This window comes from Erpetoichthys calabaricus, chromosome 5 (assembly GCF_900747795.2).
Source record: "Erpetoichthys calabaricus chromosome 5, fErpCal1.3, whole genome shotgun sequence".
In the NCBI taxonomy this organism is placed as follows: Eukaryota; Metazoa; Chordata; class Cladistia; order Polypteriformes; family Polypteridae; genus Erpetoichthys; species Erpetoichthys calabaricus.
In genome coordinates, this window is record NC_041398.2 from 70,339,379 (window position 1) to 70,411,467 (window position 72,089).

The following is a 72,089-nucleotide window of genomic DNA, read 5'->3' on the forward strand; positions in this document are numbered from 1 at the left end:
GAATGTATACAACCTTTGTTTCAGTTTACAAACCTGTTAATGCTTAATAGTGGAAGTGGAATATTTTAAGATTTTAAAAGTAAGCATAAGTAATCCAATTGTCTCTTACATTGTATTATCATTTACAATGTGCTAGTGCTTCACTTGTAGAAACACAAAAGCTATTGTATCATGATTTGTAGTTGGTAGACTTTGAACCTTTATCCTTTACAATACAAAAGGTTACTATCCTGAGTTGCCTCGAAAGCTTGCATATTCTTTTTAGTTAGCCAATAAAAGGTGTCATTTTGCTTGGCTTTTCTTACCAATACATAGAATTGCTGGTATCCAATCAGTGTTGGGTATTTAATTTGCACACACTCAGTACTGCTGGAATGGAGGTTTATGAAGATAAATGGATGAGCGGATGGACACATAACACTGTTACTAAATGGCTTTGCTGCCTTCTCTTAAAATGTGTTTGAATCCATGAAAAGTTTTCACAAAACTGAGTCATTCAGCACAACATTGCTAACAATCCTTAATCAGAAAACTTTTGAATATATTGTCATGTTAAGATTTGAAAGTCATCAAAGTTGTCTACTACACTGTTTCGTTTCTTATTGCACATTATGGTATAATGTGCAAATAAATAATTTTATCATGAAGCTTTCATTTCTGCTCCTGTATTCTAATTTTAAAAATTACATTTAAAGTAACATCTGGCATCCTTTCAGAAACTAAAATATTGTTGTCACCTTTCATTATTGTTTTGCTTAAAGTGAAATGATTGAACCTTTTTTATAGCTAATACCCTACAGTCATTCTACCAGTTTTTCTCTGAAATTTTTCTAGCCTTTGGACAGTAGGAGGAAACTGGAGCACCAAGGGGAAACCCACAGAGAGACAGGGAGAACCCAAGACATAAACCATTGTCTCCTTACCGCAAGGCAGCAGCACTACACTGCGCAACTATGCTACAATATAAATATATTGTAAGTAAAATGTAACATTTTACAAGAGATACAATTAGCATCTTTAGGGAAAATATGTACTGGCAAGTATCGCTATCACATTCTTTCTGACTGCCAAATCCACCACATCAGGTGCTGGAGTCATGTTCACTATACATTCCTATCATTGATCTAAATGGCTTCTGTCATTTTATCTGGGCATTCATAAACACCAAGCACTACCTTCACATCATTCTTCTGTGCAGTATCATAAGCACATTCTAGTTGTTAATAGAAAGCATCCTTGTTTTCTTTGTCAGCATCTTTTATGGGCACATATTTTTATATTAAATTATTTTGCTCTGATGCTGATGATTTATCCTAAGAGTAACTTCTTCAAATGCCTACTAATTACAAGCCCATTGCCAAAAGTTATTTTTATATTATCACTGTAGAATTGTGTGCTTTCCAATATCTACTGTGACATTTTTTCTTGCACGGATTTCAGTATATGGTATTTGCTCAACTGTTGTCTTAACTCTCAAAGGCTCCTCGCCATTACTGTATAGGCTAAAACATTCCATGTTGCCATCAGCAAATCATATTTCCCTTTATTGTCCAATTATTTCTGTTAAGTTTTCTAGGATGGGGCCATAAGTCCTCTGCCAACCCACCACCAGGAAGAGCGGTTTATTTATTCCAGCATGCTGTACTCCTAGACAAGCTGCCTTCAACTCAGCTGCAGAATATCATCCACCCCTTCTCAGTTAGTCTTCTGCCTTGACCCTTGGATTCTGTTGCTGACCTGTTAATAGGTTCATTATCATCAGCCCTAGAAATGTGCCCTGCTGCCTGCGCCCCCAATCTGACATGCCTGGTCTCACATTTCACCCAGGTAACCATGCCTGGACCCCATCTCTCACATGGTCGCAAACACGCTTCTCTGAAGGGACTGATTATTGCATCTGACCCTTGAACAGAGTCATTCATCTTAACAGGGTTCAACACTTGTAGGTGATAGAGGAGATGCAGTAAAGATATAAAGTAATATGCTTTATTATTTAGGATATTATGTGCTGCAATATACACTTTTTTGGGCTCATTGGTATAACATTTGGATACAATGTTCATCCATTTTATGCTTACAAAATGATTTACTGATTTGTCTGGCACATATAACATTTTTTTTTTCCTTCTATTATTTCAGCCACCACTAACCAAACTATATAACAAGTCTTTTAGCTAATCTAGGTTTGAACTGGTTTGTGTTGACTACAGTCTACACTAATTGACTCTCAAAGTGCTTTGTAAAATAAGAAGCCCGATTAAATTAGGTGCCCTAGCTCTTCCATTAAAGATTCTAAATAACCCTAATTCACGGCTGCTCAAGTTTTGTCCTAGAGAGTCATAATGGGTGCAGGTTTTTGTTTATTTCAATTTCTTTGTTATATTTGCAGAAGCCAATTATTCCTGCTGAAGTAAATATTCCTCAAGCAACATTTTTGTATTTCATTTTTGTTAACTCACTTGTTAAGCTTCCCAGCCCTTAATCAGTTATTTAAATCTTTAACAGTAATGAAATGTTTGGTTTTATATTTCATAATACTCATTTGTATCTATCACTGGAAATTCTGGCTAGATTGTCTGCTCTTGCATGAGACCAAGAGGCATTCCACATCTTCTAGCCTGTTCTGATTAGAAAAATAGTGAGGACTACCTAGCTTATTTCCTAGTAAATGCACTCCTCTAGTAGACAAGTAGGAAGGAGGTCATTCCTGTTTGACATGCACATATTCACTTTTCTTGTTCTTGAACTTAAAGCTACACACTCTTGTCTCTCTCTCTTTTCATGAGCTCTTTTCTATTGGGCATCTGTCATTGTCTCCCCATATCTTAGCCTAGACATAAGGTTTTCATTTCTTTCACTGCTTTGAAGTTCCTTATTCTGTAACCTGTATGATGCTTTATCTTAATTAGGATCAGCCTTGTGTAATGAAAAGCATATAATTGTGGTATAAAATTAAGAGAAGAGTAACAATACAACAAAATGTCTAGCAACAAATTAAAAAAAAAAAAACTGTGATCCACACTGACATTGTAGTTCACCTATAACAATTCTGTAATTTTTTAAATATACATATAGGAACATTCATTAAGGCAAACTGATAAAACCTATCCATCCTTTAATTTTCTGAACTATAAAATATCCATCCATCTATGAGTCTAATATTACATAGTCTCACATTCAAAGATTATCTTCTATAAGCTGCTCTAAATTAATAAAAAGGATGTACATCCTAAGATAACTGACATTGAGTCAAGGACACCAGTTTATTTATATATTATAGTTTCATTTTTCTGAGTCCATCTAACAAAATTCAAGGTTCCAGGGACCCATAGTGAGGGTTTATCAATGAGGAGCAACAACAAATCAGTATATACAATAACAGAACACACGTTAAAAAAAAGAAAATTATCTCTATTTTATATATCAAATACATGGGTAGGTATTTAATAATCTGTTTTATATACTGTATATAACGGTTTCCTGGAATTTCTGTAAAAAACACAATAAGAATCTGAACACATTTAGAGGCTTTTGGTGTAACTCATTCTATTTGTCAAAGTATGCCTTTAGCTTAGAAGAGTGTTACTTCTTGATGTAATTCCTGCACAAATTCTGATGCTGTAATTTAAAAAAAGAATTCCTTGAAAAAACAGAATTCCTTCTACACTGTGCACCTGTGTACATCAAAACTATAACTGAATAATTAAGATAAACTAAAAACAAAACAAACAAAGACACTTCACTACTGCTACATGTGTAATATAACTCCACCTTCTGCTTTGTGTGTGCCAAAAAGTGTTTTAATAATAATAATAATAATTCTTTGCATTTATATAGCGCTTTTCTCACTACACAAAGCACTCAGCAATTGCAGGTTAAGGACCTTGCTTAAGTGCCCAACAGAGCAGAGTCCCTTTTGGCATTGAGCCTTTTGTTTCAGTTTTGGTGAAAAGTTCCATAATGTTGAGTCACTGAATGATTCATTCATTTCATCAAGTAACAATGCACTTCACCCAGTCAAACCACCAATCCAAGAAACTCCAAACACCAACCTACTCCACCACAAGACCAATGGTGCTGCACATCTAGATAAAAGACAATAGACTAAAAGAATCCTCTACCTAATTAAAAACCACTGTGAGAAATGTTTGAAATATGTGATAACAAAGCGGAATATGATAATGTTGCCTATTCTGAGATCCATATTTACACTTTGGGATGAGCAATTCAGGTAATTAGCAGAACTATTTTTTGTTGAAAGCTACATAATTAGGGAGTTTCAGCAATAGAAACAGTATACTTGTTGGCCAAGACAGCATTCCCTTCGGCATTACTGCTACCTCTTGCATTTTGCACAAGTCACCTCTAAGTTCAGCCCTTTCCACATTATTTGCCAGTCACCTGTTAAAGTTATCTTCCCTTGTAATAAGCAAAGGTTTCTTCACATCCCAGTTGAATAAAAAATTGATACAATCTTTTAATAGTTTTTTTTTTTAATAATGTTATGGATATATCCATCCATCCATTTTCCAACCTGCTGTATCCGAACACAGGGTCACAGGGGTCTGCTGGAGCCAATCCCGGCCAACACAGGGCACAAGGCAGGAACCAATCCCGGGCAGGGTGCCAACCTGTTATCTCACAGATAAAATTAAGACAATACTTCAAACATGTAGGATTAAACACATGGATAGCAAACCTATATTTTAAATGATAAAACAGAAATAAAGAACCAGCTGTCCCAGTATGCTTTAACTATACTTTACTATCAAATGTGCTGTGGGTCATCCATATGCCCATCTCCAAAGTACCGCCTAAGCACACCTTTCATTGCTACTTTATTTGTTTCAGATGAACCTTGAGTCTATTCAACTCTCCAGTTTGCTATTACTTTAATTCTCACCCAACTTTAGACTGTTCAAAAATTCTGGCAAAAGTTACTTTTAAACACTCGTCTCCTGGCATAAGCCTCTGGGGTCAGGCTTAACTATTTTTGGCACCAGCCATCCTTACACCCTGCATAACACAAAAAGAGCTGGCTTCCTACATTATTTATGGGACAACACAGGCCAACTCATTCAAGTCATTCTCATAAAAGACTATGTGCTGCCCCCTAGATGCCAAATAAGAAAATATGACACTCCCTCTACTAATCCCTGGTCTCACCCTGAATACATAAAATATGGCTGCTGATATGACTTGGGTTGCCTACTGTCTGAAGTCATGGAGAATTTAATTTTGGGAAATCCTTTATAGGGTCTTTCATTTTGTAGCGGCTGTTGTCCTTTTTCAATAGTATACAGAGTGGCAGTAAGGCTCTCTCTTCTTTCTCTTTTTTGGTAGAAGCCATGGCAAAAGCAATAAAAAAAACCACTCAGAATATTGAAAATATGCTGCAATGGACGGTAAGGACAAACCCTAACTTGATTACAGTAGTATCAGAAGGTGGAATGATCTTCATCAGGCATACCAGATGTAAAGAATAGTGTTACACTCTTGATCTTTTGAAGAGTATCTTTGTCTTTATTATCTGCTATTTTTACTTGAATAGCACTGTCCTTTCATATACAGATTGGACTATTATGTTTTTTTATTTCCAGTACACGTAATGCTTTTAATAAAAGGCTTTTTATTGAACACTACCAAAAAACTATTGTAAATTTAATGGAGGGTGGTGATGTGATGCATTTTGATTAGCATGCACAAATAAAAAATTCACAGTACTCTGCACATGATGCAATAAAGACCCTATAAAACTAAAATGTGCAGCACTAGTAAGCATTTCCTTTTACCATTATTATTTGGTACTGTGCACTTAAATCTATTGTAATTACCATTTTCTCCATTGTTTAGCCCTGTTTCATCTCAATTTACAGTTTACAGTTAAATAGATCTGGACAATATTTTTCCATCATATTCTGGATTTTACATTTTTGCTGAATGTCCTAATGTCTCCTTGGGCTGTTCCTGTACTGTCTAGATCACCTTCTGTTAGTATGCACTCTGACCTGTCCTCATGACATGCTTTCTTTCTACGCAATTGCGAGACCAACTATAATTAATCACAGTCGTTTCATATTGTGTCATAAGTTCATTGCCATACTGATGTTATACTCATATTGAATAGTTCTTTCTTGAGTTTTTCTATTTGTTACATGACAAGCCGTTTTCGACAACAATTAATTCACTTTGCTTTCACCAGTAAACAAGATTGTTAGGGAGAAACAATATTCACCTGTCAAACAGCTTGTCCACATTTTACAGTGCTTTTGCATCTAGTGTGGTCGTAAATGTATTATATTATTTGATGCTTTAAATACTTTATCCATACGTGGAGAATGCTCAATTGTTGTTTTTTTTTTTTTGTTTTTTTTCTGGATTCATGCTTAGCATAGAAAATAATATATAACATTTAGAAAGCACACAAAATAATATTTGAGGTTTTAAGTAAAACTTTTATGGTTTATTTTTTTAGTTCTATCCAAACGCCTCATTAATTTCCCTTTAGAAAGGCAGAAATACTGTATTAATTTTAACAAATCTTCAAAAAAAAAAAAGCATTTAGCTAATTCTATAGTTTTCGCAAGGATACATGGGAGTACAAATTCAGAAATTTGCTTTTTACTCCCTCTGCTCTTTTTATTATTTAACCATTGACTCATGTGTGGCAACAGCCTCTCTCTATCTCTTATTCACACACACACACAGACACAAATGATGAATAAGGTTAAGTTGCTAAGAACTTGCACAAGATCAAGGATAACCAACATACATCCATCCATCCATCCATTTTCCAACCCGACAGGGTCACGGGGGTCTGCTGAAGCCAATCCCAGCCAACACAGGGCACAAGGCAGGAACCAATCCCGGGCAGGGTGCCAACCCACCGCAGGACACACACAAACATCATGCATACACTAGGGCCAATTTAGAATCGCCAATCCACCTAACCAGCATGTCTTTGGACTGTGGGAGGAAACTGGAGCGCCCGGAGGAAACCCACGCAGACACGGGGAGAACATGCAAACTCCACGCAGGGAGGACCCGGGAAGCGAACCCGGGTCCCCAGGTCTCCCAACTGCGAGGCAGCAGCGCTACCCACTGCGCCACCGTGCCGCCCAACCAACATACACATTTTTCTAATTTGTTAACGTATTATTAATTATGAAGCACCTTTATCAAACAGAGAGAAAAGCAGTAAACATTATTCTAGCATTAGTCTATCATTGATAGTTATACTATACACATAGAAGTGATGCTCATATGTACATACGAAGTGGCCATTAGTCCTCTAGTGTAACATGGTTCCAGTATCATATGAAGTGGTCTTTGAATAGCCCACACACTGCCTTAGACCGTTATTCTAGAAACAGAGGGGAGAAGATTTAGAGGGGAAAGTGTTCACTTAAGTTGCTGCAGGTCTTCAAAGCCAATGGTGATATGCCAAGAAAAAATAACATAGTAATAATTAAGAATAATAGAAAAAAGGAAAAGTAACAAAATAGGAAAATAATTTTTAAAAAGTTAGAAATAAATCATGTGTCACACACGTGTGAATAGGAGGCAGCTAGAAGGACTAAAAGAAGGTAATTCCACGCAGGCCAGGGGGTGTCGGGGTGCAGTAAACCTTTCTCTTTTATCTCTGCAGACCAGACACTGGAAATTCTGCCTTATTCCATCCATCCATCCATTATCAAACCCGCTGTATCCTAACACAGAGTCATGGGGGTCTGCTGGAGCGAATCCCAGCCAACACATGGTGCAAGGCAGGAACAAATCCCGGGCAGGGCGCCAGCCCACCGCAGGACACATACACACACACGGGACAATTTAGGATCGCCAATACACTTAACCTGCATGTCTTTGGACTGTGGGAGAAAACCAGAGAACCCGGAGGAAACCCACGTAGACACGGGGAGAACATGCAAACTCCATACAGGGAGGACCCGGGAAGCGAACCCAGGTCTCAGCAGTGCTACTAGGGCTGCTACTAGGGCTGGGCGATATGACCAAAATTCTATATCACAGTATTTTTCAAAATTATACCAGTTTCACGGTATTCAACTGTATTTTTTTCCCCATGCATGAGTGGATGTTAACCACATTTTCCACTGCAATTACTGCAGTAGACTGGCTAAGAATAACCTATTCCACTTTTTATTGAACAAATTTTGCAAATAACTTAAACTATAATTTTGACAGCATATTTTCAACCATCCAAAGAGGCATTTAGACTTAGTAAAATATTCAGAGGTGCTTGTCAAAAGTTGTATTGCACTGAACATGTCTTAGAAAAGGAATAAAGAGTAAATATTTTTTGTAAACCAACTACACTTTCTGTTAATTTTAACAATCTCTGTCCACTGACACATTAGCTATTTGGATTGTAATGGCGTTGGTTATCTCGATCCACCGCTTACTTTATTTGTCGTAGGCAGTACCTCTAGCAAATGCGTCTACAAGTGATATCAAGTGTCCTCTAGCTTTTTCAGTTTTACCTGAGGACGTGGAGGGTGCCAACCTTAGTTCCATACATTCATGGTACTCCAAAGCATGTTTACGGCTAAGGTGGTGCAGCAAATTGCTCATGTTGCTGCCTCCAGCGACAACTTTAGCTTGACAGCATTTGCAGTAAATAGTTGTTTGGTCCACATCCGACCTTTTAAAACCAAAATCTCCAGGCAACAGACGCGACTCCTTTTTTCGGCAAAAGTTCTTCTGTGTCATCGTGTTCAACTTTATCGTCTGCTACAGCTACATTTTCGGAATGTTCTCTGTCCATTTTCACCGCTCAATACCTCCACTAAAGCATGTACTCCGTTGCATGTGTGTTTAGCGGTGTAGCAGTGAAAAAGTTCCTCCCTTAAAGTTTCCTGCTGCGCCACGTTCTGAACATTGTTTAGGCTATTTAAACTGGTATTGTGGTATAAGAAAAATCCATATCATAACAAAAATAAAAAACAGTTTTCGGTATGAAGCGGTATACCTCCCAGCACTAAGTGCTACCACTGTGCCACCGTGCTGCCCTCTGCCTTATTCCAACGATGTCATTTTCCGTTTCTGGCCCGATGATATCACTGCCGGTTCCAGCCCCGAGGATGTCACTTCCGGTTCTGGCCCCCCGATGACAGAACTTCCGCCGACATGCTTTAAAAGCAAGACAACCTCCATTTGTATTCAGTTCTATTTTTGACTCAAATCTGTACACAACTGTGCAAAATATTTCTCTTTTTGCAGCCAGGAATAAGCATATTGGTGGCTGCCCCAAACCTTTTTCGTGTGTCAAGGCTAGGCTATTCATTTCACACATGCCAAAGACAGTTTACCAACTGGTTGAATTAGCAAATGGTATACCATTAATCATATTCCAAATTTAATTATAACATCAGATTTCCACAGCAGAAATAAAATGTGATTGTTAAACTGTAAAAAGTGTTCATTATTAATAAAATTTTATATTCAGCTTCTTATTATCTTAAGAGTAATCAAAATTCAATAAAGTTTTCATATGTCTGCATATTTCTAATTATTAGATGGACTTACTTGTTTTTTGCTTGATTATTAAGCTGCCAATTTTAAAGAAAATTGGCCATGTTGTATTACACAGCAAATTAAAAATATATTTTTCCTAAACTGGTTTTGTCAATAGTCTAAAATGTTGTCTAGTTGTATATATTGACATGTGCAAAGTTGTTATGTTATGTATTTGAAAAATGTAAAAATTATCTGAACAGTTAACATATAATACTTGGTTTTGCTAGCTAATAGTAAGAGCTTTACACTGGTCTACAAAAAATATTTTTTGTTTGCTTCTGGGAACTTCAGAGCATCTCTTTATTAAATTTTTTACACTGATTTAATATATGAAATTGGAATTAAGCTAGCACGTCAGGTTTTTGAAATACACATCATTGACGTTTTGACACTTTTGAATATAAATATATCAACACGATATCTGGAGTTTGGACTATGTCCCACCAAAATTGTTTTGATGTGTTTATTCTGAAAACAAACCAGAAGACGATACCAGAGACATGTTAAAGCATATTTATGTCAATTTACCTCAATATAAAAGTGAGGTCAGCGTGCCCAAAAATGTTGGAGGCACTCGCTTTTTCACTTGTACTGCACATCCGTCTCTCTTTGCAAGAACCAACAGTAGTCACCCATCATGCTTGGAGTGAATTTAGTCCACCATTTAGTCCACAAGTTTATTGTCCACCATTGGAGTCTGTGTCTGTAACACTTGTTTCCAAACAGTTTGCCAGACTGATGTTTATATAACAATTTTGACATCTTCTCTAAATCATTTTGAATAAAATCATCTGCTAAGCAAATAAATGTAAATGTAAATTTCAAACCAATTACACATCTCAGATACTGAAGAAAATGTGCACATTTCAAAATGAAGAGTGCTATGTTTAGCACTCCAAACATAATGATAGATTAATGAATAAATTTGCCTGTGAACAATAAATATTAATTCAAAAGCTAATCTTAAGAGGTAGTACTTTGTGTCAATTATGTTACATATAAACAGAATCAATTATAACAATCTATAGAAGTGTTTGACATATGAGCATGCTACAGTGAAACAGTGGCTTTGCATTTATTTGTAAATGACAGCCTCTGCGCAATCCCAGGTAAGTAACAATGGCAGCAGTTGTATCAGGTAAGCTCATCTCTTCTGCAGGGATGTCAGGGCTGGTGAGATAAAACAACAGAATGAAGATAATACATAATAATACATTTTACTTATAGAGTGCCTTTTTTCTAAACTCAAGATGCTTAAACATTTAAATTCAATGTATTATTATGAGGTGCACTTCTACATATGTGTTCTGTGTGCTGTGCAATAAGGTAGAAAGTTACTGTTAAGGTAAGCTTGGGCCAAGCCAGTTTTAAATATATATGTATGAAGGAGGGAGTAAAAAACATCTCTGGTCTTAACAGGAAGCCAATGAAGTGATTCAAGAATTGAACTTATAAGATAGTATGCCTTAATACTCTTGCTGTCATGATTGGAATCAACTATGGACTAACAACTGTACTACTTGAACAGTGTGACCAAAAAGCCAAGCAATGGTCAATTCTGTTTAGGCAAATTCATACATTTCTTTTTAACATAACATTTCAAGATCCTACTGCTTACGAAAACACCTTAATTTTACAACATTTCACAGCTGCAGAAAGCAGACTTTAGAAAGTGCAGAAATGTGACTATGAAATGTTAAATCCCTGTCAAAGACACCAATTTTTCAGTTATGACAAAATCTTCCTAAGTATTGCTTCAACTTGCAGGGGGTTAAATGGGTATTAGGGCCTTATCAGGAATGGTTTATAGATTTCTTTAAAATGAGACAAACAACCTGTATTCTGCTGTTTATAGTGCCTGTTCTATAATGAACACCATTCCAATATGAGGGCGGCACGGTGGCGCAGTGGGTAGTGCTGCTGCCTCGCAGTTGGGAGACCTGGGTTCACTTCCCGGGTCCTCCCTGCGTGGAGTTTGCATGTTCTCCCCGTGTCTGCGTGGGTTTCCTCCGGGCGCTCCGGTTTCCTCCCACAGTCCAAAGACATGCCGGTTAGGTGGATTGGCGATTCTAAATTGGCCCTAGTGTGTGCTTGGTGGGTGGGTGTGTTTGTGTGTGTCCTGCGGTGGGTTGGCACCCTGCCCGGGATTGGTTCCTGCCTTGTGCCCTGTGTTGGCTGGGATTGGCTCCAGCAGACCCCTGTGTTCGGATTCAGCGGGTTGGATAATGGATGGATGGATTCCAATATGAACTTCACATTTAACTTCCAATGCCTTAGTTACCAAGACATACAGCCTCCCTGAAAAAACTGATGTAAAGTGGGCTTTAGTTCAATTCTTTTTTTTTCTTAGGAGTTAGAAATATGCAGAATTAGTGTTAAAAATGTTACGAATGTTTTTTTCCTTGAAAGTTGTCGAAAGCATATACAGTATTAAAAGAAAAAATGTACATTTTATTAGTCAAATAATTCTGAATTTATAAACAGATACATATAATTCTACTTGTCACCACACATTACAAAATAATTAAAAGTGTATGTTGCTAGATCCAATGGTGATGAAACATGCAGCAGTATATGAAATAATGACATGGCAGACAGAAACTACTAAACAAAGCAAAGCAATAAGCAAACATTAAATACATAACTACATCAAATTAAAAATAAACCATCAAAACCAATGAATTGAGCAACAGAATGATCAGCAACATTGATTCGGTAATGCAGGTGATTACATAATGAATTCTTGCTCACAAGTCAAGTGGATGAATGACACTGTAAGTTAACAGTTTAATGAACCAGGGTAAAAACTATTTGTAGAATTAAATTTTTCAGTTACTTACTGGACGGCTGAGAGGAAAAAAGTTTGTTAGTGGAGTCTGTGTGATCTTTTCAGGCATCTCTGGTCATAAGTGTTTTGGATGGGTGAGAGTGTTTCTCCAGTGATATTCTGGCCCATTTTAACCATTGAGTGCAGTGCTATGCGGTCTACCACAGTGCAATTACCATATTGGACTATGTTGCATCTGTTCAGTATGCACTCCACTGTGCACTTGTTGATATTACTGAGGATCTCGGGAGACAGATTGACTTCCCTCAGACTTGCATCAAGTGCAAAATGGCTGCCACTGCCCGTAATTGCACAGAAAGTAGTCATTGCAATTATTCTAATCTAAACGGACAGTGGTCCTCCAGTAAATCACTTCACCGGCAGTGCTTGTTTGACTCTGAATGTTTGTGATCTGCAAGTTGTCACCCGCCCTGGCTTGAGGACTTCTGGCTTAACTGAGTGCCTACTAACTTCATATTATTTTCAAAACCACTTAATGCAATGCAGGATTGTGGGAGGCCAGAGCCTGTCCCAGGATTATCGGGCACAAGACTGGCATCATATCACTGTAAATCATATTATCAGTTCATCATATGTCCCACTCACACACGTACTGTACCAACGCTCTCAATGGGGCAATCTGGAATCATCAGATGTTTGGAGATATTGGGAGGAAAACCCACACGACCATGGGCATTACATGCAAACTCGAACTGAAGATGCTGGATGAGTTTGGTATAGATGTTAACCACCCAGTCACCCAATCATTAACATGAAATTGTTTTAATGTCAGGTAAATGTGCTAGGGGTCATGTCATTTTAAAATGTAGTTTATAAAACTATAAGTAATACATTTAAAAGTGTCCACTCATTTTCTCACGCAGTCCAGTTCTGGGGTGAGGGGAGCATTTGCCACAAGCTAGACACCATTAACTCAACTTAAAGCATGAAAAATGACTACTGCAAATATCGTCCGCACTTTTTTATCGCAACAAAACGTCGTTAAATGTCTGGACCGATTGAATCCATTCGCCTTCTTGTTGCGGCTCAATTGCCATATACAGCGGAATCATTTAGCAATTTCTATCAGTTATGTTTCACACTGTATTTATTGCCGTTTTCACATTAACAATAATATTGTGGTTCGCCTTTTGTTAATAAGCACGGAAACATTGATGTCATCACTGTTACAGATCTGTTCAGACAACAGCCTCACGGTTTTAAAGAAGTAACTTGAACAATATCAAATTTTACCGCGTACGATCCTGGACATTTCTGGCCCAATTGGCGTCCCATAGTTGTCTAACCTTTTCTGTCACGGTAGAATGGTTCATTCAAGCTGCAAACGAGACGTGGTGAGGCGACGCAATCCCGTGTTACGTCATTGAGCGGAACAGAACAGGGGGGTCCTGACTGTTGTTGTGAGCGCGTGTGTCTGTTTTTTTTTAGGTAGCCTCTGAAAATGCCCGCACGCTGTGCACTCTTTTTTTCAAGATGGCGTCGATGAGGGAGAGCGACACTGGCCTGTGGCTGCACAATAAGCTGGGATCCACGGACGAGCTATGGGCTCCTTCCAGCATCGCTTCCCTGCTCACCCCCTCTGTCATCGACAACATCCGCCTGTGCTTCTCTAGCTTATCACCCCCGGTGAAGCTTAAGCTTCTGTTAGGGATGCTGCACCTCCCGAGGCGGGCGGTAGACGAGGTGGGTTGGAGTGAGTGACAGAAAGAGAGCGAGAGATAGGTACAGTGAATGAGTGAGCGAGTGCGTGCGCTATATGGATCGAGACCGAATCGGCATGAACAGTTTTCAACTTGGACAGCCGTGCAGTCACAGCGCTTTCGGGCAAGGCAGAATTTAAGTGTGCGGGAAGTTTAGGGGATTCGTGCACAGAAAACCCGTAAAGTCAGCTCACCTGGTCGAAAGTTTTGATTATTGTTTGCAAACAAAAGTAAAAGTAAGGCTACCGAGCAAGTGCATCTTCTTGGTGTCTTCAAAAGTGAACATTTCTCGTTTTACGAGTACCTTCTTTATAAAAATCATTTCATGAACTAAACGAGCAGATGTCCAATTCATAGCGCACTCACTGCATTAGTTTCCGCCCACCACCCATGCTTACGATTCAATCTGAGTCCTTCGCAAGTTAGCACTGCTAAGCCAGTGTAAAACACGCCTGAGAGAGCTAAGGTGTTGGGGCCACTTGGTCATCTTCGCGTTATTTTCATTGCAGATAGCAGTCCGGTTTGGAATTACTGCTTTATGTCACTGATCCATTTCTGTACGTATAGTGTTGGAAATTACAACAAATGTTAAGTTTAGATTCGTGGAGCGTTCCCTTTTTACCGTGGTTTGTGATTTTTCTTTTTTCTGTGTTGATTTTTTGTAAGCTACTACTTGTAAGCTACTATGTCTGCATCGTTACTGTGTATTTATTTGTGTCTGCTTTAATAATGTAGTTTGACTTGTTTAAAAGTTTTAATTTGCCTGTGTTTGTCTGACGCACTGCAAGGTGGAGGCAATGGGTAGTGATGCTGCCCCATGGATGTAGTGGCCTACAACTGTCTAACATCCCGGCCATGCCTGTGTTGAATTTACATGTACTTCCCATGGCTGTGTATACGTATGATCCAAAGTTTGTCCAGTGTGGATGTGTGGTTGAGATTTCTCTGTGATGGACTGCCAACCCATCCAGTGTTGTTCATGCGCCTGACCCCATGATCTTAAATTGTTTTAAGTGTTTCTGGAAATGTTATTTCACCGTGACACTTATTCATAGTGAGTTACAAGTGAAATACTCTGTTTGCTGTATGGTATGCTTTTTTTAAATGAGTTGTTCAATTATATTTACTTCTTCTCCAGGCCATAAGGTCATTCTTGGTTCTGATGTTACATGCCATGTATTATACCCACAAGGTGGTTTATGTTTGATTCAACTGCGTGTTACATCTGTACTGCCATCTACATTTTTTCACTACTGTTTAATGCTGTCTATATGTCTGTATAGTTCTGTTTTGCACATTGTACATTAGGCTATTTGTCTGCTGTTCTTATTGTACATCGCCTTATTGTCGATATACTGTATACTTCCCTCCCCACTCTGCATCTGTGACACAAGAAAAAGTGTGTGTGACTGTAAAGATCTCTAATCTTGTCTAATACAGTGCATCCGGAAAGTATTCACAGCACATCACTTTTTCCACATTTTGTTATGTTACAGCCTTATTCCAAAATGGATTAGATTCATTTTTTCCTCAGAATTCTACACACAACACCACATAATGACAACGTGAAAAAAGTTTACTTGAAGTTTTTGCAAATTTATTAAAAATAAAAAAATTGAGAAAGCACATGTACATAAGTATTCACAGCCTTTGCCATGAAGCTCAAAATTGAGCTCAGGTGCATCCTGTTTCCCCTGATCATCCTGGAGATGTTTCTGCAGCTTCTTTGGAGTCCACCTGTGTTTCATTCAATCATTCAGTTGATTGGACATGATTTGGAAAGGTACACACCTGTCTATATAAGGTCCCACAGTTGACAGTTCATGTCAGAGCACAAACCAAGCATAAAGTCAAAGGAATTGTCTGTATACCTCCGAGACAGGATTGTCTTGAGGCACAAATCTGGGGAAGGTTACAGAAAAATTTCTGCTGCTTTGAAGGTCCTAATGAGCACAGTGGCCTCCATCATCCGTAAGTGGAAGAAGTTCGAAACCACCAGGACTCTTCCTAGAACTGGCCGGCCATCTAAACTGAGCGATCGGGGGAGACGGGCCTTAGTCAGGGAGGTGACCAAGAACCCGATGGTCACTCTGTCAGAGCTCCAGAGGTCCTCTGTGGAGAGAGGAGAACCTTCCAGAAGGACAACCATCTCTGCAGCAATCCGCCAATCAGACCTGTATGGTAGAGTAGCCAGACGGAAGCCACTCCTTAGTAAAAGGCACATGGCAGCCCGCCTGGAGTTTGCCAAAAGGCACCTGAAGGACTCTCAGACCATGAGAAAGAAAATTCTCTGGTCTGATGAGACAAAGATTGAACTCTTTGGTGTGAATGCCAGGCGTCACGTTTGGAGGAAACCAGGCACCGCTCATCACCAGGCCAATACCATCCCTACATTGAAGCATGGTGGTGGCAGCATCATGCTGTGGAGATGTTTTTCAGCGGCAGGGACTGGGAGACTAGTCGGGATAAAGGGAAAGATGACTGCAGCAATGTACAGAGACATCCTTGATGAAAACCTGCTCCAGAGCGCTTTTGACCTCAGACTGGGGCGACGGTTCATCTTTCAGCAGGACAACGACCCTAAGCACACAGCCAAGATATCAAAGGAGTGGCTTCAGGACAACTCTGTGAATGACCTTGAGTGGCCCAGACTTGAATCCGATTGAACATCTCTAGAGAGATCTTAAAATGGCTGTGCACCGACACTTCCCATCCAACCTGATGGAGCATGAGAGGTGCTGCAAAGAGGAATGGGTGAAACTGACCAAGGATAGGTGTGCCAAGCTTGTGGCATCATATTCAAAAAGACTTGAGGCTGTAATTGCTGCCAAAGGTGCATCAACAAAGTATTGAGCAAAGGCTGTGAATACTTATGTACATGTGATTTCTCAGTTTTTTTATTTTTAATTTGCAAAAACCTCAAGTAAACTTTTTTCACATTGTCATTATGGGGTGTTGTGTGTAGAATTCTGAGGAAAAAAATTAATTTAATCCATTTTGGAATAAGGCTGTAACATAACAAAATGTGGAAAAAGTGATGCGCTGTGAATACTTTCCGGATGCACTGTAAGAATAAACATTTGGTGTAAATATTTGGTAGTTTTATATTACAGATTCGATGAAAAGTAATTTTGCATAAACAATTTTTGTTTTCATACTAGACTGCTAGTATCGGTATTCTTCATCCAGATATGCTAAAAATTATTTCACCTTCTGAAGTGGCTCTTTGCTAACTTTCTATGGATGATAATAAATGAATACACCTGAGATGAATTCCCATTAGTTGTAAGTAAATGTCCTGACCAAAAGAAAACACATTGTGAGTTAATATGAATTAGTATTCATTTTGCTAACATTTGAACAAAAAGGTTAAGATGAAAGAAAAAAAATCACTTTGCTGTCCCAATATAAGCTAGAGTATTTTTCAGTTTCTTTGTTACACCTTGCCTGATGAAGGGGCCTTAGTGCCTTGAAAGCTTGCATTTGTAATCTATTTAGTTAGCCAATAAAAGGTAATTTTACCCTACTTTTTCCTGTATCAATCTATGGCTAACACGGTACAACACTCTACTGCTATGGATTGCTAGATTGACTGTATTTGGGGCAGTGTTATTTTAACAGTCTAATGTGTAGAAGCAAATAAAAAAGGCAAATAAAATGTTATGTTGTAAAAACTATTGAATATAAGTTAAGGATTGTTATGTTTAGACTATATGATACACTAGTGAGACCACTTCTGGAGTATTGTGTGCAGTTCTGTTCACAATGCTACAAAAAAAGACATAACAGCACTTGAAGCTGTGCAGAAGAGAGCAACTAGGTGCATCCTTAGAGTTAATGACATGCCATATTCTGACAGACTTAGAGGTTTAAACCTGTTTAGTTCCACACAGAGGAGACTGCATGGGATCTAATCCATGTTTTCAAAATCCTCAAAGGCATTGATAAAGCATTCTTTCAGTTTAAGATTGAATCACACACTGAAGCAAGGAAGCAGTTTTTTTTAACTTGAAGAGAGATGTGAACCTGGAACAAACTACTGAGCCATGTAGTTGGCAACCTTTATTAAGGGTCTGAATGACATTTGAGGGCAGCTTTCCCGTTAGTAAAATAAACAAGCTTGATAGACTAAATGATTTTCCCTTGTTTGTCAAATTTCTTACGAGTGGATATGTGGTAGCAGAAAAGAAAGTTTAATTAAAGATTGAAATCCTATCACTAGAAAAGCAGTGTAATGTGACCAAGCAACATAGTTAACCTGTACTCCAAAAGTTTAAATAAAGAAAATCTAAATAGAATTGTGCTTAAAAATGTAGGACTGTTGTATTTTTTTTTTATGATACTTAAGGTATTGTATAAACAGGAGCTTAATACAGTATAAAAAAGATTATTATATGGGGCAAAAAATTGCTTAGCAGTCCTTAGTTGTTCAGGATGAGTGTCATTTGTTTTAACATTTTTATTTACATGTTCCATTTCAGATGGCATTATTTATGGGTTTACATTGTGCTATTATATGATAGTTAATCTTTAATTTGTACAGTGAAGCTGTAGAAGTTGGCTGACCAGACGTCCTTTTTTTTTTTCCTGGACAGTCCCGTATTATGCACCCTGTCCTGGAATTTACCAAAATTGTCTGTTTGTCCTGTTTTTACCCAGTCAGTACGTGGAGAGAGAGCTGTCACTTACCCTGACTCTTCAATTTCACGTTTATTTTAAAAAGCACATGAATCCATGTGGCCCACCCTGCTCTTTGATTTCATGTGTATTTTTTACAAGGCACACACAACTTCACAGGGTACCATCTCTTTCCCCAACTCTCTCCCACCACGCTCTTTGATTTAGTTTGCATCCAGCTCACTCACTAGATTAATGAGTGGTGCCCCCATTTGAAACCCTGAAAATCTGGTCAGCCTATTTAGAAGTCATGTCATAAACTGGACTTAAGCTGAATTCAGCTTTATATTGAATTAGATTCATGTGTTGTGTTGTAGTTAGTTTACAATGCTTGTATTCTTCTCTTCTTATTTAAATTCTAAGGCATTTTTGTGTATGTTTTTGTTGCATGGTTTGAGACTGCTAAAGAGAGATGAGTATTGTGTAAGCAATAAACTGACCAAGTACTGTATGTTCTTGTGTGCTGTTGCTCTGAATTGTGATTGTAAATGGTTCCTTACTGTTTTCATCTTGAGTTCAACTCCATCTGCTATAGGTTTTGCTTTCATTCATTTTCCTTTTAATCATTCCATATGCCTAACATTATTTAGATTGTTGTTTGTTTAAACCTTGTTTGAAATCAATTATTCCTGCTATAATTATTGTTGACACTTAATTTTGAATTTTGCACATATGATTTGCTTCCATGTGCTTATTTACTGTGCAACTGCAGATATTGCTTGCCTAACAGTTATATCTTATATGTCAATTTATTTACATGAATATTTATTATTGTCTTTGAAAGATTCTTTTGATGCACCTGCCTTTGAAAGGTATTTGACAAAATAAAATACTTGGTTGATTTTGCAGTTACTGTTTTTGTCTGAACTTAAGTGTTTTGCAATGCTTTCCTCTACTCTGTAATATACCAGTGCCCATTATTTGTTAATTTTATTTTTAATTCTTTCTAGTAGTGGAGTATTTTTGAGTGTACAAACCTGCCGTGTACAAGAATATTTCTCCTGACTCATTAGCAAGTGTTTTATGCAACAAGACATCTGTCCTATGCATAGTCCCAGAGCTATCAAATAATTAATCAAGCAAGGCAGTATGTAGAAGGTCTTCCATTGACCAATTCTGTTTCCTGATTTAAATTCAATTAGGCATGACATTCAGTTGCTAAAAATGAGACTGAACTCAGAAACAACCTTAAATTAACAGCATCTACAGCTACACTTTTTGGAGTAAGCTCTCTCTTCATTGACATAAGTCAGGGTTACTACGTGAAAATAATTTTGTTTTTATCAAAAAGGTGCTGATTTAGTTAACTTTATTTTTCCTTATATCTTTTCTAGAGCTTTCAAATTAGCCAAAATTTAAGTTTTGAATATGCATATTAAAATATATTAAAACCTAAGTTAAACATTTGGGCTACTGAATATTATTTTGTATTTATACTTTTAATATTTTTAATTTTTCCTTAACGTGTGTTTGAAAACATTAAATACTAATGAATCATGCACTGTAGTTTGAAAAAGCATACTTGAAAACCTTGATGCGCCGATCAATTGGCCACCAATCTAAATTGTCCGATTTTCACTATAAAAGATATGGTCTGTGAATTGGCCAATCACAAAGGCTGATCATTTCAGCCCCTGCTTTTCTAAGCTTTATGGTAATTTAGTTGGAGTGGTCCTTTTCGCAAAGTATTTTGGTAGTTCAGTTAGTGCTTCCTGCTGCATTTATATAAAAAAATATTTAAAAAAAGCAAGTGTACTGCTAAAACAAGCCTCTAGATTCTTCTGTATAGCACAGAGCAAGAGGCAATTGGAGCATTAGCCTTTGTTAGTGATGAGCTGTACTGTTGATTTTCTTTTTGATTCAATACTGGGTGAGACTGAAGCCAGTGTTAACAATACTGATGCAGCCAGAGTGTCATCTTGCAAGAATTGTTAATCTTCTGTATAAAAAAAAAAAAAAAAAAATACAGTATGTATGGACATCAAAAAGTCACATTGTAAATCCCAAAGATCAGACTTCTTTGCTTGTTTATTAACAGAAATTATTAAACATACTCCGTTCTTGGAAACAATATGTGGAACAACAACAAGAGTTAGGGTTACGTTTTTTTCCTCGAAAAACATTGCATTTTTTGGCTCTTAAATGCCATTATTTTTTACTGTAAAACACTAAAAGTATGCAGTCAGAAGTGTAAAAAGTATAATAATGATGCAGATATCAAGCGAGCATCACTTCTGGATTCATCAGAATCACTTTCAGTTTTACTGTCCATTTCAGTTGCACTGCTTGAAGACAGATTCAGTTTAATTTCACTGCTGATGAGAGACTCCTCAACATCACTGCTTGTATCACTGTCAAGAGCGTACAACACTTGGGCTGCTGAAAACTTTTTTTATGAGAAGCCATTGTTACTAGGCATGCCAGCGGGTAAGAGGAGAAGACGCTCCTTTACCGTTGCCCAGTTAACACTCGGAACTACCACTATGCATTATAGATGTATATTTTATTAGTATGTATTTTAAGGAAAGTTTATTTTAGTATTTTATTTTCACTGAACAATAAGCCTACATAATTTCATTTTGTTAATAAAAATGAACAGTGAACACCTGTGATCTATAGTTTAATTATAAAAATAAAATTTAATAGAGGACATAAGGCTTCTGAGCATCTGATCATGCTTAGTGTAAAAAGTTTTTGAAAGGGATAAAGTGGAAAAAAAATTCAGAATCGGCCAAACAAGTAACATGAAATCAGTGATCGGTTTCAGCCTTACAAAAACCTGATTGGAACATGCCTACCCTTCACAATAACTAGTAGTGAACACACACCTGTAGTGACTTAATCAAAGAGAATGCAGCACCAGTGACACATCTCACTGCCATAAGAAACCCAGACACAAATGCTGTTTTTGTCAGCTATGCTTCTTTTTGCACCTGGTGGTCAGTAGTAGTATTGTGACTTTCTATCTCCGTTTTATATAAATTGACGTACTGTGAGCCTGTACGTTTCACAAATGGACCCCAACTTAATTTATTTAATGTATTTTAATGATCTGTAAGTAATTCCTTCACATTGTAATCATTTACTTAGCAGATGGCTCTGTTCTCAGTATGTTAGAAAAGTTCTATAAAAATTAATCTGTTTAATCAGGAAGCTACAAATTATAGCCTGCATTCATTTGGAATTCACCAGCACTTACAAAGACAGTGTATGGAAGACAGTGTAGTTACTATACAGTCTACAGAAGAATGACTCTAGACAGAACAGATCTGTGGCACTAGGAATTTGGAGTTCCAGTTTCATAGTGTGGTTACATATCAGCCTACATTTCATAATTTCATCAAGAGTCATGATGCGTTCCTTAAATTTTCTCTTCAACAAATCTTCCTTTCCACTGCACATATTCTTGGAGGAATCTGTATGGGTCTTTAGGTAACTAAAGTTTCAAAAACTAAATCAATTCATAGAAAAGTATCCATTTGTATCAAGTTGTTTTCACCTGTAACAGGATGAAGGAAAGCCAGACCCTGCCTCTGTAGCAGTAGTTGCAACTCAAGAATTAAGCCTAGACAGAGATGCAATTCCATTGTAGAATAAACTTTTATCAGATTGTCCATTTTGCAGCACTGGGCAAGATCCAACCTTTGGTGGGGAAAAGTGCAATGTAAGGCACATTCACACACTTCTGCATTCATTTATAGGCACAGTTTAAAGACACCGGTTAGCATGAGGTAGTCTACAAATTCAGTACATGGGCACAAACTACCCTCAGACAGTAGCTAGAACAAAATTCAGACCTATATCCCTAGACCTATGAGGCAGCACCATGCCATCAAAGCCCAAAATAAAAAACTTTGTGAGGTAATACTGTTCACATAGCAGTGATGTCAATGATGCATATAAGGTTTTTTAGCAAAGATTCTCAACATCATGTATGTGCTTTGCTAGTTTGTTATTGTATGCATTTTTGTGTGTTGGTCATTTTTTGTGCATTCTGCAGCTCATCTACTTGTATATCGATGAGTGAATGTATGATGCAGCTTTCTATAATAATCCTAACCTGAATCAAAAAAGTGCAGCTGTGTAAAGATTGCTTTAATCCCATAGATATTTTGTATTGGCTAGAAGCAAAGCAAACATTTCAGTATAAAGTGTATGGGCAAGTGGATTTGTTGTTCATTCAGACATGCTGATGAAGAAACTCTTGTTCTGGGTTCACAGTGCATGTTGCTAATGTAAAACAGGCTTGCCTTCTTCAGTTATGTTTACTATTACTGTTATTTACCTCATCTGCTGTATATCTCAGTCTTTCCTCTACTCACGTTTCACTCAACACTTGCCCTCACCTGTTCAAATCCAATTAAATATTCCACCCCTCCTATATGTACTGCATTTACCCAATCTTTGTTTCCTCGTTTTCTGTTCGTAACATGGCAGTGGCCAACTAACATCTCAGATCTTTCTGAACTTCAGTAATGCTATAATAATATTGCGTGTGTGTATAAAATAAAAGATGGCACTTCCTAAAATGTAACCTCTTTATAACTGAATGGCTTTGGTGTGCTGTGTAGCTGATGCATAGCATAGCACAGGCATTAAAGAAAGGCAGGGTTATTCATTTGTAAAAGTGAAGATACTTTCAACTTGGATGAACCTCGCATCTCACCTTGTCGTCTACTTGCCCCCTATTCATCTGATTTTCCAGAACAGCTATATTAGAATATAAAAGTTTTACATTTTGTGGAAGACCATATAAACAGGATGAAACTGGTCATACCTTACAAAAGAACTCTTAAGGACACAGACTTGTGTTCTTTTTCCTGACAGCTGACTTATACAGCCAGGGCATGCAATGGATACGGGGTTCATCTAATTTGAAACAAACATAATTACGGGGGAGTAAACTGTTTTTTTCCTTTGATTTAAAATGTGTTTTGAAAAAAGGATTATTAATTAATGTAACCTGAAAATGTCAGTTTTGAGAGAACTGGAATTAGAAGTCTTTAGTTTTAAGGTGTATTTTGCTCAAAAATAAATAACATATAAAATTCTGGATGACAAAAATATTAGTTTATTTGTGGAATTGAATCACTGTTCACAAAGTTAGGAAACTAACAGAATGTTAGCATTAATTCTAATAAGAATACTAGAAATTTGTAACATGACTTATTAGTGCAAATTAGTTGGTTAGTAAGTGTATTTAAAAGTATCCCTGACTTGTAAGGGGCAACATTGTAGTACCGTATTTAGCAGTGCTGTTTCTTTTGGTAAAACATCCATTCATCCATCCATTTTTTAAACCTGCTTTATCACAAGGAGAGTTGCAGGGAAGCTGGAACCTATCTCAGTAAGCATAGGGCACAAGGCAGTAACTCATACTATGTTCAAATCATTTGCCCAGTCACTATCTGTCTGTACATTCTGCCTGTGTATGCTTGTAGTTTTTCTGAGTATTCTTGTTTTCTACCCAGTTGGTAAAGAAATATTTATAAAGTTAATTGTTGACAATGAATTTGCTCTGTGTGGGCGTGAGTATGGGTATATGCAGTGTAAGAGTGAGTCCTTCAGTGAATCGGTGCCTTGTCCTGTGTTGGTTCCCACTTTATGCCCAAAGCTGCTGGAATAGGCTTCATGAAATGACACTGAAATATAATTGGAAGTGTCATGTAAAGAGAGAATTTAGATTAAATAACATTTTTAACAGAAGGGCTTCTAACAATGAGCACATGCCACATTGAAAGATCTTTAAGCAAGTTTTGTTTAGACACAGGGTTTGAAAGTGTTTTCTGCTGAGCTAAAGTGGCTTCGGATTTTATTGTATGACATATTTAAATTAGAAACCAAATGTTGCATTTAAAGAGGCATCTTAGTTAATGAGGGATACAGTACTTTGACTTGACTTTTTTGTCCTCACAATTACAGATTTTAATTCCAGTCACAGGTCTTTGAGCAAAGTAATTTTTTATGTTTGTATACTTATTAACTTTTATTTACTTTGCTTCATATAGTTTCTAAGATTTTTTTTGTTTTTTAACCAAAGTAATGTGATCTGCAGACAGCAAGGTTATGAACAATAGAACTGGTACCTTATTTCCACATGCACCTATAGAGAGAAAAATCCAGATATTGAGAGAGACCATTTTTTTTCGGTTTTGTTGACTTTCTTGGAAAGTAAAGCATACATGTAGTACTGTAGTTACCTGACTTCACCTGGGAAATTTCATAAAACAGTGGCCCTCGGTTATAGTGTCGTTGATCAATTGAATATATCGTGCAATATTTATAGTTTTCATTTTACCAAGTGCAAATATTACTGGTAGTAAGTGTAGTGTGTGGTTAAGGCTTTGGGCAAACACTTCAAACCCTGATATTTTGGGTTCAAATCCTGCTGTTGACACTGTGACCATGACCAGTTCACTACACCTACCTGTGCTCCAATTGGGAAAAACAAAAGAAATGTAACCAATTGGATCTTAAATTTAAGTTGCCTTGGATGAAGGTGGCAACCAAATAAGAAATCATATTATTGGGTCACTGGAGTTTCATACTCTTGAACATGCTCAGTACCAATGATTCTCAAACATTCAGTCCTTCGTGGCACAGTGGCTGCAGATTTTTGTTTCAACCAGTTTTTTTAGTCAGTCATTGTTACCTTTAATTGATGTCATTGTTTAATTAGCTGCCATTTTTATTGCTTTTATTTTCCATTTAGAAAAGTGCAGTATTGTTAAGAGTTATACTTACAGGAAAGTGTTTGTATGTTTTCTGTATCTTTAAATGCTTTTTTTATTCACAATTTAGGCTGAGTTTTTTTCTTAATTGTATTTGAATATAGACAATTAATGTTGACCAGAGTAGACACCAGTACAAATGACTCTGAAAGGATCAGCTACTTTGTTAGTAATTGTGTCAATAACCAGAATATTAAAACATATACTGTATTTAAAAGGAAAAAGAATAAATTCTTACCCATCTAACACATTTACAGTAAATCCCTGCTTCATTCAATAAAAATATAGCATAACCCGTTTCTAATTTCTAGATGTCTGTATATAAAAAAATAAAAATAAAAAAAAAGCAAACTGGGAAATAATGGCGTGTTATATTGAGGTAGGAGTCCCATAAAGAGAAGAAATGCTTGGGCAAAAACTTGAAGCTACAGGGGGTGCTGAGGACTGAACATTAAGAACCACTACTCGGTATAATTACAAATGAGTATACCATTCCTGCATTAGATCAATTTCTGCCTTTTATGGTGACTTGGCTTTTGTTGATGGTCACTAGAAAACATAATTTTACAGAAAAGTGTATTGTTTTGACTTGAAACGGGTAATCAATAGGAATAATGTGAAATTTGACTGTATATTATCATTCTTAGATATTTACAATTTTCACTTGTTTACATTATTTACTTGGGTGTTTCTTTTTGTATTTTTCATCAAGTCTGTGTTCGTTCTTGAAATTTTTATTTATTTATTTATTTTCATGTTGGTCATAGGTGGACAATAAAGTGCTAACACTGAAACATGTTTTACTTTAAATTTGATCAAACAGTAATGACCTTTACAGGCTGCACATTTAGGCAGCCCAGGCAATAAATTCATTGTTTTTACTTTTCATGTTTCTTTCTCTAGTGTTTACAGATACGAATGTACCAGTAAAAAATTTTGGAGAGTTTGGGTAAAGAGTTAGTTGGGTGAGTAGGGGTAAATAAGCATACTTGCATGTAACTGTAAGTGATTTTGGAGGTTGGGGTAGGGGTCACCTTCCAAAGTTCGTACATGCGAATTTATATGACAAAAGAGTTAAAGTCCCTCTTATAGTGTCCATGACTGTTGAAGTGGGCCACTACAGGAACATCTGTGTTGCCACGTTTAATGTGGAACGTGTGTAAGAATAGGAAGTTAAACTCCTGGTAAAATTTAATACATTACAAAATGGCTTGAACAGAGCCAAGAGTTTTATGGCCAGATATGAGGATTGTTTGCATCTCTTAGACTGAAACAGACAACCTGTCTACAGACCCATATTGTTTTGAAAAACTCATCAGAAACTTCAGAAGACTTTGTTGGGCAGTTATCTTATCCAAAGGTCTTGACCATACATTGTTCTTCTCTCTCTTGTTAAATGAACCCTAGCCTGAAGGAATCTATTAATTTTTTACATTTAAGATTTCTCACTTAAAGATTTACCAATGTTGATTCTTGTCCTAGTGTGTATATAAACACAGGGAACTCCATATGCTAGAAATTCTAGTCGCTATAAATAGTTTAAAAAGATATTTCATTAACAGTAATAACTGGCTTCAAATAAAGAAATGAATTTAATAAATCTTAAACTACTAAAGAACTTTTGGAACTAAAGTTCTGTACCACTTGTCTTTACATTCTTTTAGGTAATGGCATTCTGGAAAGGCGATGATTTAATAGTCTTCTGTCCTTCAAGATTAGCTACCATTTTTTGAGAATCTGAATGTGGCTTTAGGGAAGTAACCAGTCTGTGCAATTATTTTGGATTATAGTTATAAGTCTTTGTCATAACATCACATGTGATTAAAAAAAACAAAAAAACGGGTGTTTTGTGTCCCATCACCCCTTACGGTAATTGTTATACCTGTATAAATACAAACACTGCTATTACTGCTACTAAACGCTACTTGCATGTTTAGTACAGTTTAGTTCGTGTTTAGTTTGGTGGTGGCATGTAAAAATGAATCGTTGTAATAACTGATCTTCTCCTTTACAGTTGCAGATAATGTGCCTTCATTCACATTTTTCAAACCTAGACGTCACTAAAAAAATTTCTTATTTCATTCCTGTCTCCATAATTATCTGTCAGAGATCTTTTTTAAAGGGGTTCTGCTGCTGCTGCTTCTTTCTAATAGTTTTGTAAACCAAAATACTGTATGTTCAAGTTTCCTGTATGTAGCCAGTAGGGGTGGGCGGTATGACCAAAATTCTATATCACAATATTTTTCTAAATTATCCCGGCTTCACGGTATTCAACGGTATTTTTTTCCACATGCATGAGTGAATATTAACCACATTTTCCACTGCAATTACTGGCTAAGAATAACCTATTCCACTGTCAAGAGTATTGTACATTGTACAAAAAAAAAACATTTTAATGTGCACTCAAGTATTAATACAGGTTTGCATTGCCCCATAAAGTGATAGTTTTCAAGGGGGTGGCACTAATGGAGAAGGTATCACATTGCATGACAGATGCAGTCAAAATATAGAACCTTTTTATTGAACAGATTTTGCAAAAACTTAAACTATAATTTTGACAACATATTTTCAACCATACAAAGAGGCATTTAGACTTAGTAAAATATCCAGAAGTGCTTGTCAAAAGTTGTATTGCACTGAATATGTCTTAGAAAAGGAATAAATAGTAAATATTTTTTGTAAACCAGCTACACTTTCTGTTAATGTTAACAATCTCTGTCCACTGACACGTTAAAGTGACTTTTTAAACAACTTTACCATCATTAAACTGCATAATATTTAAACTAATAAATAATAACAATAAAATAAATAATAGTATTGTTACTGATAGTTGCTTCAAGACTTTAAGCCCAGGTGCATTACACAGTATTCACCAAATTAAAATAAAGTAAAACAAGTGCAACTTGATGATGACATCATTTAGGCAAACTGCATTAATATTGCCCTTGCTTCAAGCTATGCTATATGCATAAATAATAAACCTGCAACTTGCATTTATGATGCTATTTGTGGTATAGCCCTATGGAATCGTATTAGGGCCATGGTGAAGAAAAAAACAATACGGACACAGGGAAGAAAAAAAACAAACTATATGTCGAGAATAAAGTCAACATTTCCACTCTATTCTCGCCGTTTATGTTGAGATTAAAGTCGACATTTCCACTTTATTCTCATAGTTTACTTCATAATTAAAGTAGAATGTCGTAAACTAAACTTCTTCCTAAAATCAATGTTTAATTTACTAGATTTTGTCAAACCCCATCATAAATTTAATGTAGCACATTAAATGCTTTGTGTTGCGTTCCCCGACCCAGTTGTTAATCACTACACTTCTTAAACTGACTTCCTCCGCAGTAAGAGGAGACAGCGATCACCATGCGGAATCCATTCACTTCATGATATTCCTGCTTTCTGAAAATTTAGAATGCTAAGATAAATACTTGATATCATTTTCATGATGAAATGCATTAAAGCAGTGAGGCGGTAGTGCTGCTCCCTTGCAGTAAGGGGTGGGTGTATGTTCAGTGTAAAGAACTTTATGGCAGGTGTGACGAGGCTCCAAAAAACTGGATGTATGAATGGGTATTGCACAGGTTTAACTTAAATATTGTGCAAATGTTGGGTTTGTGATCTGGTGGTCGGAGACACGAACACAGAATTCAATGCATGTTCTTCTGAGCGGGCTTTCTTTATTGCACACGTGCTGTCTCTATCTTGACGTACCAAAACTCCAGTTCCTATCCTTCCTTTTTCTTTCTCCACATAACCAATCACCACACGATAAACGTCTTTGTGAAATTAAAACCGTTATAAACTTAGCCCACGGAGTGTTCAGAACTTTAAAAATATCTTCGTTATACATGTTTAATTATGCCATCCATTCAGGGTTGCGCCCATCCCTGAACGAGTCGCCAGTACATCGCAGGGTGAATACAAGCAAAACATACAATAGCAGGGTCAATATAGCATAACAAAACCCCACATCCTATATGACTTTGAAAGGAAACTGAAGCACGCCGAGTAAACCCACCAGAAAAACATGCAAATGCAAGGCAGGGTACATCCGAGACACCCTTGCTGTGAGGCAGCAGTGCAACCTCCACGCCGTCGTGCCCCCACATGATTAATGCATGCTTTAATGCATTTCACCATGAAAATTATATCAAGTATTTATCTTAGCATTCTAAATGTTCAGAAAGCAGGAATATCATGAAGTGAATGTATTCTGTGTGGCGATCGCTGCCGGCGCCTCCTCTTAGTGCAAGAGGAAGTCAGTTTAAGAAGCTCGGGGAACACTTAACACAAAGCATTTAATGTGCTATATAACTTATGACGGGGTTTGAGAAAATCTAGTAAATTAAATATTCATTTTATGATGAAGTTTAGTTTACGATGTTCTACTTTAATGACAAATTTCGAGAATAAAGTCAACATGTCGATTTTAATCTTGACATAAACGGCAAGAATAAAATAGAAATGTCGAGAATAAAGTCAACATGTCATCACACTATTATACAGTACCCAGGTAAATTACACTGTATTGAAAACAAATAAAACAAGTACAGTATTATCCAGTAGTATAGAAACAGTATTTACACATTTGAACATAATGGTCCACATCCGACCTTTTAAAACCAAAGTATCTCCAGGAAACAGACGTGATTCCTTTTTTTCCTTGTGTAGGGCACAAGCCAGGAACAAACACCAGACAGGGTGCCAGTCCATCGCATGGTGAAGACACACACACACACACATCAGAGCCAATGTAGCATCACCAGTTCACCTAACCTGCATGTCTTTGGACAGTGGGAGGAGACCCATGCAGACACAGAAAGAACATGCAAAATCCAGACAGGGAGGACCTGAGACATAACAAACCCTGGTCTTCTTACTTTGAGGCAGTAGTGCTACTACTGTGCCACTATGAGGCCCCTGTTTTATGAAGTTCTGTTCATTAAATGTTATTGGCTAATGTTGTCTAAATATATAAATGCAAGTAAATCTCGCAACAGAAAATGTCAAACACTTGAGAAAGTGACTTTTGACAAACAGGATTTAAAAAGTATTGTTACTAAACAGGTATTAAAAGTACTGAAGTGTGAAGTATTTTCTGAATGAAAGTATTTTGAATAACCATTGTTTTTGTGTGATGTTTGGATTCTGGTTTTAATAGAACTGATTAAATATTATCTCTTCTGCAATTCAAAATGTCAGTGAACATATTTAGTGTGTATGCATACAGTATTAAGATAATGAAAATGTTTATTTTTTCCTTTTTTCTGGGTTTTTTAATTGTAGATTTTGGTTATTTAGTCATTTTTATGCTGTTGAAGTTTGTGTAATATATCTCTTTATTTTTTTATTGATTTTAATTAGAAGCAGATAACATTACATACAATGAAGTCAAACATAACAAAGAAAAATTCATCCCCCACTCAAAAGAAAGAGAGGAGAGCCAACAACCAAAGCTACTCTATAAAAGCAAACAAGAAATGAAGAGTATCCTTGTCCCCGAAATGGAAGCTTATTCTAAATGTTATTGATTAGATCCTGCCATATTTTAAAAATGTTCTGAACAGATCCTTTAAGAAAGAATTTGATTTTTGTTCCAGTTTCATATTGTATAGGACATGAGTTACCCAATAACTTAAGAGTGGTAGGGTGGGATTCTTCCAGTTGAGCAAGTCTATATGCTAGTAGTGAGGTAAAGGAAATTACAGTTGTTTGTCCTCCACTTTAAGCCCATCTGGGAGTACACCAAACACAGCTATTAATGGATTAGGAGTGATTGTGACACCAAGGCTGTCTGATAGGCATTCAGATATTTTTGTCCAAAATGTTGTTAATTTGGTGCAAGCCCAAAACATGTGGCCCAGTGAGGCTGGGGCTCGATTACAAAGTTTGCAGGTTGGATCTTGCCCTGGAAACATCTTGGACAATTTTAAATGAGATAAATGCACTGAATAAAAGATTGAGTTTAATGATTGAATGCTTTGCACATATGGAGCTAGAGTATATACAGTGCATGGCTGCATTCCACTCCTTTTCTGAAATATTAAGTGATGGATTCTTTCCCCAACATGTGAAGGGATGTTTTTTGTCAGTCAGGCAGACAGTCAGTCATTCTCCAACCCATAAACTAAAATGAAAGCAATAGAGAAAGTGTCTTTTACACTTTTTAAATTTCATTTTTTATTATTTTTATTGAAATTGCACAAAACGCATACTCACATATTTAGTAACAGCAAGAAGTTCAGGGCATAAATGAAATTAATGAAAAAAATAAATAAAGTTCAGGTCATAATTAAAAATAAACATGTCTTTTGTATCACGGAAGTCATATGGTCCTATCTATAATAATCATACAGTGCATCCGGAAAGTATTCACAGCGCATCACTTTTTCCACATTTTGTTATGTTACAGCCTTATTCCAAAATGGATTAAATTCATTTTTTTTCCTCAGAATTCTACACACAACACCCCATAATGACAACATGAAAAAGTTTACTTGAGGTTTTTGCAAATTTATTAAAAATAAAAAAATTGAGAAAGCACATGTACATAAGCATTCACAGCCTTTGCCATGAAGCTCAAAATTGAGCTCAGGTGCATCCTGTTTCCCCTGATCATCCTTGAGATGTTTCTGCAGCTTAATTGGAGTCCACCCGTGGTAAATTCAGTTGACTGGACATGATTTGGAAAGGCACACACCTGTTTATATAAGGTCCCACAGTTGACAGTTCATGTCAGAGCACAAACCAAGCATGAAGTCAAAGGAATTGTCTGTAGACCTCCGAGACAGGATTGTCTCGAGGCACATATCTGGGGAAGGTTACAGAACAATTTCTGCTGCTTTGAAGGTCCCAATGAGCACAGTAGCCTCCATCATCCGTAAGTGGAAGAAGTTCGAAACCACCAGGACTCTTCCTAGAGCTGGCCGGTCATCTAAACTGGGTGATCGGGGGAGAAGGGCCTTAGTCAGGGAGGTGACCAAGAACCCGATGGTCACTCTGTCAGAGCTCCAGAGGTCCTCTGTGGAGAGAGGAGAACCTTCCAGAAGGACAACCATCTCTGCAGCAATCCACCAATCAGGCCTGTATGGTAGAGTGGCCAGACGGAAGCCACTCCTTAGTAAAAGGCACATGGCAGCCCGCCTGGAGTTTGCCAAAAGGCACCTGAAGGACTCTCAGACCATGAGAAAGAAAGTTCTCTGGTCTGATGAGACAAAGATTGAACTCTTTGGTGTGAATGCCAGGCGTCACGTTTGGAGGAAACCTGGCACCGTCCCTACAGTGAAGCATGGTGGTGGCAGCATCATGATGTGGGGATGTTTTTCAGCGGCAGGAACTGGGAGACTAGTCAGGATAAAGGGAAAGATGACTGCAGCAATGTACAGAGACATCCTGGATGAAAACCTGCTCCAGAGCGCTCTTGACCTCAGACTGGGGTGACGGTTCATCTCTCAGCAGGACAACGACCCTAAGCACACAGCCAAGATATCAAAGGAGTGGCTTCAGGACAACTCTGTGAATGTCCTTGATTGGCCCTGCCAGAGCCCAGACTTGAATCCGATTGAACATCTCTGGAGAGATCTTAAAGTGGCTGTGCACCGACGCTTCCCATCCAACCTGATGGAGCTTGACAGGTGCTGTAAAGAGGAATGGGCGAAACTGACCAAGGATAGGTGTGCCAAGCTTGTGGCATCATATTCAACAAGACTTGAGGCTGTAATTGCTGCCAAAGGTGCATCGAGAAAGTATTGAGCAAAGGCTGTGAATACTTATGTACATGGGATTTCTCAGTTTTTTTATTTTTAATAAATTTGCAAAAACCCCAAGTAAACTTTTTTCATGTTGTCATTATGGGGTGTTGTGTGCAGAATTCTGAGGAAAAAAATGAATTTAATCCATTTTGGAATAAGGCTGTAACATAACAAAAGGTGGAAAAGGTGATGCGCTGTGAATACTTTCTGGATGCACTGTATACTATTATTTTTATGGTGAGCTCCCTTTTCCCGAATTCTGTAAAATTCCTTCATATAGGATGTTTTGTAGCGGTGCTTGAAACTTCAACTCCCAGCAGTCCCTGCAGTGGCTCTGATTGGTCATCTGCTGAGGATGCAGGGGCTGTTGAGTACAAGAAGGCCTGTGTGACATTTAAGAAAGAAGTCTTTTGTGTTTCGTGTCTGGAGTTGCCTGTCTGTTTGCCTTCCGTTTTGATACTTGTGGATTGTTGTTTTGTTCTGGATTGTCTCCTATTTTGAGTATATGGACTGTCTGGTGTCTTCCTGCTGCATGAGGGCTGTCTGAGGATTTGTTGTCGTCTTGTGAAGAAAGGAGCGCTCCTGATGTCATTCATATGTCATCTTTTCATCAGGAAATACCGGTAGGACTGACCTTTACATTCATATACAGTGTGTGGATCACTGGACTATCTACCATCATTTCATTTCATCAGTTGTCATTTTCAAGAATTTCATAGTGTGTGATTTTTGTTAGTGGTTTGTTATCTATCTATCTATCTATCTATCTATCTATCTATCTATCTATCTATCTATTGTCGATTTCGTGTTTATTGTACATCGCTGTAAGAGGGAACTGGGGTGGGATCATTGTTTAAATTTATTATTGGTTAATACATTCTTTAATTGTTGTTTTATTACCGGTCACTTTTTTGTCTCTGCCTGTGTGTGCGTGCGGGTCGGACCAAGGCTGGGTGCGTCCCTGGAATCTCCGCCTAAAAAAATAAATAAATCGCTGTCTTTTCGATGGTGTAAATCTTAGCGGCGTTGGACAGCTACAGTTTTGTTTCCTCATGAAAACAAAATTTTAGACCCTGATCAGTTCATTTTATAAAAGTCATTACTATTTTCATCTATCTTTGTACATTTAATCCTTGTCTTTTCCCTATTTTATAGATGAAGGATGCATTATCTGAGATAATTCAGCTTGCGACCTTGGATTCGGAACCTTGGGTATTGATGGTGGCCGACATTCTAAAATCCTTTCCAGAGACAGGTGCACTCAATCTAGACTTGGAGGAACAAAATCCAAATGTGCAGGACATTTTAGGAGAACTCCGAGAGAAAGGTGATAAAGTAAAATTTGTTGATTTTTGAATGCATCAATTCCCATTGTCTAATGTAAAAAATTGTTGATGTGAGTACTTAACACATAACTATAAACTATGCAAGATGTATTTCCATGGTTGCATTTTTGTTGTGTATATTACTTCCTAAAGCTTGATGGAAGTTAGTACAAGAATGGCTATGTTCTTGAAGAAATATATACTTTCTTTGTGAAGTGGTATATAAGATTTTAATCTTACTTTACAAGAATAAATCTTTATTCAATCACTTTAAATATGAAATAGCAATTACTTTTGTCTTATATTGCATTAACTTTGTTTATAGAACAAATTCACATCCAGATAAGTATTATAAATGGTAATGAGTATAGTAGCCCAAAATTAGCCTAATGCAGTACATTTGTACTTTGTCAGATGGTCCTTTAAATCTGTTTAGAGTATTTCTTGCAAACAGAATGTGTGAACTGTAAGGCCTTATAATATTTTAACAGTGTATTCTGTGCCCCAAAGAATGCTTAAATGCAGATGTTCTAACAGTGGAGGTTTATATAGAAATGGGGAAAAATGTAATGAAGTAAAAAAAGTTCAGTATTTTTTTTCTTAGTTGTCAATTAACATAAGGCATTTTATCAGTATTAAGAAACAATGTTAAAATTTTCATGCTATGAAAAACTGGCATGTTAGCAATCAAGTATTGTAGTTGCAGTGTTTGCTTGCTTGGTATTTCAATTTTTCAGAATGTGAGTGAGAATTGCATGAAACCTTAAGTGAGAAAGGTTGAAAATAGTGTGATCAACAATCTTTGAACATTTCCATTACAACCTTCTGAATGCGCTCTTCTGTATGTCTCATTACTAGTTGACCCTTTCAGTTGTCATCTTCAAGCTCTTCTTATTTCTCTGAACTGTCAGAGAATGGCAAGTACAATCTTACTGCTATGAGCTTAGTCACATCTGTAGTTAGTTGGATGATTTCTCACTGTTAGTATAAACTGGATACAAAGCAGAGCCAATTAGAAGTAAATATTACGCAAATGCTAGGAACTGTTTCTTCCCACAGAGATTTATGGATATGTAGAACAAGCTGAATGGCACTATAGGTACCTTTTTAAGTCCTGAATTACTATTTTGCTGACACTTGTTACTTATAATAAATAAGCAGTGCTTTTTTGTTTGTTTTTTTTTTTTAATTTAATGAAGAAATATGTTACTTTTAGTAGTACCGGTATTTAATGTTTTTGTTGTTCAGATTTTATTAAGCATCAGAAGATAAGTATATGACTCAAAAAACGTGCTGTTTTTATTTTGCAGTTAGTGAATGTGAGGCTTCCGCTATGTTGCCATTGGAGTGTCAGTACCTAAATAAAAATGCTCTGACTGCTCTTGTTGGACCCCTTACTCCACCAGTGAAACACTTTCAGCTGAAGAGGAAGCCTAAAAGTGCAACTCTTAGAGCAGAACTTTTACAGAAATGTAAGTTTATGAAAATCATACTGTTGGAGTAGGTGTATGTGCGTTTTGTTAAGCTTTAATTCTTTATCATGTGAAGTAATACTGAACAGGGTAAAATTTCATACCATAGTTTAAAGCAGGGCTGTATAAGTCATGAACCTTTTTTTTTTTGGCCTGCAAAAAATGACTCATGTTGCTGATTTTAGTTAACATTGAAAAAGTTGCTTCCAATACCCTGGAGTTATTGCATGTGTAGGCATTGGGAATATGAAACAAATTCTGAAACATGTACTTGGAGCGGGCAGCACGGTGGCGCTGTGGGTAGCGCTGCTGCCTCGCAGTTAGGTGACCCGGGTTCGCTTCCCTGTGTGGAGTTTGCATGTTCTCCCCGTGTCTGGGTAGGTTTCCTCCTGGTACTCTGGTTTCCTCCCACAGTCCAAATACAAGCAAGTTAGGTGCATTGACGATTCTAAATTGTCCCTAGTGTGTGCTTGGGGTGTGTGTGTGTGCGCCCTGCGGTGGGCTGGGATTGGCTCCAGCAGACCCCCGTGACCCTGTAGTTAGGATATAGCAGGTTGGATAATGGATGGATGGATGTACTGTACTTGGAGCAAAAAACCTTTCAGAAGTATCAGGATGAGATTTTGGGACAACAAAGCTATTTATTGGCTGTCTAAATATGTTGGATGAACTACAGTGTCACTTCTCATTTGTGAAACTCCTTTTGTTTTTATAATCAGAAGCGTTAGTGTGAATGAAAGATACCAGTGTACTTTCCAGCATGATTAAAATTGTAGCTGAGATTTAGAAAATAGGGAAATAATTCATCAAGTTAAATATAGTCGACCAAGCTCAATATTGTGCCATCCTGTATCGGTTCTCAAATAAACTGAACAAAATTCATCTGATCTTGTGACCTTGGCTGTTAGGTAAGTTATGAGTCAAACACATGTCACTTCATTGCAGGTAAATGGCAGGTGGTTTCCTTTCTCATCAAAGGAAAAGTAACATACCATATTTCCAGTCTTTTTTTTTTTTTTGCCATTTTAATTGGTTTAAAATCACCATTTCAGAAAACCGTTTCAGTGTTGCCAATGCAATTTTTAGTGGCCTCTGCAAACACCCTTGGTCTATAATGTGAGAAAGTGTTGGATCCAATGATTTAAATAAAATTTAAACTGGGAGTTTCAGTTTAGTTTTGAAGGTACTTTCCCCAACGCCAAATCAGTTATTGTTAATAGTGATCATTTGCTTAGAGGTCAAAATAAACAGTTTAAATACACAAATATAAACACTTTTTATATAAAATTGCATATTTTCGTTGATCCAATATTATTTAATTTCTAAACGATGTTCTTTAAGCGATTTACTTTGGCTTCTGTAGTTGATTTTTGTAAGATTGTGAGAGAGATCTTTTTTCTTTATTGTAGACTAGGTTTCTCATCATAGTTGGGGCGGAATGGTGGCTCTGAGGTTAAGGATCTGTGCTGTTATCCAGGAGGTTGCCGGTTCGAATACCCGTCACTGCCAAAAAAGATCCTACTCTGCTGGGCCCTTGAGCAAGATCCTTAACCTGTAATTGCTCCAGGGGGTGCTGTACAATGGCTGACCCTACTTTCTGACCCCAAGGGGTATGCAAAAACTAACAAATTCCTAATACAAGAAATTGTATAAGGCGAAATAAGAACAAAAAAAAAAAGTTAAGCATTAAAGGAAATAATTTTAGAAAATTATATATTCCATCCATCCATTTTCCAATCCGCTGAATCCGAACACAGGGTCACAGGGGTCTGCTGGAGCCAATCCCAGCCAACACAGGGCACAAGGCAGGAACCAATCCCGGGCAGGGTGCCAACCCTCCACAGGACACACACAAACACACCCACACACCAAGCACACACTAGGGCCAATTTAGAATCGCCAATCCACCTAACCAGCATGTCTTTGGACTGTGGGAGGAAACCGGAGTGCCCGGAGGAAACCCACTCAGACACGGGGAGAACATGCAAACTCCACGCAGGGAGGACCCGGGAAGTGAACAATTATATATTTATGTCCTTAATTATTTGCGGTGTTAAGGATGATCCGATCAATCAGCTGCCAATCGAAATTGGACAATTTTCACTAAAAAAAACTAGATTGGCAATCGTAAAATGACTGATCGCAAAACTGAATTTTTAGCCCATTCTTTTTTAAACTTTATGGTAATTTAGTTGTAGTGCTACTACAGCGTAAACAAAGAGCAGTTAGTGAGAGGTTGTTTTATCATTGAACGAGAGTCCATTGGTATATTAGCCTTTACATTAAAGAAAGTGGAATAATAAACTGAGAAAAAAAATAATCAGAGAGGTTGTCCTGTGCAACTAGACAAATGGCAAGAAAAGCTACATTAAGGAGTTCAGACCTTTATTTTGTCCTTTATATTAAAACGGGCACCACCTGAGTTTGGACAGCATGCTTGTTTAAAATGCAGCAGCTTACACTTTTAATTGGAAAAAGAAAAGATAAAGATGAATTTGAAATTGCTGCTTAGTAAACAAATGGGTTTTATTTAAATGTTTGTACTTTTTTTGTTATTTGTTGCTGTGTGTCATACAGCAAACGTTTTGGCAAGAATCAGGTACTACATAATTAAAATGGTAATTTATAATTACACATCAAGAATTAGAAATATCTAGTTGATGCACTGAAGAAAAAACACCTGTATAAATATAGTAATTGTATATTTTAAGAGAAAAAAGCTGTAGTGCAATTAATGATTTAAAATGATTAAAACATATGAATTGCATATATATATATATTTACTTTTAAGGAGCGTTTAATTGCCAATATCAATTAATTGATTGTGTGAGAATATGTTTATATTTTTTGGTGTTAGAGGAATAGTGAAAACTACTGTTTTTAATTAAGCCTTATTTAAGATATGTACATTACAGAAAAACTAAATAATATGAAACCTTGTAATTATAAGAAGCATTTTACTTTCTTTAAATGACATTTTTTATGGTTAAATATTTTTGTGCATAGTTTATTAAAGTATGCATTTTAAGGAAATTTTATTTTTAATTTTTATTTTGCTGTTATTTTTTTTTAATTTTCACTGAATAATAAGCCTATATAATTTCATTTTGTTAATATAAATGAACAGTGAACACCTGTGATCTATATTTAATTATAAAAATACATTTTATTTTAATAATAAAAATTCTGTTTGTCTGGGTATGCAGGAGATTGTAAAAAGTTTTTTTTTTTTTTTTTTTTTTTTTAAGGAATAAAGAAAAAAAATTGTAATTTGAGCCGCTTGATCGGGTAACATGAAATCCATGATACAGTATCAGCCGTAAAAAAACCTGATCGGAGCATCCATAATGTAGATAAAACTTACTTACAGTAGATGTGCATTTTGCTCCTTTATTATATTCAGCAATATTCAAATGACATGTCTCATTTTAATTGGCAAGAACAACATGCAACGTCTCTCTCACTGCAGTCATATTAGAACTTACATTGTTTTGAGTAAAGAAATACAGAAGTCACTATCTCTTAAAACTAGTTCTGTAAAACCATAGGTAATGTAAATCCAAATGATGTGAAAGTTTAATAAAAGATGTAGCTTATGACTGTGGATAGTATGCAATTTTATTAAGGTATTGGCTCCTTTTCTGTGTGAATTAATCAGATGATTATCAGAAAGCTAAAATTGTTGGCAAATTGTGAGCATTTACCAACACAGGTAAATAACCAAATACAACTATGTTTTTAAAAGATTAAACGGGGTGCAGGTGGCCATAATTAAGGTTCACTGGGTGGCATTATTGTGTCATTCATCAGTTCTGTAATCCACAGAGTAGCCAGAGCATGACTCTTCTAGACCAAGTAAAAGGCAGTAAGCTGCCCTTGTAGGACACACTCGGCTATGTACTTGGCTAAACTGGCTACTCTGAACTGAATGTCTTTGAGGGGAAAAAATGTAAACCTTATGCCAGGGTTGTAATGTGGCATTGTTATATAATTGTGTAAACTTGCTTCATGCAAAATGTTTAGAAATGTACTTAACTACATGTTTTTTTTTAAAAAAACTGTCAAGACACAGTTCTTGTGATTCAGTTTCTTCTTAAACAGTTTAAGGTTAGCATCTGAACATTGTGACAGAAAATGTTTTTCTGTAAGTTTGGATAACTTCAAGAAGGCAAATAGGACACATCTTTTTAAACATATATTCAGGAAAAATTAAGTGATCTGTGTTTCAAAAACTGCTCTTTTTAAAAAGTATATTCTTTTAAATTATGAGGCTTAAAACAGTAACGTATTCAATGGCATTTTTACCTTTGTACAATTGTAATCCAATCTAAAATGAAATTCAATAAAACAATTCACTCACACCTCTTGTATTTTTTGCAGCAACAGAAACTGCTCAGCAGCTTAAGAAAACTGCTGGCGTGCCTTTTCATGCCAAAGGAAGGGGCTTAGTCAAGAAAATTGATACAACAAGTATGTACCTTCATTTCTTTCAACTTAATATGATTATTTTATCACTATATTTTTGATGAAAGTCACACGATTTTATTTAGCTGTTTAAAACAGACAAAAAAAGAAAATCCACCAAACTGGCTGTGTACTTGGACAATAGAATATGGCATAATGGTCATGGAAAAGTATGTTTAAAAGATAACTTCAGTAATTTTCAAGTCTGCGATCACAATAGTGATATATTTTATTTGCAACATAAAATTGTTCTAAAGTTAATTATGTTTATAAATTTTTTAAAAATTTCTTGTCTGTTCTTACAGCATACAGTGGTGCTAATGGGTACATGATGGGTCCATAGGTGAATGAAAGACCATTTTTCAAGCTAAAGATGTTATTGAGTATTGATCTGCATCTTGAGATTACATACAAGAAGGAAAAAAAGCACAAAGCAAAACATTGTTGTGACATTCACCCATATTTAAAAGGAGACTGTGCACTTTACTCAGATGCTTGTCTTCCAGCCTCTTCCAGAGCCAGGGGTGTGGATTCACCTTGGAAGGTCATCACCAAGCGCTTTTATTGACACTGACTTTTGATGCCCAGATGTGAATAGCTGGCTCTGTTCTGTAGATGGCTCTTCAATAATAAGTTTTAAAAAAGTAACCTGATCACTTACATTCTTTCAGTATACAGAATTTTATTTGATTATTTCAGTAGCTGCTTCCAGCACATGGCGAAACACACTCCACTCACTCGTGGTCAGAGACAACCCATATGTGTTTCTTTCTCCAGTCTTCTCACCATCAGCTACATATTTTTCTGCCAAATATGCAGACTGCCTTTGTAATCTGTCATGCATGGTACGGCTAATAGAGCTTCCAAAAAAGGTGACCATTTACAGGATCAGCAAGTGCTGTGTCTGCATGCACACTCGGTGCTCACAAGCTCACTTATGCTGGTTTCTCCATGTAGCACAGAGCTGTCATCCCTACCTCACAGTGCCAGGTCCGCAGGAGTTTTACATGTTTTCCCTTTGTATTTACAAATTAATTGATATCAGCATATTAGTGAGTTTACTTAATCAAACATGTTGTATCATATCCACAGAAAGAGCAACTCATATTTCATTGAAAAAGTCAGTAATTGGTTTGTATTGTTTTACTCTAGTCTGTCTCATACTCTGCCTTTTTCATTGTTTTTATCATGCATGTACAAAACACACCACAGAAATTGCGATGTGCAGATATGTCTAGACTGTTTTCAAAAATCTAAGCGATTTATTAAGAATACAGTGCAGTGCAATTAGTTCACTTCTGATTTACTGTTATTTGTACAAAGTACAGTGAAACTCTTATTGCGGTTTTTAGTACGCTGTCACTTGGTGTGAATCTTGCCCTGTAGGCCATGTAAAATAACAACATAGACTGTAATGGGTAAAAGTAAGTTCCATTTAGGAAAAAATAATCATACAATTTGACCACACATTTTTCTTTTATTTACAAGCCATGGTAGAACAAAAATGTTGAAAAAATAGAATTTCAGAAGCAAAAGTAGGATTATAAGTAGAATATAGTTTGCCACTGAGAGGTTGTTGGGGTTAACTCCACATATAACATTGACTATGGGCAGACAAGTGAACAGGAAGTGTATTCCTACTTTATGAAAAAAAAAATCCAAGAATCTGTAGTAAAATAATTATTTCTATATTCCTTTTGTTATCATAAGAATGCCTTATAAATGCTTCAAGCATATTTTCTTAAATCTGAAGTTTTGCTGCTTTAAAGTGGACATAGCTGGTAAATTTTAAGGCTTTTTTATTTGCCTGTGGATCCATGTTCCCATTAGTCCTATTGTAAGCTACAAGAACAGACAAGGAATTGTTTTAATTTATAAAGTTGTGTTCTAAAGATGTAGTGTTTTTTGTGGCAAATTAATATATACCATGATTGTGAAAAAATAACTTTGACTTGAAAAGTATCAAACTTAACCAAACTGGTTTTTTTTTCTTTTTAAAGAGTTTTTTTTTCCAGACCATATTATTTGTAAAACAAGAGATGTAGTTGAACATTTTGAAATTTACTTTTAAAGCTGCATGTTTTCTTTCTTTCTTTCCTTCTTTCTTTGTGTTGTCTTTTTAAAACAGGTTTGATAATGAAGTTAGGAAATGTTGGTTTCTTAGTTTCTTATGGTTCTTTATCTATCTAATAACCTGAAAATTGCTCTGGGGTGCTGTAAAGTACAAGTGTTTTCCAACCTAGTTAAACATTGTAGAAAATAAATGCGAGACGCTTGTCTTAGCTCATGATGCTGACAGTAGATTTATAAAAAGAGGATGTCTCTTTACTACCCACAACTTTTCTTTTGTTTGTCTTTGTGCGTTTCCCACTTTAAATTTTGATCATTTGATATTTACATGCATTACTGTCAGTACGTGTACAAATCTTAATATAATTAATTTATTCTTATGCCTGTTTATTTTTTTGCTTTCCACACATTAACATAATAACAAAATGAAAACCTGCAGTTTATAATGACATTTTAAAAATATAATCTTGCGTTCACCTTTTTCACCATGAGTAATTTATAGTGTTATCACATTATCATTTAGCAACTTTTAGCTTGATGCTTTATTTTGTGTTCTTTTACAGTGCATAACCGGTAAAAATATTATAAGGGTAGAGATGGCATGGTATCGCTGGGCATCAGTTTGTACAGATAAATCACTTATTTTTTTATCTATGCATGTTCTAAATAATCGATATAGTAAGTAAAATAGTAGCATATGCAACATAGCCACAGAGGATAACTAGAATGTTGGGACTTGCTGTTTGTAAAAATGTTGAAATTGTATTCAAGCAGCCCACAAAAGGATTTTTAATGGTGTCATTTTTATCCTTGTAGCACCCCTCAAAGGTATACCAAAAGCTCCTTTTAGAAGCCCAACAGCACCAAGTGTGTTTAGCCCATCTGCGAACAGGACACCCCTACCACCTCCACGGACACCCTTGCGTAAAGAGAGAGGAGTTAAGGTATGCAAGTCCAGAAACTTGTACCGCTCAGTATTGAATCTTCAAGAATGTGAGACTTTTCAAGCTTGCCTAATCAAATATTTTTTTACATTTATTACAATATATGGCAGTTGATATAACCCATGTAGCTTGTGTACTCTATCACTGTGGAATATTTTTTTTTGGTCTCCTTAAGTCAGAAATCAAAATTAGCAAGCTTCCATGTTCCTAAATCTGGTAATATGATATAATGCTATAGAATAGTTTAGATCTAAGAGTCGCTATTTCAGTACCCTAGTTTGTGTGTTCCTGAGGAGAGTGGTAATTAGAGCATTTTCCAGTTTTTGAAAATGGGAACTACCACCTTGGTCTACCAGATTAAATAACCCTTTACCTGATTTCCTCAGAACAGTAAAGACAATACCATACACTGTCAGCATTTCTGCATTGGTCTGTTCATTCCTGCAGTTTTACCTTTAACATCAAAGAGACCTAAGCTACAAAAATGGATTCAACCTACTAAGACAAGCTGGTACCACCCCTTCTTAAGAGACTATGTCCATTTAGTTCAGTAATTCCTCAGAATACTACTTCTACCTTCCAGAAATGTCAATGTGTCCTTGTCTTGGTAGAAAACAGATTAAGCACCATTATAGCCGCCCTTTACAGTTTGAAACTGATGTAAACTCCATTTTGGCCTTGCCAGAGTTCCTGTGGCACTTTTTTAATTCAACCTGCATCATAACTGCCCCCTTCTTGAGCAGCATTATTTCTTAGTCTTTTCCAAAAAACCCCAGCTAATATTATCTTAATTGCCTCCTCTCATAGTTCATGACCTCCAGAAGGTCCTATAGTTAGTACCATGACAAAAGCAGACCAACCTTTGGCCACAACAGTTACCTTAACTACAGGTATAAAGAATACCATCTAGAAAATCCTTGTCTATGAAATGTACACACATAGGAAGCTATTACAGTGTTAAGGGCTGATAACAGTATCATTAAAACACAAGTGTCTTCTCGCCATTCCCAGGGCTCCTTTGCTGTCATATTGATCTCCACGGTATGCACAGCTCTGCTGAATACATTATTATCTCGGAAGAGAAATAAAACACTTAAACACATACAAAATACAGTCCAAAGCTTACTTATTTCACAGTTGTTGTTGATCCTAAATTGTTTTATTACACAAATCATATTTTTTCAATTAACTTACAAATAACAGACTTGTTCATCAATTTGCCTTAAATTCAGGGTTCACATACAATAGTTTAATAACACCTCCTAATTAATACACAAATTACGTTTAGTTCAATTTTGTTTGAACAGTATTGTAGCACAATTATTAGCACTACAGGCAATTGGACTTAAACCCTGGCCCAGACATTGTTTTGTGACTTTGTCTCTATAAGGGTGTTTTCTGCTTTTGATTCTGTATTTCATAAAGGTATATAATAAGTTCTTTGATGATATCATATTGACCAGATATGAGTGAGGATACCGTTTGATGAATTGCAGTGCTGCATGCCCAGGATGGGCTCTGCCCCATGCCACCGTGTATTAAGCTGAGAAACCTAGAAAATGGATGAAAGGGTGAATCACTTTTCAACAAAATCAAGTGTGGGAAAGTACACTGATTTCAATGTCATATTTTCATATTTACTCTAGATTAGCCAAATAAGTTTTTGTAAAGTTGTAGACAAATCTGGGGAAAACCTACAGTATGGTGCTGTAAGCCTGGAGATGGAAGAAAAATACTTGGAGCTTTTTAATAGGCATAAATTTGTATAGTTTGTTAAAAATGAAAAGTATTCAGGATAAACTTAAACAATAATGTTACTTTTCTCTTAGTTGTTAGATATTTCTGAACTGGATATGGTTGGAGCTGGTAGAGAGGCAAAGAGGAGAAGAAAAACAGTTGGTAAGATTATTTAAGCAATAAGGTAAAACATTATATAGGTAATTTTTATTTTTTTTGATGCTTATTCTTAAATCCTTCAAAATAGAATCTGAAGTTAATGAAAAGCCAGCTAAAGAAGAAACTGTGGTAGAAAATTCAACACCCGATTATGCTGCTGGTCTTGTCTCTACTCAGGTAATTGTGGCAAAATTTTTGTTTTCCCTTTCATAGTTAACTTTTTTTTTTTTTTAGATTTTCAGTTTAATATGTTAAATAATACAAAATAGTAAATATTAATTAAAATGATAATTTGTAATAATGTCAGTTAAATGAAATGCTTTAAAGAGTTGGAACTTCATACTTGTAAGTAATTGAAAATAAGTCTTAATAATAATATTGTAAACCAAGGCTTAGCTTATACTTGTGCTGGGTTACTGTACCAGAATTGCTAACATTTGATTGTTTCTGTTCTGTCTGTTATTTTGTTCCTTGTGTTTTCTCCTCCCAAATCACCATAGACAGGCTGGCTAGGCTAATAGGTGATAAGTGTGATTGTAGGTTTTTATATAAGTTTGTTCTCCAATGGAGTGGATTTCCTGTTTCATTCCTTGTGCCTTGTGTTGCCAGGATTGGCTCTGGCCCGTAGCAACCCCGAATTAGATCAAGTCAGTTTGATGCTGTTATGACTATGTCCCTGTATGAAACAGCAGTTGTAGACAGTAGTAATTTAGAATTTTTTTCTTTTTCAACAGTGTTGCATTTTAAAGTGTATAAAATAGCTTTTTTTGCTTCTGGTATAGACAAGCTGTAATATGTGTTTAAAAGAATAAAATTAATTGATGACACAAACAGGCCTTTGCCAAGAAAATAGTCGTGTAAGTTAAACTGGCGCTTTTTTAATTAAACTTGTTCACTTTTTTTGTTATTTAAAGAAACTGGGTGCTCTAAACAGTGAGAGTGCATTACCTTCGACAAGTTATTTGCCAGCTACACCTAGCATGGTACCGTCATCGTCTTACATTCCAAGCTCTGAAGCACAGCAGGGTAAGCAGGCAATATTTCAATTTGTTTTTATTTGTTAAATACTTTTATCTAGTGTGGTAGTAGTAGTTGTTATAGTAGTATTTTTTTATTTTGGATGTAATTAACACATTCATTAATTAAATACATTTGTAATTCCCAAGTACTAATGTGTCATTTAGCATTATATAACTATAGCAAATACTGGACCAGACCTAAGGTGAATAAAACTGGACAAAATGCAAAGTTCACAGTTTGTTTGATTAAACAAAAATGGCCATTGCTTTAAATCATGAATGTATCAACAATATGAAGTGCACTGAATGAACTGTTTTAACAGTGTGAAAGATTTACAAGTATTGTGGGAGAGCATGTGTACTCTTAATAGAAAAGAGAATTATCTTAATATAATTTTTTATGGCCAGTTCAGTTTGTAGCCCTGTAGTGTGGTCATAAATGTAATGGATGTACATGATTACACAGTGATGTCCCTCACCAATTCACATGTTTATTGGAGGACTCTTACGGTTTATTTTTATTTTTTTTATGTTAAAAAAAAAAAAAAAAAAAAAAAAACCAAATAGATGATTTATCGTATCTTACTGCAATAAATTAAGTATGTGAAGCAGTCATGAAAGTAATTAAGGATTTTGTACTTGATTTTTGTTGTTAGACAGAGATCGGGTCAGAGCAAATATGCTCTGACCCGTTCAATGGATTCATTTTATAATTTATTTTAAATTAAAAGGCAGTTAGAAGTATTAAATATTTGTTATATAATGTAAGAAACTATAACAGCATTTCACAAATCTGAGATATGATTATGCTACATCTATTAATTTAAATTTCTGAAATAACTTGTAAAAAATTTGATATATTCTGTGACTACCAGAACCTTTGTATTTTACTCTGCTTTTTATGTCTACAGGTAGCACAACAGGAACAGTTCGGGAATCTCTGCAAACCAACCGACAATCAGAAGAAATAGCCCCTCCCAGCACCACCCTTCAGGGCCAATTCAAACAGAGGACACAGATGTACAACAGCAGCACAAGCCCATCAGCACCTACCTCTCCACCAACACCCAGCAGTACTCCAAATGCCAGCATACCCACGGTAACAGCATCACAGCCCTCTCAGCAACCCATCACACAACAGCCACAACAGCAACAAACACAACAACAGCAACAGCAGCAGCAGCAGCAGCAACCACAGCCTAAAAAGAGCCTTTCTCTCACTGTAAGTATTGGTGAATGGCAGCTTGTGTTTTATCAGCAAAAGTTATTAGTCTTAATGTGCTCAATTAATGGAACATTTAGTTTGTATCTTCAATTAATAATATGCTGTTTCTTTCCTCATTTCCTAGTATGTCTCTTGTTTTAATAGTTATAATTTACATATAGGTTATGAAAATGGTAGTAAAATAATGTGCCTGATCTGTGAATGGAAAGACATGCAAAAAAAAACTGCATCTGTGCTTCTGCTGAAAAGTAAACATTAAAAAGCCAACTAAATCCTAACCAAGGGTTTGACTAATGGTAGTAGAATGTGGTTTAGTAAAGGTTGCCAGTTATGATTAGGAGTTACACTTAGGTCCATAGGATTGTCATGCTTACTTGTGGAAATTGTATTACTGCTTGCCATGTCTTGCCTCATAGAACACTAACTCTCCCACGTAAATAGCCATATCCACTTTCACGGCACTAGTCTTAAATCACAATAAACTTCAATGAGTCAAAATTGTGCTTATTTTTCTAACAATAACTCAAACAGTAATGGTCGCAAGGTAGAAATGAATAGCCTTTTGATTTAGTGTGTTTTGTAACTTCCATAATGCCCAACGTAGATTGGAGTACTGTATATGACAGCTTAAAGCTTAATACTGTGAAATATTTTTCAGACATGAAGAAAAGCTCAAAAAAAATTTTTTAAAAACTTTTTCAGAAAATTGCTTTCCAAGTGTCAAAATTAAGAAGAAAAAACATATACAGTACTGTCTCAGTTAATAAATCCTTGGATAACAAGGCTCATTTATAACGAATCCAGCAGAAAATGCCCTATGATGCACAAATTCAAGCAACAGTCTGTTAGAAGGTTGTGGTAGTCATTGTGCAACTTCTGCACACAGGGTAATTATCTGTGGTTGATATTATGTATTCTCTAAGACACAGTTATTGTGCTTGAATGCTTAATTAACTCAAATGTGTTAAAGCTGCATTCATTTTTTTTTTTTTTTTTTTTCAAAGTAATAAGTATAAATTGCCCAGTATGTCACAAAATATAAAGCATTATCTTCAAAAACTAAAATGTAGATTATAAAGAGAGTAGAAGTTTGAGAACAGAAACAACACATAGTAGAATCTTTGGGAATAGCACCTAGCCTTGAAAAGAGCCAGTGCAGAGCCATAGGGGGGACACGGATAAAGTGCACTTACTTACAAATATGTCAGAGATACTTCTCCTCTGCTATAGTTCATTAATGTTGGTATGTGGCCACACACAATTAATGGTTGTGGTTTGGATCATCTCACAGAGTTCAGAAAGTAAAGTAGAGGTGTTGCCTTTGATCCAAAATGAGGTGGAAAAAAATGAGGCAGTGCCATGAAATGTCTAAGTAGTGAATAATGCAGATGAGTGCGTGTGGAACCTCATGGATGGAGCAGCTGGTAAAGAAGTGTGTTATAACAAACTAAGATCATCTGCTTCATTAGCTGATGTATTATTCTACATATATACATTTAGTATATATAGTAGTAGGAGGCTCTGCCCACTGCTCACTTTGCTCGCCAAACTAGGGGGCGGGCGCTGAGCCCCCATCTATCCCGCAGCTGAGCCGCTCCGATAGAGAAAGCGATTGTATTTAAAGATATGGTACAAGCCCCCCTGTTGTCCTTGGTGCCCAACCCCAGTTGCGGCCTAGTAGGCCACCCCACAACTTTCTTGATATTTTAGTTTATAATATAAAAATGAAATAAGAATCTGAAAATCTAACAACATCACATTAAAGTTCAATAAATTCTGAAAAGAATGATATCAAACATATACTATATATGTAGGTTTTAAAATAAGCCTGATTTAAAGCGTGACAAAAAAGACACATAAAATCGTTGCACTTTTAGGCTTATGATTTTATATATATTTAGAGCAGATTTAGGAGTGTATTATTGGTGCTGTAAAAAATGTGTATGTCTGTATATACATTTTTTTTTTATTTTATTGAAATCACACAACATTCCATACAAATCAATTTTACAAGAATAGGATTGAAAACAAATCAACCCCCACCCCTGGGAAAGAGAGCACGGGCAGCAGAATAAAACTTAAACCTAGTAAAAATAAGTAAATAGATAAATTAATAAGTGAGTACAGATAAATGGAGAAGAAAAAGAAAAAAAAAGAGAGAATAGGGAGAGAATCTGCTTCCTCAGTGCTTTAAAAGCTTATTCTAAAATGTTATATGTGTGATGTCTGTGTATATAAATAAAAGAGAGGGAGTGAACAAATGCAAGATCAAATCAATGTTATCTTTATGCTGGATTCTCTACTCAAAAGAAGGGAGTACCATATTTTACACTTCTGGATTCCCAAAGCATATTGGAGGAACTGAATTAATATAACATCATTTTCTGCATTTTAAAATTAAAATAGAAGAGGTAACTTAATTTTGAACTGCTTCCCATGTTTAAGAAAAGCCAAGCTGACACCAGTTCCTCAGCTCCGAGAACCAAATGTGTTTATAAGGTTTATGTGGGTTTTTTTTTTTTTTTTAAATAAATCTCAAGGAAGTCGAGAGTAACTTTGAAAAAGCATGTGTTGTAGTAAGTCCATAAAATAAAAAAAGGCAATTCCTCACATTAATAGTTTTTGCCCTCCACCGAAATAGCCATAAATGTCCAGCACTCAAGGTTCAAGTTTTTAGGTATACAAGCCTCAAAACCAGTCCTGGACAGCATACTTATACCTTTAAGGGTAAGCTTCAAAACTAACACACATTACCTTGCACAGTAAAACTTTCTATCTTCCAGTTAACCTAACAATCTATATTTTATATATATATATATATATATATATATATATATATATATATATATATATATATAATAATTCACTAAGCCCATGGCAAGCAAGATGCATGCAAGACAGCCACGCCCGCCAGCAATTCACTAAACAGCCGACCATGGCGCGAGAGCGAAAGCATTTGCCAAGAATGTGTTCATTAATCAAGAACGAAAGTCGGAGGTTCGAAGAAGATCACATACCGTCATAGTTCCAACCATACACGATGCCGACTGGCGATCCGGCGGCGTTATTCCCATGACCCACCGGGCAGCCAACCGGGTAACCAAAGTCTTTGGGTTCTGGGGGGAGTATGGTTGCAAAGCTGAAACTGAAAGGAATTGATGGAAGGGCACCACCAGGTGTGGAGCCTGTGGCTTAATTTGACTCAACATGGGAAACCTCACCCAGTCCAAACGTGGCTCACAAGTGCATGTGAACTGTAGCGTATGGTTGCAAAGCTGAAACTTAAAGGAATTGACGGAAGGGCACCACCAGGTGTGGAGCCTGTGGCTTAATTTGACTCAACATGGGAAACCTCACCCGGCCCGAATGTGGCTCACAGGAGCATGCAACTGAGGCGCTGTGTGGAAAATGAACAGTCAACGTGACTCACAAGTGCATGTGGACTGTACACAGACGAAAGCAATTCAGGTGAGGAGTTGGGGGCGGACACATGAGCAGGCAGTGCGTACTGAACGATGACTAAGAGATGACTTAAGAAATCGGCAGACTAGAATGGCGGGGGAGGAATGGGCGTCAGACGATCGAACTTGCCTATCTAGAGGATGTAAATGTCCTAACATGGGTTCCATAGGTGAACCTGCGGAAGGATCGTTACCGGTTGTGCTGACCTGTCGTTGGACGGTTAGGACCCGGGGCCGCTTCCCCGCCCTCTCTCCAGAGTTCCATCTTTTCATTCACTTAGTTGTATCCTCAAACCCGCCCCATTTGGACAACTGTGTCTTTCAGGAAGTGTTCACCCATCAATACATAATTATGCGGCGTATGCTACGCTGCGGGTTGGCTAGTAAGTCTTAACTATGGGAATCCACATAAGAAACCCACCCAAACATCTAAATTCCACATTGAAAGCCTCCATGAAGAAATAATATTGTGGCTCAGTAACTGTAAAGCAGCAAAATTAAACTAATTTGTCAATCATCCACTTCATATATAAACACAATGTGTTTTTTCAGAGAAGTCGTTAATTCTTTGTCACATGTGTGGTTGGTCCTGTACTGTACAAAATAAATAATGGATAAGTAGAATGAAAGTCTTCATGTTGCAAGTTGGGTGCAAAATCAACAATCTGAAGAAGCATTAAAGTTTAAGAAATTGTGTTACTGTATATTGGGTATTTTTGTGCTGTTCCTAGCTATGCAATTTCCACAATAATTAGCCAACATGTTTAAATGTGACTGCTGGCAAAGCAATGCACAGTTACACAATATTCTTTGTTCAAAGCAATTTGAAAGAATATCTAAAGGATAATTTTGGAGAAAAATGCATATACTCAACCTTTTGTAATCTTAACATTATTTGTTCACAGAGAGAACAAATGTATGCTGCCCAGGAAATGTTCAAGACAGCAAACAAGGTTACAAGACCAGAGAAGGCCTTAATTCTTGGTTTTATGGCAGGGTCCAGAGGTAATTATCCCAAAGCAGCAAAAGATTTCACATTAGAGTACAGTACATATCTGAACTTTTTAAATAACTTGGCAATTTTACTTTTATCCAAATATAAATATGGATGCTTTTTTCACATTTGTCTTGTTTTATTTTTTTGCCATGATTGTTATTATTTTTGCAATATGTGACTTTTTGTTTGTTTGTTTTTTGCTTGGTAAAACACCTGCTGATGGTAATTTGAAGTTATTGATGAGCGTTCTACACTGTATGTCTTCACAAAGTGATAACCAAAATGCACCCATCCAAGTACTAGGAAAGCTGTTTTTGGTGACGCATCTTGAAAATGTGTTGATTTTTAAAAGAATGTTGTGATTTCAGGAGTCGTGAATGGATTTTTTAAGTTATTGTATTTAAAGTTTTTGAAAAAAAGTATGTGTTAGTAAAATTAATTTAATCTGTTCAAATTTGCCTTACATTTTCAGTAACTACCTCAATAACTCATCACTGACATTGTATTGATCTAAAATTAAGCCATTAAAATTCCATCTTAACATAATGTTGTTTTAGCACATCATGTACATATTTACATATAACTAGGTTCATGCAAATGCAAACTTAATTACCCATCCTTTTATTTTCCAAGCCCATGACTCTGAAACATTCATAGCAAATATGCTTACATAATGTTTGCACTGATGTAGCATTTGTATACATTTTGGTGTGGCTAAACATATAAACTTGCATTCCTCTATCATATCCCTAATGTGGATTCCTTTAACTCTGATGTAAAAGATGGAAATGCACATATAGAAATTTATGACCGATTATTAATTTTTGCTACAATACTTATGCCAATGAGAATGCCTTCAGCTGTGTTATGGCAATATAATAGTCATTAATTGATTTCTGCAAGTGTTTATTTAGGCAACCTTTACACAAGCATTGTTTGAGTGTAATTTTAAATACTCACTCACTTTAGTCATTTAAATATTTTTTGTATTTAATACTCACTTTTTATGTAAAACTGAGTCATGTGCAGTGAATACCAGGTAAATATAAAAGAGGCTGGAAAAAAAGATGTTATACACAGAGTAAAACAGTGCAAAAACACCTCATTATCTGTTATATGGTTAAATTTGCAAATATAATTTATAACAGCTTCACTTCAAGCCCACTCAATGTTGGCTATGCCAGTAATATAGATGTCAGTTCAGCTACATAAAAGTGGTTAAACAAGTAAGGCAACACATTTCTTCTAGTGGATAACTTTGACTTTATAATAAGTGCACTAGTGGTCATGGGGAGAATATTGAAAAATAAAACTTGTTTGTTATAGCAGGTGTTTGCCTTGATAGGTCCATCACAATACTTTCTGAACACCACTTCTCTATTCTACATAGTAAATGTATTCAGTGACATTTTCTTTTCAATAACTGAAATTAAATGATGCCTAATCAATTAATTTGAAAGCAAAACACCAAGCATTTAAACGCCAGTGGCAGATTAACTGATAAACACTGAGACTAATTGGGGTACTTCAACTTCTAAAAGCTGCAAATCAGGTATGTCAGTCAGAGATCTTTATAATATATGCTATATGACATTTTCTAAAAGTAGATTAATTTTTACATCTACATAAACAGGAAATGTTATCTGATTAATTATGGTTTAAGAAGACTAATGTGTAATGAAAGTAGTTTGTGACTTGCCAATCATTACATTAGCATTTCTTTAACCAGTGTATGTGTTGTTTTGTTGTCCAGGCATTTTGCATACTATAAGTGACCATATGTTTAATACTACTTATATTTATGGGGCTTGGTTAGAAATAGACCTTTAACAGGAACAGCTATAACTGCATTATTTATCCATCCATCCATCCATTTTCCAACCTGCTGAATCCGAACACAGGGTCACGGGGGGTCTGCTGGAGCCAATCCCAGCCAACACAGGGCACAAGGCAGGAACCAATCCCAGGCAGGGTGCCAACCCACCGCAGGACACACACAAACACACCAAGCACACACTAGGGCCAATTTAGAATCGCCAATCCACCTAACCAGCATGTCTTTGGACTGTGGGAGGAAACCGGAGCGCCCGGAGGAAACCCACGCAGACACGGGGAGAACATGCAAACTCCACGCAGGGAGGACCCGGGAAGCGAACCCAGGTCTCCTAACTGCGAGGCAGCAGCGCTACCCACTGCGCCACCGTGCCGCCTGCATTATTTATATAATACTTTAAATTGCACACTGCATATCATTTTCTTCCTTGCTATTCTAATATGTACATTACTTGAACATTTTAATTTTTGTACAACTGAACACTCTATTGCCTTCAAAAGAAAGCACCAGAAATGTATTGTTTGCTAGTTTGTTTTAGAAATGAATTAGGAGATAATTTTGAATAATCATATTAATTGTGTGTGTCTGTGATTCTGGACTTTAACGACAATACCTCTAAGGACTTAGACTGCCTGCCTAATGCTGCCGTTCTAAAGCTGCATCATATGAAAAACTGCTTGAATATCTGGAAAGAGTAGAGGGTATGAAATGTACACTTGTAATTTTTTTTTTGGGGATTGAATATAGAATATCAAGCAGCTTTTGTAACTTTTGTAAATAGCACATGTAGAGAAACCACATACTTTTTTTTTGGTTTTTACTTCACACAAGCAGAGAGAATGTGAGGTAATGCTGTTGTTGTTATTATCTTTATTATATTAAAAATTCAGCGTTGACTATTACCCTCCACACCACTCACCCAATCATTACTCCTTCTGTGCACATCCTCCCTCCGTACCACCCCATGACACTCAGTGCGAACTTGCCCTTCAACGCAGTCTGTTATAATGCAAAGCAGAAAAGCAAATGATCTATTCAAGTATGTTGAATTTTATAATACGATAGAAAAATTGTGGCAAGAACTGATAACGGAACATCGAAACACCGAGGCAGTGTGTCCTAAAAAGCCATGCAAATGGGACTGCTCAGAGTGCCATGGAGAGGGGTGGGCAGAGGAACCACATCTGCCACTCTTAAATAAAGCAGCCACTGTGATGCTGGGGGGTGGGAAATTGTTAAGGAAGTTTTACCAAAAAAAAAAAAGGCATGGAAGGAGTAAAAAAATGAGTTTGAGAGGTGTTTGAAATATGATTGTTCTTTGTCTTTTATTTTTTATTTTTTTCCCTTGTTTTGGACTGCTAAATACAATCACTTTCTCTAACGGAAGAGCACCCCAACGCCCTACAAGCAGCTCAGCTTGTGAGCAGGGGGCAGAGCCCACTAGTTGTTGTTGTCGTTATTATTAGATAACGACCCATCTCAGTATCATTTTAAATCCATTCATTCAGCCACACTTGTCGGCTTTGGTAACCACAAGCAGCTAAATGTTTCATGCCACTCACAGGTCAATGGTAGGTCATTTCCCTGTCCTGCACGTAGATGCAGTTAGAACGTACATATAGCTTTCAGCATCAATTAAAAAGATTACAATATGCAAGCTTTCAAGGCAACTTAGGCCCCTTCTTCTGGCAAGATGTAATCTTGTACATCTTGCCTGAAGAAGGGGCCTGAGTTGCCTCGAAAGCTTGCATATTGTAATCTTTTTAGTTAGCCAATAAAAGGTGTCATTTTGCTTGGCTTTTCTGTACATTCATAATGGCTAACACAGTACAACACCCTAGTACTACAGCATCAATTAAGTTTTTCTTGTACATTGGTATACAGTAGAATATAGCTTTTCTAACTTTTTTTCTTTTGGTCTAGGTCCAATTCCCTGTTCTAAAATTTTGGAACAAGTCCAAAAACAAATTCCAAAAATTCAAACGACAGCCTTATTTTCTGCAGCTACCTGACCTGATGCAGAGCTCTATTCTACATCAGAGTGTAACAGTGAGATATATACAGATGTTGTTGCTTGATTTAAGGTGAATTAAGCAAATTTTTGTTCCCCCAAGTTCTTACTTTTGTTTGTTTCTCTTTCCCTTTTTTAATATATAGAAAACCCATGTCCAGAGCAAGGTGATATCATCCAGATTAAGCTCAGCGAACATACAGAAGTCTTGCCAAAAGCTGATGGCACTGGCAGCACAACAATGCTTGTTGACACAGTGTTTGAGATGAACTATTCCACAGGTCAATGGACCAGACTCAAGAAATATAAGCCTATTACAAATGTGTCTTGAGCAAATGATGAACTCCATGAAACAAATTGGGCCAAACTATGAGTCAACAGAATGGGCCAGATGTAGCTACAGATTTATATATGTGACTCATGCAGAGCAAGTTTTTGTTCAATACAGTGGTTTCTACAGTTCTTGAGTAACACTCTAAATGTTAAGTAAACATGATTTTACTTGTAAGACAGAGACTTCGGGCAGTCACAGTAGCTGATAACTAAATACAGTACATCTCAGTGGCCTTCCATAAAGGTTGCTATGTAAGTGACTGGGATAGAAATGCTGATCCTAAATTGTGCAGTTTTCTGCCTGCAGAACCATCACTGGAATATGGAAAGTACACGAAAGACTGCCAGTAGGAAACCATAATCTTTTGATGCATCAGGTGGACCTAAAGTGCTCTAATATGGTGTTAATGTTAACATTAAAATGGATGTTCCTACTGTCTGACCTGTTCATGGTGATAAATATAAGAATTTTATCTTTTATGTTAAATTTTATGGGTATTTTTTTTTTTCATGTTGTCCTTTAGATGAGGGAAGAGGACAGAGCAATAACTCCTCCTCACTAATTTAAATTACAGCAAAATGACTGCAAACGAAAGGGACGGAAATGAGATGGCATTATTTTAACAGATTAAATCACGTTTCATTTGATCTATAGAAGAGCCATCATTTTCTTAATATGACATTGTGTTAGTAATCTTGTTAAGTTGAGAATGTAATTTGGAAACTAAGAACGTTGTATTTGGCTAAAATTAGTGGACATCTCCTCTGTGTCATCAACGTAACTTACTATAAATAGCTTTAATACTGTTTATATTTAAGAAGGATCAATTGTATTTGTCAGAAAACTTTACCAGGAACTTTTGTTTTATATGGTATTACAAAATTGAGAAATTATCTGCTGGTTTTCAAGGGTGTCATGAAGGCTTTCCATGCTGCACAATACTTAATTGTGATTCTTCTTTTCTACCACAGGTTTTATTGCAGTAGTGTTCATTTTTAATTCTTAATCTGAAAAATTTCAGGTTATACAAATTCCAAGCAGATTCCCCTATGTACAAGACTAATAAATCATTTTAAATAAAGTAGTTCCTGTATAAATACAGGGGTATGGATGCGACTTGATTAAAAAAAAAAGTTTAAAAATAGTAGATTGTGAAAGTATCCATGTATCATTTGTAAATATTTTTGGGTTAGCATAAAGATTTGAAATGTCAAAGCCTCAAAATGTGTCTTAGGACGCTTTTCAGTTAATGTTGACATAGCAGAGGCTTTTGTCCCAGATTGACTGCTTCTGTGAACTGAGTTTAAGTGTCATTGAATTATGGCATTTTATAATAATTCAGAGTTAACAAAGTAGCTGATACTACAGAGTGGACATGAGCCTAATTAAAATGCCCGGTACTCCTTATCTCTTACTTTATCTTTTGAAGTAATTATACTAAATTGTAAATACAAAAAGTCAATATGTACCATATGGAGATCAGTGTTCACTAATGGCCTGTTGGGTTATTCTGTCTTTTGTTCAAACATTGTACAGTTACTTTGATTATTTGATTATGTTGCATTTTGAAATGTAGGTTTTCTTTGGATGATTCTGAGCACCTTAATTATTTTTCACTCCCCATCTTTCTGTAGATAGCTTAAAAAAAAAAAAAAACCTTGAAATCTTTGACAGACTAATGCCTTCATGGGAAAAGTGGTATGTAAATTACAATGTTATTATATATCAGCTTTCATATTTTTGTACAATTGTAAAAGCAATCGTATATATAGCTCTTATGGTACATGTCAAGGTTGTAAAATATAAACCGTTTTCTAAAGAAATGCTATAATGTTCAGTTTTTGTGAGTGCACTGCCATTGTGAAACAGCTGAGGTTAGGTTATCAGGCTGATAAAATGGGTTTAAGCGAATATGGTGAATGCAGCACTGCATAGCTTTGAATAAAAAAAAAAAGGTTGGAGTTCTTTAGTTATACAATATTTATGCTGGAGAAAGTAAGCAAATGTGTTCTCTGTTTATTAGCAAATTTAACTGAGTGAAAATGGTATGAGGAGTGGTGGCACAGGATGGAACTTAAGGAATAACGACAATGTTATTATATTTGGCTGATGCCTTTATCCAAGGCAACTTGCAAATCAGTTTTTATTACAATTGTTTACATCTATGGTTTATAATAAGAATACAGATATATATTTGAGCTGTTCAGGGTGACACAGCAAGTGTAAGACTGAAATTGAAATGGCAACATTCTACTTTAAGAGCCAGCATCTTATTCATTCCATCACACTGCCTTTCAATCAAATGCATTTGCAGTATGAGAAGAGCAATAGAAGACAGTTCATTTAGTATGCATTTGTGATCATATCAAATTACAACAATTTATCATTTTAAAAACTGCATTTGTAAAAATGTTCCTATTTTGTTGTGCTAAGCAAAGCAGTAGTAGATTAATCTCTCCATCCCTTTTTTATAAATTGTATCTCCTATCTAGTGTATCCATAAGCATTTGACACCCTTCACTTATATAAATTAGTTCATCTAGTGAAAGCCTCATACTGTTTTGTTAAATTTTTTTATTTGAAGAAAATATTGTATTCAATCAAGTTGAAGCTTATACAACAAATGACTTCATAAAACTAGGAAAACAAAAATGAAATGTATATCAAAGTTAAAAATGGAAAGCAGCAAAACAATGCAACCCCCACCAGAAAGAAAGAGAGGAGTGCTAACAGCATGGGCAAAAATAGAAGGGAGAAAATCATAAAAAAGGGAAACTACCTCCCAAACTTACAAATGCTTATTCTAAAATTAATTGTGCAATATTTTGAAAAAGTTCAAACAGCTCCTGTAAGTGTGAATTTGATTTTATCCATTTTCAAATAGTATAGAACATCGGTTACCCACTGACTTATCTTGTTCAACTGTAAGAAATCCAGTCCACCATTTATAAGTCTACATTCAAATAGTGAAGTAAAGGCAATTACGGTTTGTTTGTCCTTCTCCACTTTAAGTCCATCTGGGAGTACACCAAACACAGCTGTTAGTGGATTAGGAGGGATTGTGACCCCAAGGCTGTCTGATAAGCATTTAAATATTTTGGTCTGGAATGTTGTTAATGAGGTGCACACCAAGAACATCTGGGTCAGTGAGGCTGAAGCTCGATTGCAACGTTTGCAGGCTGGATCTTGCCATGGATACATTTTGGACAATTTTAAATGAGGTAAATGTGATCAATGAAAGATTTTAAGTGGAGTTATTGAATGCTTTGCGCATGTGGAGGTGGAGTGTGTTCAATGCACGTCTGTCTTCCACTCTTTTTCTGAAATATTAATCGAAAGATCTTTTTCCCACCTTACTTGTAGGGTCTCTCCAAGGAAGAGACTCAATGTTTTTATTGTGCATTGTAGCCTTGCCATTTTTGCACTAGTTTGTTGGCCTGAGTTATGATTAATACAGCTGTTAAAGTTTATGAATTAAAGGAAACATTCTAAATTAGGCAAGGAAAGGCTAAAATATTTTTATAAAATAATATAAAGCAGTAATATGTGATTCACGTTATTCAAAATATGACACAATGAGTAGCTGTTATATGATTTTCTTTTAAAAGGTTTTATCCCTGTTTTCATTTGTTTTGAAGTGCCTTTATATTATGACTGATAAATATGCATGAAAAGACCAAAAAACAGAACACCTCCCCACCAACAATTACCTAAATCCATCAACCCATAACCATTGGTACTTGCTCATGCCACCCTAAAGAATTTTTTTAGATAGGAAAAAGGAGTATAGTAGATACTATGCCACCCTATCCCAAGTACAAAAGGATTCCATTAAACATTGTAAGGGAGTTTCAGGGTTCTTATTGAATCATTATTAAATTGTACATCTCCATTTAGATCAAATTTTAAAAATGACTGGGGGTGTGAGGGTTAGTGCCAGGCACCACTGCTTCTTTACAACAGCTTCTGCCATGCACATCGATGCCAGGTCATCACAGAGTGGCCAGTCAGCTTGTCTTAGAGGAAGAACACACAAACATGGGACGAAAATGCAAACTCCGCACAGTAAACTTGTAGATCAGTCCGTGTGCACAAAACAGGCAATGTAGCCGTAATTTTCTTAAGGCATTCAATTGAGTAATGGGATTTGCAGATTCAAATTCTCAGGGGAAATGTAGTCCACCATGTGTGGCAAATTTGAGTTTTGGCATTCTAACAAAGTAAAAAAAAAAAACAGATGGATTAATTAGATAATTTTTGTTTGTACCAAGGGAGAAAATTAGCTTTTTACAGATACTAAAGAAATATTATAACCAACAGTAAGCCCTTAGTTAGTATTTTACTCAGTTGCTGTGTTTTTTTGTTATACAAAACACCCAAAGATGCACAGAATTATGAAAAAGGACAGCAGTCTCCGTGAGGTGGTATAAGGATTCCCACTAGTGCTTCTTGGCACTCTTTCTGCTGAATAATTCTTTGGGTAAACGCTCTTTGTTCTAGTGTGTCAGACAGAGGATGTACAGCATTGTTCATAATGGCACTCAGTTTTGTTTTAATTCTCTCCTTCTCCACGATCTCCAGGGGTCCAGAGTGCATCCTTTTAATGAGCTTCTTGATTTGGTGGGCATCTCTTAAAGTGATGGTACCAGCCTGGAACACCACAGTGTAGAAAATCGCACTGGCCATCACAGAGTTGTAGAAGATGTAAAGACTGTCACTACCCACATTAAAGGAATGCAGTCTCCTATGGCAAATTCTGTTCTGCCGTTATCCATATACAGTGTTTTGTGAAAGGTAACAACAAGTATATCCATTACAGCAGAACAAATGTGTCCAGGGCAGAGCCTAGAGGCTCCTGCTCCATCCAAGCTTAATTTGACGTCGGGCCCCTGTACTGTAAATGGAACTTCTCTTTTAATCAGAAGGTGTCTTCCAACTCTTTGTGAGCAACTTTGGAAATTAACCATCTAATTTCTTCTTTTTATTGCAGAATTAAAGAATTATTAAAGAATTCATTTTTCCCTTTCTTCTATTCATCCATCCATCCATTTTCCAACCCGCTGAATCCGAACACAGGGTCACGGGGGGGTCTGCTGGAGCCAATCCTAGCCAACACAGGGCACAAGGCAGGAAACAATTCCAGGTAGGGTGCCAACCCACCGCAGGACACACACAAACACACGAAGCACACACTAGGGCCAATTTAGAATCGCCAATCCACCTAACCTGCATGTCTTTGGACTGTGGGAGGAAACCAGAGCGCCCAGAGGAAACCCACGCAGACACGGGGAGAACATGCAAACTCCACGCAGGGAGGACCCGGGATGCGAACCCGGGTCTCCTAACTGCGAGGCAGCAGCGCTACCGTGCCGCCTTTCTTCTATTTATTTAAATAATTTAAGTATTTTCCATTTTCTTATCCTGCTAGGCATTCTAACAAAAGCATTGGACGATCATACCAGGAAGATTTTCTGAATCAGAATTCTACAAGGATCAGTCCTGGGCTGCTGTTCATTTCTCAGTTATTATAAATGTTTAGGAGCCCAAAAGACCTTGTCTAGTGACTTCATGGCAATTTCCCCACTGCAATCCTTTGTTTGATCTCTTGGGTTGTCACAGCTGAATTTATCATTGAACCAAATAAGTTAAAGACCTTGACATGAGATTAGAAGATTCTAAAATTGATCCTGTATAAATATGTGTGCCATATAATGGATCTGGTATTTAAGATGGATAGGTGAATATTTATTGGCAATAGTATCTATGCTAGAATGTCAAAAACAAGTTCTTGGCATCATGCCACTAACTTTGTAGTCATTTCTACCAACAGGTCCAGGTCTTGTCCAAGTGCAGGATCTTGGTGGTAAATTAAAACCTGTAGTGGAGTTGTTGATGCATGGTATATTGAGTCCAGTTTTTGCTAAAATACAGTGAGGAACAGAAATAGGATGGACTGTACCTAACTCTTTGAAGTTTCACATGGTGATTCTCTCTAGCTAGCAGATGTATTTTTGATATAAAGAGTGGATCATCATTTGAAACCTCAAAAACTAACTGCAGTCATACTGACTACTACAAGGTGAGACTAATCCAAGAGAGCCCTGGAAAGAAACACAAAACATGTACAATGGAACTGGAATACAAGTGAAAAGCTCTTGGTGTTCCCTGAAACCTCAAGTACAAGGCATTGGATGCATTCCAGTAGGAATTGAACAAATTAATAAGTGCTGCAACTGCTTTGTAGTTTGGTTTCCATTCTAATTATAGCATGTAACCTCATAGCTAGGGTAAAGATAGCAAACATATTAGCATGTAAATTTCTGGTTGATGGTTCAACTAGAGATGAAGATGATAACCTGTTTTATGTAAATCTTTAGCTTTCATAATTTTCTATTTACAAATTTAATAAAAAGGTAATTCGCTGAGAACATATGCTCCCTCCACTGCCAGTACGAACTATACATGGCAGCTTCATAGTGGGTGATGAACTGCCAAGATGTGAGGAGAAACAACGCTACAACAAAGCTTGCATGCAAAGACTCAGAAATTGATTAAAAAAGACAAAGATTGACCCACATGTATGGCTAATACATGTGAAATTTTACAATAGATTATACAATTTGATAGATGTTCTCAAGTTATATTTCATTGGGCAATTCTTTAGACAAAAATTTAGCAGGGGAAACATAATTCATAAGTTTGTGCTCTCTTTATAAGAAATGGAGAAAAAGTCTCCCAAGTAAGCTTAGATTTGTGCTTTTTGTTCATTATTGCCCTGTGTCATATATGAGGGGCAGTCAAGCTAAAGTTAGAAAATGAGATTAATTAGATAATGGAACAAACCTTAACAAAACTGATAATACCATTTCTCAATGTCGTCTCCACCCTTCTCAATGCACTTATGCCACCTGCCTGGATTCCAGCAGAATAAAAGGTTTTGTCTTGTCCTTGCAATCACTCGTACACTGCTTTCTTCATGTCGTCATTTGTCTTGAATTGACGACCACCCAGATGTTTTTTTTTAGCAGTCCAAAAAGGTGGAAATCACACGCTGGCAAATCTGGCAAATAAGGGGGATGTGGCAATACCTCAAACTTCAGTTTCTCCAGACAAGCCTTCGTGTTCTTAGCAGTGTGTGGGCAGGCATTGCCTTGCAGCTCCTTGACAGCAGTCCCCACCACTTGGATCGAATAGCAGGCTTCACATTGTTCTCCAGCAAGTCATAGTAACTAGTGACCGTAGTACCCTCGGCATGTAGCATCCGACAACAACTCCAGTGCATGAGTGGTTGTGAGGACAAGAAAAAACCTTTCATTCTGCTGGAATCCAGGCCCTTCCAGGCAGGTGGTGCAAGTGCATTGAGGAGGGTGGAGACTAAAGTGAGAAATGACATTATCAGTTTTGTTAAGGTTCATTCTATTTTTCTAACTTTAGCTTGACTCCTCCTCATGTATGTATATATGTGTATATATGTATATATATATATGTGTGTGTGTGTGTATACTGTATGTATATGTGTATATGTATGTATATATATATGTGTATATATGTATGTATATTGAGTTTGGACATGTCATTGTTGTTATTGTATACATCCCTCCTCGGGCGGACGTGGAGATAGCGGGTGACATCATCCATTCCGATGTGGCTAAATTACAAACACAACACCCCGAGGCACTTGTGGTAATCGCTGGTGACTTCAACCATGTAACGCTGGACAAAACATTACCTGCCTTCTCCCAGTATGTGGATTGTAACACCCGGGGAAATAGGACTATTGCTCTATTGTATGCAAACATTAAAGACGCATACAGTGCCACCCCGCTGTCTGCGCTTGGGAGAGCAGATCATAACCTGGTTCTGCTTCAGCCTACAACCACACGCTCATTCAGGAAGTGGTCCCTTGAGGCAGAGCAGGCTCTGAGAGACTGCTTTGGAACTACGGACTGGGATATCCTGCAGGGATCTTATAGTGAGAACATTGAGGAGGTTGTTAACTGCACTACTGACTACATCAGCTTCTGTATGGACATTGTAGTTCTAGTAAGAACAATATGCTGCTATGCTAACAACAAGCCATGGATTACAAGCAACATCAAGAGCCTTTTGAACCAGAAGAAAAGGGCTTTTAAAGGCAGTGATCAGCATGAGCTCAAGCACGTGCAGAAGGAACTCCGAGTCCAGCTCAGGGCGGCGAAGGAGCAGTACAGGAGAAAGCTGGAGCAGAAGTTGCAGAATAACAGCATGAAGGAAGTGTGGGATGGGATGAAGATCATCACTGGCTGCAGCTCAAAGCGGGGTTCCACCATCGAGAGAGACGTGGAGAGAGCAAACCTGATGAACAACTTCTTTAACAGGTTTGACCACCCTAACCCACTCTCACCTCGGAGTACTGCACCCTCCACCCATCCTTCTGCTGATACCAGCATAGGAGAGAGTTTCTCCCCACCCACAATTACAGCAGCCCAGGTAAGCAGAGAGCTGAGGAGACTTTGTGCCAGCAAAGCAGTGGGTCCAGATGGAGTATCGCCATGACTGCTGAAGGCCTGTGCTTTGGAGCTGGGGAGTCCTCTACAGCACATCTCCAACCTGAGCCTGGAACAGGGGAGAGTCCCAAGGCTTTGGAAAACATCTTGCATCACCCCAGTCCCAAAGGTATCACATCCTGGTGAGCTGAATGACATCCAACCTGTCGCTCTGACGTTGCATGTGATGAAAACCATGGAGCAGCTGCTGCTTCACCACTTAAGGCCACAGGTCTGTCACGCCCTAGACCCTCTGCAGTTCGCATACCATGAGAAGGTGGGAGCGGAGGATGCCATCATCTACATGCTACACCGATCCCTCTCCCACTTGGACAGAGGCAGTGGTGCTGTAAGAATTATGTTTCTAGACTTCTCTAATGCCTTCAACACCATCCAACCTCTGCTCCTTAGGGATAAGCTGACAGAGATGGGAGTAGATTCATACCTGGTTAACATTATTCAAAGTTATTGTCTGTCTGTATACCTGCATTGCTATCACTCTTTAATTTAATCTTTTCTTTATCAGTATGCTGCTGCTGGAGTTTGTGAATTTCCCCTTGGGATTAATAAAATATCTATCTATCTGTATGTATATGTGTATGTGTATATATATATGTATATGTGTGTATATATGTATGTATACAGTACTGTGCAAAAGTTTTAGGCAGGTGTGAAAAAATGCTGTAAACAAAGAATGCTTTCAGAAATATAAATAATGATTGTTTATTGTTATCGATTTACAAAATGCAAAGTGAGCGAACAAAAGAAAAATCTAAATCAACCTTTTGCCTTCAAACCAGCATCAATTCTTATAGGTTCACTTGCACAAAGTCAGGGATTTTGTAGGATTATAATCAGGTGTCTGATCAACCAATTATACCAAACAGGTGCTAATGATCATCAATGTCACACGTAGGTTGAAACACAGTCATTAACTGAAACAGAAACAGCTGTGTAGGAGGCTTAAAACTGGGTGAGGAACAGCCAAACTCTGCTACCAAGGTGAGGTTGTGGAAGATAGTTTCATGTCATGGCAAGATTGAGCACAGCAACAAGACACAAGGTAGTTATACTACATCAGCAAGGTCTCTCCCAGACAAAGATTTCAAAGCAGACTGAGGTTTCAAGATGTGCTGTTCAAGCTCTTTTGAAGAAGCACAAAGAAACGGGCAACGCTGTGGATCGTAGACGCAGTGGTCGGCCAAGGAAACTTAGTGCAGCAGATGAAAGACACATCAAGCTTATTACCCTTCGAAATCGGAAGATGTCCAGCAGTGCCATCGGCTCAGAACTGGCAGAAACCAGTGGGACCCAGGTACACCCATCTACTGTCTGAAGAGGTCTGGCCAGAAGTGGTCTTCATGGAAGAGTTGCAGCCAAAAAGCCATACCTCCGACGTGGAAACAAGGCCAAGTGACTCAAGTATGCACGAAAACATAGGAACTGGGGTGCAGAAAAATGGACTGATGAGTCAAAATTTGAAATATTTGGCTGTAGCAGAAGGCAGTTTGTTCGTCGAAGGGCTGGAGAGCGGTACGATAATGAGTGTCTGCAGGCAACAGTGAAGCATGGTGGAGGCTCCTTGAACGTTTGGGGCTGCATTTCTGCAAATGGAGTTGGAGATTTGGTCAGGATTAATGGTGTTCTCAATTTTTGAGAAATACAGGCATATACTTATCCATCATGCAATACCATCAGGGAGGCGTATGATTGGCCCCAAATTTATTCTGCAGCAGAACAACGACCCCAAACATACAGCCAAAGTCATTAAGAACTATCTTCAGCGTAAAGAAGAACAAGAAGTCAAGGAAATGATGTTTTGGCCACCAAAGAGCCCTGATCTCAACATCATCGAGTGTGTCTGGGATTACATGAAGAGATGGAAGGATGTGAGGAAGCCTACATCCACAGAAGATCTATGGTTAGTTCTCCAAGATGTTTGGAACAACCTACCAGCCGAGTTCCTTCAAAAAGTGTGTGCAAGTGTACCTAGAAGAATTGATGCTGTTTTGAAGGCAAAGGGTGGTCACACCAAATAATGATTTTGATTTAGATTTCTCTTTTGTTCATTCACTGCATTTTGTTGATTGATGAAAATAAATGATTAACACTTCCATTTTTGAAAGCATTCTTTGTTAACAGCATTTTTTCACACCTGCCTAAAACTTTTGCACAGTACTGTGTGTGTGTAATATATATATTATATATAATATAATAAAATCTATATGTATATGTGTGTGTGTGTATATATATATATATATATATATATATATATATATATATGTGTGTGTGTGTGTATATGTACAGTTAGGTCCATAAATATTTGGACAGAGACAACTTTTGTTCTGTACATTACCACAATGAATTTTAAATGAAACAACTCAGATGCAGTTGAAGTGCAGACTTTCAGCTTTAATTCAGTGGGGTGAACAAAACGATTGCATATAAATGTGTGGCAACTAAAGCATTTTTTAACACAATCTCTTCATTTCAGGGGCTCAAAAGTAATTGGACAATTGACTCAAAGACTATTTCATGGGCAGGTGTGGGCAAGTCCGTCGTTATGTCATTATCAATTAAGCAGATAAAAGGCCTGGAGTTGATTTGAGGTGTGGTGCTTGCATGTGGAAGATTTTGCTGTGAACAGACAATATGCGGTCAAAGGAGCTCTCCATGCAGGTGAAAGAAGCCATCCTTAAGCTGTGAAAACAGAAAAATTCCATCCGAGAAATTGCTACAATATTACGAGTGGCAAAATCTACAGTTTGGTACATCCTGAGAAAGAAAGCAAGCACTGGCGAACTCAGCAACGCAAAAAGACCTGGACGTCCACGGAAGACAACAGTGGTGGATGATCGCAGAATCATTTCCATGGTGAAGAGAAACCCCTTCACAACAGCCAACCAAGTGAACAACACTCTCCAGGGGGTAGGCGTATCGATATCCAAGTCTACCATAAAGAGAAGACTGCATGAAAGTAAATACAGAGGGTGCACTGCAAGGTGCAAGCCACTCATAAGCCTCAAGAATAGAAAGGCTAGATTGGACTTTGCTAAAGAACATCTAAAAAAGCCAGCACAGTTCTGGAAAAACATTCTTTGGACAGATGAAACCAAGATCAACCTCTACCAGAATGATGGCAAGAAAAAAATATGGAGAAGGCATGGAACAGCTCATTATCCAAAGCATACCACATCATCTGTAAAACACGGTGGAGGTAGTGTGATGGCTTGGGAGTGCATGGCTGCCAGTGGCACTGGGACACTAGTGTTTATTGATGATGTGACAAAGGACAGAAGCAGCCGAATGAATTCTGGGTGTTCAGAGACATACTGTCTGCTCAAATCCAGCTAAATGCAGTCAAATTATTGGGTGGCATTTCATGATACAGATGGACAATGACCCAAAACATACAGCCAAAGCAACCCAGGAGTTTATTAAAGCAAAGAAGTGGAAAATTCTTGAATGGCCAAGTCAGTCACCTGATCTTAACCCAATTGAGCATGCATTTCACTTGTTGAAGACTAAACTTCAGACAGAAAGGCCTACAAACAAACAGCAACTGAAAGCCGCTGCAGTAAAGGCCTGGCAGAGCATTAAAAAGGAGGAAACCCAGCATCTGGTGATGTCCATGAATTCAAGACTTCAGGCTGTCATTGCCAGCAAAGGGTTTTCAACCAAGTATTAGAAATGAACATTTTATTTCCAGTTATTTAATTTGTCCAATAACTTTTGAGGCACTGAAATGAAGGGTTTGTGTTAAAAAAATGCTTTAGTTGCCTCACATTTTTATGCAGTCGTTTTGTTCACCCCACTGAATTAAAGCTGAAAGTCTGCACTTCAACTGCATCTGAGTTGTTTCATTTAAAATTCATTGTGGTAATGTACAGAACCAAAATTAGAAAAAAGTTGTCTCTGTCCAAATATTTATGGACCTAACTGTATGTATATATGTGTATATATATATATGTGTGTATGTGTATACTGTATATATGGGTATATATATATATATATATATATATATATGTGTATAATGTGTGTGTGTGTATATATACAGTATGTATATTTGTGTGTGCGTGTGTGTGTGTGTGTGTGTATATATATATATATATATATATATATACACACGTATGTACTGTATATACGTACAAGGCATGTGCTCTACAAGTGGCTTGTCTCACAGGTAATAACATAAGCAATCACGTTTGGAGCAGCATCTGTGATGAGGCATCTCACTTTTTCTTTTATTCCCCACTCCTCTGAGTTTTATTTTGATTACAGGCATATTATCTGCTGCATGTCTAGAGAAGAATTGTTTAAAACCAAGAAAAATGGGGCCAAGCTTAATTTTCATCTATAAAATGGCTGTGAGGTCAGCATCCATAGTTGGATGTCCACATGTTAGAAGTGAGACTGACTGCCACCACCTTCTGCAGCTTACTTTGGCCTTTTTTAGAACAAAAGAACAGGCCATTCAGCCCAACAAAGCTTGCCATTTCTATCCACTTAATTCTAAAAAAAACATCAAGTCGAGTTTTGAAAGTCCCTAAAGTCTTACTGTCTACCACGCTACTTGCTAGCTTATTCCAAGTGTCTATCATTCTTTGTGTAAAGAAAGACTTCCTAATGTTTGTGAAAAATTTACCCTTAGTAAGTTTTCAACTGTGTCCCTGATGAGCTCATTTTAAAGTAGTAGTCTCGATCCACTGTACATTCCTTAAATAATTTTAAACACTTCAATCGTTTTACCTCATGATCATTTTTTGCTTAAACTGAAAAGACACAGCTCTTTTTATCTTTCTTCATAATTTGTCCCCTTTAACCCTGGAATCAACCTGGTTGATCTTCTCTGGACCTTTTCTAATGCTGCTATGTCCTTTTTGTAGCCTGGAGGCCGAAACTGTATACAGTACTCCAGATGAGGCTCTACCTTGGCTTCTAGGTGTTTCTGATCAACCATAACCTTTAATGAGTGAGGATGAGGAGTAGTTTACTATTCATTTGAATTTAAGCTAAAATGAAGTACTGTTACACATACACACTTTCCTAATAGGGAGAATGTGGGTGTGATCCAAAATTTGTATGAGCCCCATAAACCTTGCATTTTAAACTATTGAAAATTGTGGAGTGTCCTTGATGACTATGTTCACCAAGGCCTCGTCTATCATTTTCTTTTTGGAATCTGCAGTACAATAATGGTATATTTCAATAACATGTAGCATAACTTTGACAATGAAAACTATCTTCAGATTATTACTTTTGCTTGCATTTTGACTGCTGGCAGGCTGTGCCTTCTCATGGACAGCTCGGTAACGCCTAAGCATTAATGACATATTATTGCAGTGCATAAGATCCTTATGGCACAGCATGCAGTTCACCTGAGTTACACAAAAATACAATAAGAATGAAAGTGCATAGTGATTTATGATACTAATTATTGTGAGCATACAAAATGACAACCATTAAATACCCATTAACACATTTCAAAATATTTGCACATAATTGAAAATTTCCTCCTCCCTGCAGGTTCCATTTCAGAAATAATTTAAACAAAAAAATAAGAAGAAGAAGAAGAAGAAAGTAAAACAAAGAAAATAAAAATTATATGTAAATAATAAATCTACCACTAGAATAACTATCACTACTACAATTTTATACTACTACTACTATATCATTTTGTACTAATACCATAACAATAATTTTATTCTACTACAATACTAGTACTATTACTATAAGATATATAGATTTATTCAAAAGTTGCACAACCATAACACAATCAATACTCAGCTGATCTGCAAACCAAACTACCATTTCACAACCAGTCCAGCCTGATTTGCTCACTATTAACCCGGGACCAACACTCAAGACAAAATGGTGACATGTACCACACACATTGTGGCGTTGTTTATCATCAATCACATGGTTTTCCATGAAGCTTCATTTAATGCACCCCTTCCTGCTGACACACACCTTGAAGCCTTGGTTCCAAATGTCCGGTCACTACCCAAAAATATATATAAATTGTGTAAAATAATCTTTTTTTTTTTTGATGTCCTTCTTGTGTAGGCATTTGTTGCTGCGTTTTGATCAGCGCTCTCCAAGGTGTCCTCCAGAACCTCAATGAACTGCTTTCCACGTAGTAAGATGCCACATTGTACTGTTTATTGCTAAACAGTAATTTTAATTCAGGAAATTTTTGTGATTTAATTATGTAAAACATGTTGATCAAGAATGTAGAAAGCTACATGAATTTTGCCCCCTGCTTGCTTCGCTCGCCAACCCCTTTCCACCCCCACCAGCGCTACGCGCCCTTGTGAAGAGGAGGGCTGAACGCAACCCAAGGAGAAGCGGCCACTCCTCCGACACCCCTCTTAAACGGTTATACAATGGGAAACAAATAGTTTTTTTTTACCTTCTCTTTGCTTGATCAGCTGCTGGTTTGCTGCTGCTGCTGCCGTGCCGTGTGATCTGCATTTTGTGCAGCGCTTCGAACGTTTAAAAGCCTGCACAGCAGCTGTCCTTTTATCTCACTGCCTTGTCTCTCTTCTCCCCCAGACATCCTCAAACGCTATGTGATCTCTTTTTGCTGTTCTGTTATTTCACTGAGTAATATTTTCTGTTTGTTTGCGTTTACTCTCCTTTTTCCGAGTCTTTCAAATTTTCCTACTTCCATTATCACTAACCTGCTCTTCATGTGTATCATGGGACTTGGTTCCAAAGGTTGTAAGTATGACGTGATTTGACAATCTCACAGAACGTGAAAGTGTCTCTCTGTCTCTCTTCAAAAGATCTCTCTTTAAAAGATCACGTCTCATCACAGGAAAAAAGTCTTGTCTCGTCGCAAGATTTTTATTATAATAGAGAGATTGCTTTTTAGGTGGCGGTGGAGCATTTTTTGGATATGGGCCCAGGCCCTAGAACCAATTCCTCTGACCTGAACACCCAATCAAACTCCCCGCACCCACCATTCGTCTACCTTGTGTTGCTTTGGGCTATCTGAGGACAACATGCTTTAATTTCCTCTCCCTCCTTCCTTGCTTCCTTTTTTGTCTTTAATTTATTTATTTTGTCACATAGAACATTCATTTTTATGGAGCAATACCAGGTCCTAGTGCTCAATGACCAAAGAAATAAAATTGCACCCTAACTGCACAGACTGTGGGGAAATGCTGAATTAACCTTTTACTTATCTCAAGGCACCTGTACACGTATTGGCCAGCAATTCATAAATCGTCTTCTATCCATGCATTCCTATTGGC

General features: G+C 37.0%; 1 protein-coding gene and 1 long non-coding RNA gene across 2 annotated transcripts; one reads left to right on the forward strand and one right to left on the reverse strand.

The window, feature by feature from the left end:
• Positions 1-10,585: 10,585 nt before the first annotated feature.
• Positions 10,586-13,752, reverse strand: LOC127527963 (uncharacterized). Its single transcript, XR_007935157.1, has 2 exons — positions 13,616-13,752; positions 10,586-10,704 (listed from the first exon to the last, which is right to left on the reverse strand). It is a non-coding gene; the product is annotated as an uncharacterized LOC127527963 (long non-coding RNA).
• nelfa (negative elongation factor complex member A) lies at positions 13,693-57,762 on the forward strand. Its single transcript, XM_028801643.2, has 11 exons — positions 13,693-14,065; positions 34,409-34,580; positions 35,889-36,050; positions 40,431-40,520; positions 43,401-43,528; positions 45,358-45,427; positions 45,513-45,601; positions 46,339-46,450; positions 47,355-47,665; positions 52,035-52,134; positions 56,118-57,762. The coding sequence occupies exons 1-11, from the start codon at positions 13,856-13,858 to the stop codon at positions 56,300-56,302; spliced, it is 1,629 nt and encodes a 542-aa protein (XP_028657476.2). The 5' UTR covers positions 13,693-13,855; the 3' UTR covers positions 56,303-57,762.
• The last annotated feature ends 14,327 nt before the right edge of the window (positions 57,763-72,089 follow it).

Bases quoted from the DNA above. Each gene is read 5' to 3' on its own strand.
- nelfa (XM_028801643.2), top strand. From the start codon at position 13,856: ATGGCGTCGATGAGGGAGAGCGACACTGGCCTGTGGCTGCACAATAAG. The intron at 34,581-35,888 runs GTGATAAAGTAA...TTTATTTTGCAG, and splicing joins AGGAGAACTCCGAGAGAAAG to TTAGTGAATGTGAGGCTTCC. The intron at 46,451-47,354 runs GTAAGCAGGCAA...TTATGTCTACAG, and splicing joins AAGCTCTGAAGCACAGCAGG to GTAGCACAACAGGAACAGTT.